Consider the following 66,500-nt stretch of genomic DNA (forward strand, 5'->3'; position numbering starts at 1 on the left):
ATTGTCCTAACGCCCCAAATGATACAATGTTTCTAGACGGAGAGTGTACATGTTTGCAATTGTGTTCACTTTGTTTCACCTATCTTTTTGTTATGACGCGTAGTATGGTCTCATCTGGGGACATGCTAGTGACAACAAATGGTCTCAACAGGGGGAGGGGATACCAGTGACATCAAAATAATGGTCTTACCGGGAGACATACCTGTCACATTAAATGGGCTCACTTAGATATACTTGTGACACCAAATGGTTTTACACATACATATATATACACCCGGAGACATAACAGAGACAATGCTTAAACTCACTGGAAGACATTATATACCAGTGACGACAAATGGTCTCACCGGGAGATATGTCAGTGACAACAACTGGTCTCTCTGGGAGACATGTCAGTTACTGACACATGGCCTTACCGCGACATATACCAGTGACAACAAATGGTCTCATCGCAACACACACAGTGACAACCAATTATTATAGGGGACACTTCCAGGCGGAGGTCAGACTGGGATGTTGAATTCACTTTCAATTGATATATCATGCCTCTAGCTGCTGTGGGCAATTGGAATACGATTACAAATTACTAACTGAGTTAGACTTCTCATATACGACACAATACCCGCATCAACGCGACCATGAGATAAATTATCTACAATTACGCACGCACACCTAAAAGAGCTTTAAATAGCCTTCTGGTATGCACTAGGCGGCGTTGTTGCTTGTCCAAGATTCAATCCACTGGTCCTTCAGTCAACAAGCGAGTTAACAAGTCTGTCTTTCTCACAGTGCTGCAGGTGTGACGAGGACTCAGGGTGCAACACGGACACCTGTCAATGTAGTAAGAAGGACAAAGACTGCACCAGCTGTCTGGCAGAGATGTGTGAAAACAGGGTAAGTTTTATAAGGCAGACTGTTGTTGGAGCAGCAAAGGGCCGATGTAAATGTGTGTGTGTGTGTGTGTGTGTGTGTGTGTGTGTACGTGTGCGTGCGTGTGAGTGTGTATGTGTGTGTTTGTGTATGTATGTCTGTGTGTGTGTGTATGTATGTCTGTGTGTGTGTGTGTGTGTATGTGTGCATGCGTGTGTGTGCGTATGTGTGTATGTGTGGGTTTGTGTGTGTTTGCCTGCGTGTGTGTAAGTATGTGCCTGCATGTGCAAGAGTGTGTGTGTGTGTGTGTGTGTGCGGCGTGTGTGTGTGCGTGTGTGTGTGTGTATGTGTGTGAGAGAGAGAGAGAGAGAGAGAGAGAGAGAGAGAGAGAGAGAGAGAGAGAGAGAGAGAGAGAGAGAGAGAGAGAGAGAGAGAGAGAGAGAGAGATGATGATGATGGAACTTTATTTTTCAAGGATAGAGGTTTAAGGCTACGCCTTTTCTTACAACCGGTCCTTACTTCTAATACACATGTCTAATAAATGATAAACAAGTAAAACAACATGAAAAATAAACAGATTAAACGAACTAACCAGCGAACAATCGACAAGTAAGCAAACAAGCAAATAAACATAAACAACAAAATGACAAAGTAAGCAACACACACATCGAAAGCGAAACATGCAACATGTTAATTGAGGTTACACATGTAAAGTGATCGACGGCAACATTCACACGATACCAACGTTTACACTAATGCTTACAATGATTATATGGTGTAAATGATGATGATGATGATGATGATGATGATGATGATTGTCACGTTTCAATATATAACATAAGGTCACTGATTATGAACGATTAGTTACTACTAACTAACTAACCCCACCACGATCCACTCTCGCAGTCATACACATAAATAGAATCAACAAAAGTATAAGTTTCAGACGCCTGTTTATGTACTAACTCGCCACCTCCCTCGAGACTTCACTCTAAAAAGATGTTTTACGTTCAAAACGTAAACAAGGGGTCACTGACAAAAATGCCAGCTAAAGTTTAGAACATGATACTAGGGAGATTCAAAGGACAGCACGTTTCGTTTTGCAGCTCGTTTCGTTTGGTGAATGAGTCACCCCGCGAAACGGAACGTGAAACGAGACGGCATAGGCCGCAGACAAGATTTAGATGTATTCACGTTTCGTTTCGGAATGAAGGAAGGGCGATAAATCTTCAAATGAAATTATCACGTCTGTCCTCGATCAGAATGGAAAAAAAACCCTAGGAGGTGGTCCAGAATCGGGCATACTTTGATTATTTTCAGTCCAAATAAATCACACAGACTTTGTTTATACAAAATCACATACGAAGCCAGAATAAAAATTCGATGCGATGACCTACTTCTGCTTCGCCATTTGCTTTCTTCACCATGAAGTTGGATAAATGTACCAGGATCAGCACCCTTCAAAATATTTCAGTTCACAACAGTTGTCTACCTCCAATGAACACATTCTCAGCGCTGAAAGACTGTGAAAGGGTTGATGAATCTAGCAATGCATAAAATGGCCAACAAATAAAACTGTTAGTGTGCAAAAATACTCACAAAAGTTGACGAAATATTGTTCGTTTTTTGGGGGTGGAAAACGTGACTGCGTTTTGACGTTCCACGTTCCGTTTCAGTTGACCTTCACCTTTCCAGCGAGAGACCCCCGAAATAATGACGTTTACCACAACTTCAAAACGAAACGTCCCGACGTTTCGTTTATTAAATCTCCTTAATAACACGCTGATCCCGTGTATAGCTAGAAAAGATAGCTGTCTGTAAAAGTGCTGGTTAATGCAGGTGTCACACACCCCACGTTATCACCACTCAAATATAATCACAAATTAAGTAGATGTGCAACGCCAAGGCACTGCATACCCCAGCGAAAGACAAACCTCTCTCTCTCTCTCTCTCTCTCTCTCTCTCTCTCTCTCTCTCTCTCTCTCTCTCTCTCTCTCTCTCTCTCTCAAACACACACACACACGAACACACACACACACACGAACACACACATACCTCAAGTTACACACGTACAAAAATACACTCACTCACTCACTCTCTCACACACACTTCATACACACACCCATACGCACACATAGACAGACGGACATACACACCTTTACAAACAAACACACATACACACACACATACACTTACGCACACGCACAAACACACTCCCACCCACCCACTCTCTCTCTTTCTCTCTCTCTCTTTCTCTCTCTCTTATACAAACAGACACTCACACACACACACACACACACACACACACACACACACACACACACACACACACACACACACACACACACACACACACAGAAGCCGTATCTATATATATATACGACTTGTGTCTGTCTGTCTGTGTGTCTGTCTGTCTGTGTGTCTGTGTGTGTGTGTCTTCGCGATGCACGGCCAAAGTTCTCGATGGATCTGCTTCAAATTTGGTGGGCTTATTCAGAGAGACCCCGGACACAACCTCATCGATGAGATATTTCAACACGTGCTCTCAGCGCGCAGCGCTGAACCGATTTTGGTTCCACCTCAGCTACCCGGGCCCCCATACCGACACACCAAAGCCGCTAGACCACATCACAACGCCAAAGTTCTCGGTGGATCTTTTTCAAATTTGGACACCGTATTCAGCTACACCCCGGACACAATATCATCGATGAGATATTTCAACACGTGCTCTTAGCGCGCAGCGCTGAACCGATTTTGGTTTTTGTGTTCATTTCACCGTTACAAGTAACTCTTCCTTATCTTCTCCAGTGTTTTGCGTTTATCTCCCTTCCTTCGTGTGGCTTCAATCCATATTCCCGTTTCTAAGTTACTATTTTTAGAATGTCACTGCGCTGTCCAGAACGCTTCCCTTGCACCCGTAAGTTGTTCTTACTGTCAAAGTGAAAAGGTCGAATCAATTTATAGCCACGCGAAAAATACACTGTCACCTATCTCTATATATTTATAGATATAGATATACATATATATATACGGCTTCTCTGTGTGTGTGTTTGTGTGTGTGTGTGTGGGCAAAAACCTGTGGATTGTAGAGTTCTGTTTGTGATGGGGTCAAGCGGCTTTTGTCTGTCTTAAGCCAAAGGAAAATCCAACTCAACCAGCCTTAAATAAGATACTTTCCACTCAATGCGCTCTTCTCGGCATTCAGGGAGGCAGATCTGTAACAGAGTCTCAACCCCTTGACAACACAATGACATAGAGAGTTGAGGGGCAGATCAAACGGTCACAACAGACTTTAGGTCTTCTGTGATTGAAATGGATTCAAGAGTAAATATACTGCAGTGGAACTGTCGTTCCCTTAACACTGCTCTACCGTACCTTATTAATTATCTTAACCAAAACAACATGTTCAATGTATTATTGATACAGTCCCCACTCTGTCATGCGGGAAAACTCCCCTTCATATCTGGTTTCTTTTACCCACCCGTCACAGATTATCAGGTTGATGATACGAGCGGAGCACAAACTATCAAGTACACAGTAACCTATGTCAGAGACAATCTGAAGTACAATGTTCACCCAACCCCTGTTCCGGCCGACACAAAAATACATTCAAACCTAGTTGAACTTCTGCTGAATGATGGCCCATCCATCTTCCTATTAAACATATATAACAGAAACATTACCAAAGGCCCGATTTTCAGCTGGCTCCCAGAGCTCGACGGAAGACGCACCTGGGTGATCGGAGGAGATGTTAATGGCCGAAACCCCCTGTGGGATGCCAACTTCCCCGATCAGACATGTGCCGTGGGACCTATATAACGCAATCAAATGTGTACTTACTAAATGACGGATCAGCAACCAGAATACCCGATATCTCAAACCAACACCCCTCCGCCATTGACATAACCTTGGTTAGTCCCACTCTCGGATTAACAACGGACTGGTGCGTTGTGTCAGATAAATTAAAAAGCGACCACTTACCAATCATGATATCCATTATTGGGAAATCACCACACACAGAGCCAGGTCCAAAAGCCTTAAAATACAATTATAAAAAGGCGGACTGGGCAGTTTTCAAGGACGCTGTCACTAAGTCTGCCGATGCACATACCCTCTTGGATGGCAATCCAGAGTCCCAAGAAAGTATCGACAACAAATATAAACAGCTAAGATCAAACCTGCTGAATGCAATGGAATTGTCAATCCCCAAAACAAAACCTTTTATCGGACCCAGTAGAACTGATCAGAGCCCATGGTGGACAGAAGAATTTAGAACAGCCATCAGGTTAAAAAGAACTGCAAAAGAGAAGTATGATCGCTTCAGGTCTGCACAAAACCACAACAGTATGAAATCAACTGAAGAACAATGTGACAAAATTATAGACAAAGCAAAAAAAGAATATTTTGAAAACATGTCCAGCAAAGTGAGCAATTACAGAGATGCTGGAAAAATTTGGACCAAAATAAGGAAATTCAAATGCAGACACAAGCAGGCTGAACGTCCTCTTATGCACGAAGGAAAAAAATATGAAAGCCTTCCTGAAAAAGCAGAACTGTTTGCAGATATTTTTGCAGCAGCAAGCCAAACAGATAAACAGTTATGTGAGCAGGAACTCTTCCGTAAGAAGTGGGAGGATAAACAGGACTTAAACGAACCAGAACTCAACCCTTCCATAAAAATAAATGCTCCCTTATCCATTCAAGAACTGAAAACGGCTATAGCATCGGTGACAAAAGTCCGATCCGCCTGTGGTTCTGATCCAATAAACTATCAGGTCATACAACATTTACCAAACCAAGGATTAAATCTTTTACTGGATTTTTATTCAACATGCTGGAAGTCTGGCCTGATTCCCACAGCTTGGAAAGAGGCTGTTGTGATCCCCATTTTAAAGCCTGGAAAACCAAGAGCTGACCCTTCCAACTGGCGCCCTATATCTCTGACCTCCCATCTGAGCAAAATCTATGAAAGAATACTAAAATTCAGACTAGAAGATGAAATGGAAAGAAAAAAGGTAATACCCCTGTGTCAAGCCGGTTTCCGTCGAGGCAGGGGTGTCTCGGATCACATTGTAAAACTGTCCTCCAAAATTAAGAAAGCTCTCTCACGCAAGAAGTCTCTCTTTGCTGTCTTTTTTACATCAAAAAAGCCTACGATAGAGTATGGCACCAACGATTGTTGTTCAAATTGAAGCAATTAGGCATCAGTGGTAATATGTTTCAATGCATAAAAAGCTTTCTACTGAACAGATCCTTTCAAACTGATTATAAAGGTGCCAAATCATCCACTCGCAAAGTTGACATGGGAGTGCCACAGGGCTCAGTAATAGCACCACTGCTTTTTAGCATTATGCTGCATGACATACCGACAATAAAAACACATGGAGCCGAACTGACGCTTTATGCGGATGATATTGCTCTATGCAAAGAGTATCAAAACAAAACCTATAAAACAGAACACAAATTCTCTAAAGAGTGGCAAACAGCTATAGATAACATTGCGAACTATATGCGGGAGAATGGCTTCACTCTCTCTGCCGAGAAAACTGTATTCGTTGTCTTTACAATACGGGCCGTATTCACTGTGACCACCAGTTATCCATCAACATTGAAGTTGTATTACGTGTGCCGGCTCTACGTGTAATTCATTCATGATCATAATTTATTCTTCTTCATTTATTCGTGCACGCTGGGTATCCGCGCGTAGTTAAGTCAAGTTATGTGTCTGCGACCACAGTCAGTAATCACTGACCGGCCGTGATGCAGGACTGATCGTTTTCGTGGCCTCCTTAATACAACTGACCGTGTGAATGATAACACAAACACAAAAAAATAAGAAGAAAAAAAAACCCCGAACGAACGAAATACAACAGCATGAGCGCGGGGCCACGTATCGTTCCGGGTTGTCTTCAACTACCAATTATGTCAATTTTTGAGTCGGCATGCACATGCAACTTACTGGCTTACGTTGAGTCTTTGCCATAGGTCCTCAGGCTTGGAGATCAAGGTGGTCAAGGGATGATCTTCTTCTTCTTGGTCCTTTGGTTGCCTCGTTGACGATAAATTATTTATCTGACTCTAGTCGAGCAATAGCATTCAGACCGCCCCGCTCCGGCAGTATTGCAAAGGTAATTATTATGTGGCAACCCGGCGTAGTTACCGGATGGCAACCGCTGCAAACCAGTTAATTGCATTTAAGCCTGGGGGTGAGACGGTCAGCGGGCCATATAGGTATGACGGGGCTACATTTAATAAGTGACAGTTAAAGTGCGCCACACTTTAGGATAATAATAATAATAATAATAATAATGGAAACTTATAGAGCGCTTACCTAGAAGCTCTAAGCGCTTTACAATGACATTGCTATACACATGTACAAAACCAAAATACAGCATTAAGACACAAAAAGAACAGGAGTACAAAAGCAAATTCATCGTTGAAGTCCATGCAGTCACAATAATACAAACCCACGCGTGCGCACGCACATACGCGTGCGCATACACACACACATGCTATCAACACACACATGCACAGATACACACGGACACACGTTCACACACACACACACACACACACACACACACACACACACACACACGCACACACACACACACACACGCATACAGACAGGCGCACACACATACATACAACACACACACATACACATGCACTCACACATGAATACTAATATACCTACACAATCTGCATACATGGCGTACACACACAAAAAAGCCGCAGATATAATCACAAAACCAAGCTCGTGCTTATGCACATCCATTTATCTAACTAGATAAACCGATTTGCAGTTTGCACAAGGAAAAGAGAAAAAGTAGCAGCACACGATTTCCAGATCACTGGCTGCTGCAGGGGTCACCAGACAGTTTGGGAGTTACTGGTTAGTCTAGAAAATGCTGTGTGAACAGGTGCGTTTTCAGATTTGATCTAAAAGAAGAATAGGATGGACTATGTCTGACAGAATAAGGAAGGGAGTTCCATGTTTTAACAGCAGCAAATGAAAATGCGCGTTGTCCATGTACTTTTCTTTTTTTTGTTGGAATTCGGAACATTCGAGTGTCAGCGGCAGAGCGCAGCGATCTGGAAGGGACGTACAGGTTTACGAGTTCAGACAGATATGAAGGTGCAGAACCAGTGAGGATAGGGGTAGCAACACAGACATACTTCAGTCAGTATCCCCACCCGGTCACAGTAACTTCAGTAGGCGGCACCGAGCCAACTCAGCCCTAACACTGTTTTCCCATAAAGCCAGGCACCACGACGGGACAGTTGTACGATTACCACTTTTAAAGTCCTTGGTATTCAGACTCGGCCGGGGTCGAACCCCGGCACTTACTTTCGAGGCGGACGCCTTAAACGTCAGTGACCATTATACCTGACTGACTTGGTTGCTCTCTTTCAGTGGTGACACTCACTTTCCTATACAGCCCGGTTTTCACTCGACTGCTCATCAGTCGCTTGTAGGTTAGATGGTTTGCGTGTATGGTGTGTAGTCGAGGTTCGAATTCGTGAAAGTATTTCTTTCTATAGCAAGTTTATTGATATGGTTGTCCCGTAAAAATGGATTTTAGCTCGAGTCATTGTGGACGAGAGCAACCACAAGGAAATTCATGTGTAATTCTCGATATTAGTGTTGCTCTTGGCAAAAGAAATTCACGTGTAACTGTCTATATATGTGTTGCTCTTGGCAGCTTTAATCCATAATTGCATAGGTAACAGCGGCATGCAATCATTAATTTACTGATCTTCTTCTGATTGTCTCAATAATAGCAGAGGAGGAGGTTCGGTCGGTCAGCGCCGTTTAGAGTCAATACAAAAGATAAGTCAATCAAACAAAACAACAACATCAATTCCATTTCTTTCTTTTTCTTCTTCTTCGATCGTTCATGTACTGAAACTCCCACGTTCACTCATGTCACTTTTAGCACGAGTGGATTTGTACGTGTATGACCGTTTTTGCTCCACCATTCATGCAGCCGCATACTGGCGCCGCTTTCGGAGGAAGCAAGCCGTATTTTCGTGTTTCTATAACCCACCGAACTCTGACATGGATTACAAGATCTTTTCATACCGTGCGCACTTGGTCTTGTGCTTGTGCCACACGAAGGGGGGCTAGCCACTAGCAGGTCTGCACATACGTTGACCTGGAAGATCGGAAAAATCCCCATCCTGACCAAATGTGACCCACCTGGCGGCATCGACCGGGAATCGAAATCCCGACCTTCCGATTAGTAAGCCGATGTCTTACCACTACGCCACTGCGCCCGTCAATTCCATTTCTTTCAATTCCCTCCCTCCTATAACTTATTTGTACCCACTATGACAACAAAGAAAACAGAAAAACAAACAGCTACCAACGGTCACTATTTCACCAAATGTCAAGCATGTCTGACACCAGCCTATCCGCCCTGACTCATTCATTTGACAAGTTGAAGCCCATCCTAATGCATGTATCATGTCTCTATTCATACAGGACGTCTTTGTTGTTGATGTGTTCGGTCACCCCTGTAGCCCCATGGACGAGGCTATCCAGGGAAATACCCTTCAGCTTGTACGGGTGACTGTACCATATTTTTTATGACTTCATGCATCTTCGGATGATGTTTTCCCTTTCTTTGTTGATGCAGCCTGTTTGCCTGGCATGGAAGATTATTTTCTGAGGCATATTGTTTGTTTAAGCAGATCATGGGTTGAGGCATGTGAGTTATTTGCTGAGACAGATGATTTTTCTAGTCAGATTATTTGCTGAAGCTGATGGTTGCTAATGCTGATAATTTGCAATATCGGCTGTTAGAGACTCAAAACGTAGCAAGTAGAGGTAAGCAACATTAGCAAATTGTTTGACGAATTTTGACACTTACAATGACCGTGCAATAAGCCATTTGATAAGTTTTTTGCTGCAACGTTATGTGTGTGTGTGTGTTAGATTGTGGTGCTTTAATATTATTGACAAACAACTTAATCGTTAGGCAAAAAAAAAAAATTGTCTGTTTCTGGTCACCCGACCGACCCTAAATTTCGGCGCCGACCCTAAACTTTTTTTTTCCAAACTCAAAAAAATTTCCCATTTGTCCAAGCTCAAGATGTAAGATGTCTCAAGTCTTCTTTTCTGTTTCATCATGGAAATATCAGACCAGGTAAACGAAAAACATGTCATACTCTTTGTCACAGATTTGTAAATGTGTTGAGTGTCTTGTCTCTATGTATAGTGAATCCAGTCTCTTTGCGCGATTTTTAAAGTTAGTTTTATTGGTCTACATTTGGGGAAAAAAAAAAAATCCCTACCTACCTACCCTATTTTTTTTAGCCATGTTACCAGAAACAGACAAATTTTTTTTTGGCCTTATCATGTCACCATTCGTCTACTTCTAATATCCCCTTCTTTATTGTTTTATGTCCCTTCTGTGTGTATGCAATCTCAATTTAAACATGGATGTCAAATATTGTTTGTTATCTTACACTCGCACAGGATAAAACAACACGTCACAGACTTGTTTGCCCTTTCTCACAAACACATCACTTTCATTCAAATAATTGCATATTAAAAGGTGATGACAGATGGTTCTTTTATTTTTTTTACCACAGTCCCAATAACATTGTTTTATAAAATCACTAAACAAAACATCAAAGTTGAAGAGCCAATCTTTTACTGTACAATCATGTTTACTTATAAGTACTCACCTTCATAAATAATAATCGTCGCTGTCAGTGCAAGATGTGCAGTTTTGCAGATTTGAGAAGAAAAAAAGTTTAAAAAAATGTGTGTTATAGTCTGTAAAATTCTGCCTTCCATAGACTTCTATTGTACTGGGGAGGCTTCTTGTAATTTTGTTGTTGTTGGTAGGAACAAAAATGTGCAAATATGAGGAATTGATCCTTAGTTATGGGCTGTTTACTTGTGCACAGAAGGTTTTGCATTCACAAACTCAACAATAATGATGAGACAAAATTGCTTAAAACCTTTAGTTTTGCATTGCAAGTTGGTAGGTTCTGACAAAGAGAGAGAGAGAGAGAGAGAGAGAGAGAGAGAGAGAGAGAGAGAGAGAGAGAGAGAGAGAGAGAGAGAGAGAGAGAGAGAGAGAGAGAGAGAGAGAGAGAGAGAGAGAGAGAGAGAGAGAGAGAGAGAGAGTTAGACAGGAGATAAGATTACAAACAATATTACAAACATTTACCAGACATTATGTAATAAGAGATTAAAATATAGTAATCAGCAATAGCATCTAATTTAATTCAGCACCATCAATTTGTAGAAAGTTCGCAAGCGTGTTTATAAAGCCACTCGTACGTATGGTTTTTCTGATAACTTTCAAGACACTGCTGACAGAAATGTGTATGCTTGTCATAAAGATTAGTTCGGGGAGAGGGGTGAGACATTTATTTAGATGTCGTGGATTAATAATTACGTATTTAGAAGTACAGTAGTTCTTCTGTTCATTTATTATCTGCTTTATTTTGAACCTATTTTTCGTATAGCAGCAATATGTCCAAATGTTTATCGATATTGAATTAAATGTGGTTTAATTTGGTCCATGAAAGTCGTTGAATGTTGCTCACTTGAAAATGTTTTGATAAAATATCAAATTATCTTTGGTTGGAATGTAAACCTGATAATATAATCTGCACAAAAAAATCACTCGGATTTGTGATTCATATAGGCAAGTCAAAGAAGTATACAAAAATCAGAATTGGAATAAGACGATCGCAAAAACTGTAGTAGGCCTAAGCCAATGACAATGTGTGTGTGTGTCTGTGTCTGTGTGCGATGCACAGCAGCCCTCCTGCCTGGTTGGGCAAAGTCCTTCGCTCCCAGCAGTCGGGCGACGAATCCATTTATCCGACGCAATTTTGATTTTTAGCGTGGAACGTCGTCTCTGTGATGAAAGAAGAAATAGTCCATGAATGTCCTACGACGCGTAGACCAATAAGTTTGATGATCGTCCAACGACGACTAGACAAGCCACGCCACATACCCTCAAGGCAATACACACACCTTCTCCCAGAAACAGCTCCGCTACAATGACGAAACCTGAAGCTGGTGACAGGAAGACGCCATATGCTGGATACCTCTCCCCCCCGGCATCCAAAAGCTGAGACAACCAGTCGTCCAGCTCCCAGGCAGGACAGCCGATTGCACAGGGAAAGGACAAACAAAGCCTGGAAAGAAACTCAACGTTCGTTAGTTTCATATATATGCTTATATAAACTAGCCTTACCTCCGTTTACAATACCATTACAATCACAATATCAAATTACGGAAAAAAAACGATCCATATGTTATCAATTTTTTTTATAACCACATTTTCACAATAAACAAATTCACAACGTAGCTCTTGTTTGTTTATTTGTTGCTTAACGTCCAGCCGACTACGCAGAGCCATATCAGGACGAGGAAGGGGGGGATGAAGGGGGCCACTTGTCAAGCGATTCCTGTTTACAAATGCACTAACCCATTACTTGTGTCCCAGCAGGCTTTAGTAAAACTAAATTAATACCTACTGGAAGATTACCAGTTTCCAGTATGTTAAAATAGGCTTAACCTATCTACTGCTGGACTTACATCAGAACACTAACAGATTAAACTATACATGAATCGCGAGACAAGCGGCAAGAGAAGAGATTTTTGGAAAAAATACAGGTGAATGAGCAAGAAGGCAGAAAAAAGAAAAGAATTCATGAAGAAAAAGAGAGCATGACAGGAAAGAGGAACCAAAAATCTACCTAACAGCAAACTAGAAAGCTCCTGCGGTTCCAAAAACAGGAGGGGCCTTTAATTTCATAACCGCAGTGCCCCACTGCGGGACAACGTAGCTCTAACAAAATGGCGAGCAATACTATACAACGCACTGACAAGAACAAGTCAACACAAATAAAATAAACAGATCGAATCAAAGCCTACCACAGATAAAGAACTACTATCAACCACAATACAAAGACTATTGTAGTCTTATTCAAAATGTAACATGTCCAACGGCTTATGAACTCTGTAACAAGACGTCCGTCTACGACGAAATACTGGTGTGGACTGCCACGTTCACATAAAAAGAATTAAACTGTACAGCTCCCGCTACGATGTACAAAATTGTGAATAACATGGTGTAAAAACCACGGGGAAAATAACCTACCTGTTCCTAAACTCACAATAACGTTCTAAAAATTTTTAAAAAAGAGAACTAGCTATTCCCCTAAACCAGGTGAGATCCCGTGCATCTCGCCTCCCACTCAAATTTACAGGTAACTGGGTTTTGAAGTTAAAGCTGCAGAGTATCACCAAAAACACTACAGCCCTTTCTGTCACGGACTGTTACAAAGGAGAATTTTTTCTGTCCAAATTTTTTCTGTCCCACATCCAATTTGTATTATCCACCATTCCTGTATATGGCCTGTAATATAAGCGTTGACATGAGTTCGTGTCCCTATTATTTCTTGTTTTACTACTGTACCATGTGCAACGGAATAAAACCTTGTTTAAACCAAAGGTTGGAGCAAAAAAGTTGGAAAAGCACCATTTCATCAGTTTCTATGATTTTTCAAGCCCTTGTGCAGTCGGCGAGACGACAACTTCACTCAGAGTCAAGTGGTTCATATGAGCATTAAAATTTTTTTTTTTCAGAAATCTGTGTCTATTCATTGCTATCACATTACCTAACATCCTAATCTTTGGCTTGTGAAGTCGCAATACCCTGAGTGTACAGCAAAAACTACACACGTCAATACTTTTTCAGTCTTCGGTTTGCCAATGCTCCATGATAATTATGTGAACTATGTAAATGATAAAATATATCTTGCTTGATCAGGAAGGGAATTATTTAGTGGATGGGCAGGTAAATGAGTTATTTAAAAAAGTCAAAGTTTCTTGGCCAAGATTCCTTAACCTTCACCGTGCTTCGTGAGTCGGGGATGACCCAGAGCCTCACAAATTTTGTTGTTTGTTTGCTTAACGCGCAGCCGACCACGACATATCAGGGCGGTGCTGCTTTGACATTTAACGTGCGCCACACACGACAGAAGTCGCAGCATAGGCTTCATGTCTCGCCCAGTCACATTATTCCGACACCGGACCAACCAGTCCTAGCACTAACCCCATAATGCCAGACGCCAGGCGGAGCAGCCACTAGATTGCCAATTTTAAAGTCTTAGGTATGACCCGGCCGGGGTTCGAACCCACGACCTCCCGATCACGGGGCGGACGCCTTACCACTAGGCCAACCGTGCCGGTCCTCACAAAATTGTTTATCTCTGAAACTATTTAGAGTTTTTAATTGAGACTTCACGTAATCTCTAATCACCATACGACCTTCCCATTGCCAAACTTTTGAAAGATCATCTTTGTAAACAAACAAATAAACGATGACATAATTTGAACTACACCGTCCGGATGATGTGGGTTGTGGACGACCCATATGGAATTATGTAAGGAATTTGCAGCCCACGAACGCAGAAAAAGAAGAAGATGTAAGGAATTTTACGTTGTTTATCCTTATTTGGATGGCGTGGGTTGTGTACGACCCATACTCTGCAAAGAGGCGACAAAACGTTTATCCCTATTCGGATGGCGTGGGTCATGTACAGCCCATACTTTTAACGTTGAATCCTTCTTTGGGAAGTATGGGTCGTACACGACCCACATCAAATGGACCGTGCTGTCCAACACGTGATCCGGTGAAGGTTAAAGGGGCATTCCAGAGCAATTTTGGCTATGTCTTTTTATTAGGTGATCTGAATCTCAATCTTCCTAAATGTATTCTACTCAATTTTTACTCTCGAGGAAGTATAGTCTAAAAATATCTCACAGTGGTCAGTCTCTCCGCCTGGCAATCTCATTACAGATGAAGTCAGGTTTACTTGGTGATCGCTTCAAATTCCCTTTGTTCTTATATTTCACACTACCTTCCACCGTTAAAGGCAAGATATATTTCCAACTTTGACTGAACTTGTATGTCCCCCCTTTCCTAACCTAGGTGGTGGGTTCAGGTGCTAGTCTTTCGGATGAGACGAAAAACCGAGGTCCCTTCGTGTACACTACATTGGGGTGTGCACGTTAAAGATCCCACGATTGACAAAAGGGTCTTTCCTGGCAAAATTGTATAGGCATAGATAAAAATGTCCATCAAATACCCGTGGGACTTGGAATAAAGTTAAAAAAATCCATCTCACACGGCATTAAGTCTTAGGAAACATGAATACACGCATGCAGGAAAAAAAAAAAATGGGTAGCGCCGTATGTATGGCAGCTCGCTTTCCCTGGGGAGAAAGCAGCCCGAATTTCCATGAGGGTAACCTCACTGGACTGTAAATCTTATCCAATCCAATCCAATCCAATCCAATGTGCCTTTGCAGTTTACAGAAGAAAGTATAAGAACCGCGTATATGATGTTCATTTGATGCCACAAGGCTCAATGTTTCGCTTCCTCAACATTTTCCGGCAATTTTCTCCATAAACCTTTTCCTGGGACAATTATTCTGCAAAAGAAAGTTTATCCTATTGAACAAATGCCAGTTGCCTTCAAAATGCATTGCATACCGTGTTTGATTCGAACTACGAACAACACGTGTGTTGGCCGCCATCTTGGATTTCATTGCAGGTCAACTCAGTGACATTTTCGAGACGGTCGCTTTGGGAAAACAGATAATACATCTTTATTATAGCACATACAAAACTGTGAGGCAGACATCTATCTGAGTGTTTGTAAGATCCGACAACATAAAGTGAACAAATTCCAAAATTTTAATAATAAATTTTCATTTAATTAATATACTTACCCAACTCACATATAGCAATTAACTCTAGTTCAGTGCTGGTAACGCTGTACGCGTTCCCCTTGGTAACAAGGGAGACCACCCTAAAAAAGAGTGATCCATCCCATAATATCAGACCGATGTCCGGTCCAACATCCGTATGCGTGCGCATACGCCGCCATTTGTATCATTCGAACGAAGCCCAACTCACTACTTTTTTAGAACCCAATACCACCACAGCGGGGAGGCGGGAGGGTTTAAACGATGTGAGTTGGGTAAGTATATTAATTAAATGAAAATTTATTATTAAAATTTTGGATTAAATTACATATTATTACCCAACTCACATATAGCAGATTGCTACTATAGGTGGTGGGTACATAGCGAAATTATGATATTAGAACCTGTCCTGCGACTACCATAACAGGTAACGCGGAACTGCCGTCCTGTATCAAGACGTCTCTGAGGTAGAAGTTAATAAAAACCTCCTGAGACCGCCAGTAAGCCGACTCCAGAACTTCAGCCCAAAACAAGGCCCGACCGGAGGACTGCCAAAGAGGAGGCCCATGCCCTTGCCTCATACGTTCTAGCTATAGTGAAAGGCAAAACTGCCCTAACGTCTCCAGACTGTGTTTGTCAACAGGTAAACCCCCGTGTGAACAACATGGATACTCACTTGGTTAAAGTCCCTTTCGCAATATCCTTACACCCGCTGTGTTAAGTGATATCATAAAACCTTCCGACTTTCTGACCAATGCCGAGTCCGTGACAGGTACCTTCTGAGCGTCCTCACGGGACAGACAACCACATCAAGCTCCCCAGGAGCAAGAAACCAGTGTAGCAGTCCATCTAGGTAAGGTTGACTACCAAACGTCATACCTCTACCAGAGTAGATAGACCTACTTCCCTCCTAAAATCAGTGTTTAACGCCGTTTTCAACCGTTCAAGGTTAAACCACGACGGAGAAGAAGATAAAGCAAAAGCCCTTTGATTCAATGATCTAACAAGATCCGTGAAAGTCAGAAAAATCTTTGAAACTCAAAAAGTTAACCTGGCTAAACGTGACTCAAAAGAAGCCAACTTCTTGCTTCAAGAATTGAAAAGCAAATGGGAGCTGGTTGACCCCATTTATTGCTTAAATGCCGAGGTTAAATCACGACAGAGAAGAAAGATAAGGCAAGCGACCTTTAGATACAAAGAACTAACAAGCTCCGTGCGAGTCAGAAAAATCTTCGAAAACCGAAAAGTTTAATTGGCTAAACGTAACTCTAAAGAAGCCAAACTCTTACTTCATGAATAGAAAGCGTAATTCGAAGCTTGTTTCCCCATTTTCCGCTTAACTGCCGGAAAACTTAAAAGAAACCCACAAGTCATAGATCGATCTTTCTTAAAAAAGGCTGTCTTTATTCAAAATAGCCAGAAAGCACGCTTACTCCCACTTCTCGCAGCAGCTACTAGAGTAAGCTTGGCCGTTTCCCGTGTTAAACAGTCAGGCTAGCCGTTAAAAAGGGTTAAAGCAAAGCTGCACCGAGCCGTACCAATGTGACAAGAATCTCATAAAGTCTTAAAATAAGACATGGAAGACAAAAGGGAAACCCAAAAAGGAAGGTGGATAGCCACCTGCAATACACGGAACGACGAGGAGTTCTTTCCGTTAAGAAAATAAGCACTTTGAACCACGCCAGTCAAGTGGCAAGTGAACAAAACACAAAAAAACCCTATAAAGACTCTGAACCAAATCCAGAGTTGAGGCGGAAGCCCCTGAGTATCTCAAGGATACCCCTTCAGTAGACATCCGTGTAATTCGAATGTGAGAAACCAAAAATGCCTTCTTGCCAGCCTTAAGAGGTCTGGACACCAAGACTGCAAAGACCCGTCTGTGAGACCGAAAGGGTCGCCGAACAGCTCTATAAAAGAGCCCTGTGAAAGCGAGGGTGTCAAGCCAAAGCTAAAATAGACAACAGCTAGCCTGAAGCTTTTCGTTTAGAAACAAAAAACCGCCAAGGCCTGCCTAACGCTTTCCCTTTTACCATGAGCTTCTCTTAGAAGAAAAAACCCCGCGTGCATAGCAGCGGATTCGAAGAGATAACTTTCAAACGAGAAAGAGATTAAAGTCACGCCAAAAGAACAAAACTTTAAAGGCAGAGGCTTACTCCTAGGTAAAAGACGGCAAAGCAACATCCTTTGTATCTGCGTCCTGTAGGACCACAAAGATAGCCATTCAGAACGTAACCGCCCAGGCGAGAGAAAATAAAAACAAGTACAAAAGAGCCCATCAAAAAGAAAAGATGAGACAATCTACCCGAGCTAGGAGATCTTGATCTTACAGACAGTTTCTCCTTGCTATCAAAAACCCGATGGATGTTTGCCAAACCCGAGGGCGGTTCCGTAGAACGCAAAAAGAGAACCTAAGTTCCTAGGCTTGGAGTTAACCGAAGCCTACAGAAAGCGCTCCGTGAGTGACACGCTACTTGAGCGTGCAACACAAGCTAAAGCACCCTCGCCGCAGGTATAAAGTCAAGCGTTGTCCACCAAGGAAGAGCCAAGCGGTGACAAAGAAGACTCGCTTGTGAAAACTTCCACAAGCACAAAGGATCCCGACGGAGGATCTAAGGGCTTGACACTCAAAGATTCTCCTAGGAAAGCTCAAAACAACTACGAACTGCCGCGAACAGCGACACAAGTGAAGTAAGAGCCTCCCCCCTGTTCAAAAGCATTATAATGATCATCGAAATGATGAGACCCAGTCACCCATCCCGATAAGGCGAAACTTGCCAACATCGGAAAAGTTTTGAAAAAAACAAAAAAATTCAAACGCCAGAACTCCATGACCAGATCTCCATCCACCTGTCCCATGCCAGCTGGAAGACTGGAAGGGGAAGTGGATACAGCCTGTATAACAGCAAAGGAACCGCAGTAACGGAACCGGAAGCCAAAAGCTGAAAAGTGCCGACTACCAACGCAGTGTTAACGGTAGAAGGCTGTCCCATCCTGTAACCGGAAGACGCAGCCGCAAAAGCGGAAGCGAAACCGGCCGTGGATTAGTAAACATGAGAACCAACCGGTTGTATAGAAACACACCGGAAGATTCCATAGAACCTCGACCCATTACAGCTGCGAGCGCCACTGCCCTTGCTAACTTGAAATGGAACCTGAACTCAGTGCTAATCGTTAATGCGGAAGCACCTACATCTGAACAGCCGTCAAGCACAACCGTGCAATCCGGAAGCTGCCTTCCTGTTTGACTTAAATTATCCAACAAGGAACCAGCCTTACTGCTCGCTTCCTGCCCCCCGGGAGGAAGCGGAAGTCAAAACTACAAGACATATGCCATCTTCAGGGCAATGAACGACGATTCCCGGCCGCGGAAGTGAACTTACTGTTCCTCCGAACTCCGGAAGTCGTCGAACAAAGGCAGGGGTGGACGAGGCAAAAATATTCCTCAGCCACTCCTTCCTGTCAAGTCCTAAATGCCGTTTATCACTGCGCACAACACTGCGCTGGACACCTTGAACGGCAAGTTAAGCTGGGTGTCATCCACCACCGTGGACACCTCTCCACACATCACCTTCCTACTCGGTAACAAAGTCAGGAAGGTGACCCCCAGAGACACTCGCATGGCCAATCCAAGAATCACCCAGCCCAACAACTTCCTGCCCCCAGGGCGGAAGCTTACGTTGCCCAGCCACGAAAATGCGTGCTACATTCCTCGCGCGAACGTACACCACTTTCACCGGAGAACCCGGCTACACGTGGCCATATGCCAACTCCAGGGCAATGGACAACGATCTCCGAAAGCTGAAGAGAACATCGAGTTCCTCCGAACTTCCAGAAGTCGGAACCGGAAAGAGGTGGAGTCAGTTACGCCCTGCTCTCAACCACCCCTTCCGGTCAAAACTTAAATGCCGTTTTCCGCCGACCACGTCACTGCGCTGGACAACTTGAACGGCAAGTTAAGCTGGGTGTCGTCCATCCCATGAACGCACCCTCGTTAACCTTCCTGCTCGCCATCGTAGTCAGGTAGGTGACCCCAGAATGACACCCATGGTCAGCCCCAGAATCACCAAAAACTTAAATGCCATTTCCGTTAGCCCACGTCACTGCGCTGGACAACTAAATCGGCAAGAAAGCTGGGTGTCGCTAGCCTTCCTGCTCGCCATCGAGTCAGGTAGGCCACCGCGGCCTATTCAGTCACACCGCCCTGCTGGAAACCAGACGCAGGAGGTTGACCTACAGACGGACACCCGCGGTCCGTCTCTCGAGGCTGGGAATCCTCTACCACTGAGGCATCCCCATCATCCGCCCTACCCTCCGACTCGAGATCAAGCTCAGAGCCAGGAGGCAGAACATCAGACAGTTTATCGTCGGCAGAACCGACCACTTCCTGCCCCCTGGGCGGAAGAGGACTAAAACGGTCCCCGATATTCTCATAAAGAGACGTACGGAGGCGTTCGTCCTTTCGCTGCTCATAAGAACTCTCACGGCCTCCAACGCACGAGAGAGCCCCCTGAGCTCGCACACCGGCAAGCGGTGTAGACATACCTTGTACTGGTGTCACATTCGGGAGAGACACCAAGTCGGTACCCCCATCCTGCGAAGCATGGACATCCGCCCGAGTCACAGTCGCCGAAGGCTTAGCGGAAGTCGAAGCCGGAACTGCAGGCGACCGCTGGATCTTGGCTAAGGAAAGAAAACATCAGAAACACCCGACGGAAGCGCACACAATTCCTCCCGAGTGGAAGATAAACCAGACGCTAATGACGAAAACTTGAGAGCTCAGCGTCAACAATAAAGAAGCAACGTCGGCTGGCGCTAACCCAGGGCAGCCAGGCGAAACAGAAGCAGAAGAAGCTACACCAGAACGACTACTCTTGTCAGAAAGTAAACAAGTCTGACCGGAAGATTGTTTGTACGTCTGCTAACACGGGAGACTTAACAGAAGTTGACTCAGAGACACAGACGCGGACTTCCCTGCGCCCTTATCTCTCCTTGAGCTTCCTTTCGGAGGCGTAACTTCAGCTACCTGCCTCGAACTAGGCTTCCGTTTAGTGCTATCAACAAGCGCAGCCTCCGCCATAGCAAACAACTCACGAAAAATTTCACAGAAAACAATTTCAGAAAAATTTCACAAGTACAAACGAGCGACGAAAACGTCGCTAAAGTTACAACAAAAACGGAAAGATCTCACCACACAGCATAGGTACAGGTGTAAAGTAAGGCGGCGACCAAGGGGAGAAGCCAAAGCAAAAGACTCTGGCGAAAAGCTGAAGACAGCAGGAGCGTACATCAGGAGCGTCCTACCCAGTTGAACCGCTGAGAGAGAATGATACAAATGGCGGCGTATGCGCACGCATACGGATGTTGGACCGGACATCGGTCTGATATTATGGGATGGATCACTCTTTTTTAGGGTGGTCTCCCTTGTTACCAAGGGGAACGCGTACAGCGTTACCAGCACTGAACTAGAGTTAATTGCTATATGTGAGTTGGGTAATAATATGTAATTTAATTACATTTTACTTAAAAAAAACCCACAACTTTTGACTCAAAATATCTTGTTATTTTTGGACGTTTCTTTCTTTCTTTATTTGGTGTTTAACGTCGTTTTCAACCACGAAGGTTATATCGCGACAGGGAAAGGGGGGAGATGGGATAGAGCCACTTGTCAATTGTTTCTTGTTCACAAAAGCACTAATCAAAAGTTTGCTCCAGGGGCTTGCAACGTAGTACAATATATTAATACCTTACTGGGAGAATGCAAGTTTCCAGTACAAAGGACTTAACATTTCTTACATACTGCTTGACTAAAATCTTTACAAAAATTGACTATATTCTATACAAGAAACACTTAACAAGGGTAAAAGGAGAAACAGAATCCGTTAGTCGCCTCTTACGACATGCTGGGGAGCATCGGGTAAATTCTTCCCCCTAACCCGCGAGGGGGATTTTTGGACGTCTAGTTTGTACGTCGGAGCGATAGTAAAGAGTGTACCCAACCCGCGTTTTGCTCGAAATAGGTGCTACAGACCATGGCGTCGCGCAGTACATTGTACATGATTTTCATGTATAACTCAGATTTTCTTGGTGGATTAGTGATGTACATATACAAATCAACTACACTGTTATGTTCTTCTAATTCTATGTTTCCTGTACAAAAAAACATGCAGATGACATAAAAGTTCACCAAATGGTTTAGCTTGTATTTGTATTCAAAGTGACCAACCATTTTTCAGAGGCTGTTTGGCATAGCTACTATTAGTACAGCAGTCCCTCTCATGAACGGACACCCTTGGGCCATAGCAAAACTGTACATTGCAGGTGGCCGGTCACGGGAGGGGTGACCACACCACCCCCTCCCCCATACACTCACACAGAGACACATAAACAACAGGATTGAGTCTATGCTAACCACTTCTTGTAGCTACTAGTACTTAACAATAAGAACAAACTCCTAATATTTCTTTAAACGTTCTGTAAAAAATGATTTGTATGAATGGTGTTAAAAAGAAGAGATAAAATAAATCCTCAAGGCAGTGAACGCACTCACAATGCACTGACATACCGGAAAGCAGCCACACAAACACAGCACAGAGGCAAGTATGCAGATGCTTTGCAAGAATAAGCTTAAAAACCAGTTGGAATAAAAAGCAGCAGATAGAACTACATGTTATAATCATGTAATTTATTTTCTTCTTGTCTGGCTTGCCGATCATGTGGCAGTGACTTTTCACTCTTCAGTTGGAAATACACTGTACACAACACCGCTCTCACTCTCCCTCACTGCCTACCCCAAGCCTTGACAAATGATGCTTGGAAATTGTGTGGAAGAGTACACCTCTCTATTTCTTTCGATGCTCTTCCTGCCAACATGTAGTGACACCAGACACCCCACTGAGTTTAGCCAGCTACTCAACCCCCCCCCCTCCCCCCAGCCATGTACTATTTAGGGCTGTGGCCAGAGATGTGTCAGCTAATTGAGGCCAGCTGCACTGTTCACTCAGAGCAAAACCAATTGACTGTGTCTAACTTTTGACAAAGCAAGACAACTGAAGGGTTCACAGATTAGGCAACCGACTCACTGGTCAAGGCTGAGGGGAAACAAGAGTATCTTGTCATGAAAGAGGTTACACACAGCCACACGATGCTGAGAACTGTGGCCGATTTTTCACTCTCTTTTGCTCAGGACCTTCATCAACTGTGGCTTCTGTTGTTTACATCCAACAGACAAGAATAAAGTGCATTTTCATGTTGGCATCTTCGCATGTACTCCACTGCTGACCAAAACTAACCCCCCCCCCCCCCTCCTAATGGGTGCACTCAAGTTATCAGTGACTGTCATCAGGTCTTTGCGGCTGTGACATTTGTACCAAGAGCCGGAGGGACTGCTCTGTTATTGATTTTCTTGTGGTGAAAATTTTGATGGTCTGTCCGTACATTGGAGGTATGACCTGCTGTTGGGACCAAAAATGAGTGTCCGCGTCCACGTTTTCCAGGTGGCCGTTTGAGGAGGAGGGGGGGGGGGCAAATATAGAAGGAAAACACTCCGTGCCGAGCAAATGTGTCTGTACATGTCAGGTGTCCGCTCACGCTGGGGACCGTACATTGCAGGAACTGCTGTAATACTAATACCAAGTTAAATTAATCAGCTCCTACAAACTTAAATTCAAAAGAGAGTACAATACAAACAGACACCCAGATTGTAGGTGTGGGATTGGACGTGACTCAGTTTGCAACTTGTCTTTTTCAGGCAAGGCTAAAAAGAATTCCTGTGAGAAATCAAGTGACTATAAATGTAACACAAAAACAAAAACCTTCAAAGCATCCTGTTTGGATGATGCTTGCCACTGCGTCATGTCTGTGCTGGTAGAAGGTTTTATAAAACACCATGGCACTTCCAAGAAGCACTGAAGCGTAAGAGCCGCTTCTCAAGATTGGAAGACTGGTGAACGATCTCCGGTTGAAGAGCAGCTTCCTGGTTCCTGACCAACCGCATTTCTTCATGGCACTTGTCCAGTGATGACTGTGAACCTGCAACAAACATGTAATAAAATCGTGATCTTTTCACAATCGTGTAGTAATAATTAAAAAAAAAAAAAAGTGTTATCAATAAACCGTTGCACAAGCCAAGAAGCTAAACTAGATTACTCCAGTTCTCATGATGCCGATGTCGTGGCAATTTTTTCCCTTTTGTTTTAGTACATTTGATTCGTCAATTCATTTATCTAAAAAAATGGCTACTTGATCATACCTCTTGTAATTTTTATTTTCATTTTCATTACTTTATTGTCCCATCGCTGGGAAATTTGGGTCGCTTCCTCCCAGTGGAAAGCTAGCAGCAATAGAGTCCCGCTACCCAGGTGTCTGCGTGTTTAGGTGTATACAGCCACCTGCACTTATGGCAGAATGACCAAGGTCTTTTACGTGCCATTGTGATGACACGGGGGTGGGACATGGCTTCCTTCTCTGGGTCTGCACATAAAGTTGACCCGTGTCTGTCGCGGCTCAAATTCCAACCTTCAACCTTCCGATCACAAGTCCAGTGCTCTACCAACTGAGCTACCGGGCCCCCTGCAAAGATTGGTTACACTGTATTGATAACCCGATAACGTCATATTCAGATTTCCAATGGCCTAACAAGCATATAACTCTTTGTCAATTAAAATCCCAGAGATTCAACACCTTGGCTGGAAGTTGAGAGGACATGTTATGTTATATGAAGTCTTATATCACGCGCGTATCTCCAGACTCTGACTCAAGACGCAGGGATCTATTTATGCCGTGTGAGATGGCATTTTTTACACAATATATCACGCATTCATATCGACCAGCTGATCGCAGCCATTTCGGCGCATATCCTACTTTTCTAAGTCACACGGGTATTTTGGTGGACATTTTTTATCTATGCCTACAATTTTGCCAGGAAAGACCCTTTTGTCAATCGTGGGATCTTTATCGTGCACACCCCAATATAGTGTACACGAAGGAACCTCGATGTTTTCGTCTCATCCGAAAGACTAGCACTTGAACCCACCACCTAGGTTAGGAAAGGGGGAAGAAAATTGCTAACGCGCTGACCCAGGGTCGGACTCGCAACCTCTCGCTTCCGAGCGCAAGTGCGTTACCACTCGGCCACCCATACATATGTAGAAGTTATTTACATCAGACGAAATCCGGGAATAAGTTTAGGTGATGAATATGGAATATGTTAATAATGATGATCCACATTTTTGCCCCGACAGGAGGCTTCTTCAGGGTTATATTTATATATAAATATCATATATAAATAAATATATATCTATATATATGTCACAGGGGAAACCGGAATCCAGGGGGATCTGGAATCGCCCTAGGGGAAATTGGAATTCTAGTTTCCCCTAGGGGAAACTGGAATTCCAATATCAACTGGAAAATATCTAGTGGAGATTGGAATTCTAGTTTCACCTAGGGGAAACTGGAATCCTTTCTCTAGGGGAAACTGGAATTCTGATTTGCCTAGGGGAAATTGGAATTTGTATTATAAATGGTTTTACTGCTGATAAAGAACTATATTTGAATGTTAACGTGAGTGATACTGTGTGTGTATGGTTAACAATTATTTATTTTCATTCCAACAATGACAATTTAAAGATATTCTAGCGAAAATAAAACACAATCAATGACCAGCCATGCATGTGTAATGTTCTATTCGGTATTCTTGCATGCTTTGCTGTCTGTGTGACATTTGGTGCCACATTCAAGTCCTGCTTTTCTGCAGCAACAGCGCTTTGTAGTACACGGCCCTTTACACTTGCACACGCTGGCACCAGATGGCACCCTTGAACCCGTATCACGCCATTTCATGGAGAGACGACACGCTTTGATGAGAGATATTTCCTCAAGCAAGTCTGGGTTAACCTCATTCAGGCTTTCAAAATGTACACTTCTCAAATCGGAAAGTTCTTCGCCTGCGATCCACGGCCCGAGGATTCCGGTGGCGGAGTACAATTTGTACAGGTGCCTTTGTCCACAGGCTTTGACATGAGTACTTTGCACAGCAGACCACAACAAAAATGTCGTCTTCCTAACAGACGCCCTCTCTGTGCTGCAAGCCTATAACAGTGACAGTCAACCCTCATTGAAGAAGGCCCTCAACAACATCAAGAGCCTACGGACAGTGCTTCAGTGGATCCCCTCACACTGCAGCATAGAGGGAAATGAGAAAGCCGATGACCTGGCAAAATCCGGTGCAGAAAAAGAACAAGAAGACAACGCCGTAAGCCTTGCCGAGCTAAATACCATCACTAAAGCCCTGTTCCGAACCCCGGCTCAAAAAGACAGCCTTCACCTGCTCACAAGACCAGAGCAGGTTACCATCTTTAGGCTGCGAACAGGGCACAACAGGCTGAACAAACACCTCCACTCAAAGCTGAAAGTTGTGCCATCCCCGATGTGTCCCTGTGGAGAAGCAGAGCAGGACACCCACCACATCCTACAAGACTGCGGGAACTTCCAGTTGTTGAGAAGGAAGATGTGGCCGGAGCCGACTCCCATCCAGGATAAGCTGTACGGCACGGCGGCGTCCCTGCAGATGACCACTACATTTCTAAATTGGACTGGTCTCCACGTGTAGCGGCAACAAGAAGAAGAAGAAGTACTTTGCACGGTAACAAGCGAGCATCACTATTAGCTCTGTCTACCTTGTGGATGTTCAAGCCCACAGTATCACCAAGAGAGTACACCTTCGTTCTCGAAGCCACTTTCTTCACGTACCGTGATTCTTGTTTCTTCGCGGCTTTCAAATATTTTTTTCTTGCTTGCATCCTTTCCTCTCTGTGTGAGTCACCTTCATCAACGTCAAACATTTGACTTCGCCTCCATGTCACAAACTGGCCGATCTCTATGCATTCCTCGAATGGATTGTCTTCCACAGGTATGAATTCGGCATCATGTACTTCAGTAACAGACACTACAGCGTGGCTACTTGTGTTCACCGACTGTCCATGGATCATGTTTCTACTTGGACACTCTGTGCCTGTGGCAATCATTCGGTGATCATGTAACAAAATGTATTCTCTGCCGCGCTTTCCATGGCTATGGTTGCTGACAGATTCCTCCAGGCGCCGAGGTGTATGCTGTGACGAGTCCGATGTATGCGGCACAGATTTCTCCAGGCGCCGAGGTGTATGCTGTGACGAGTCCGATGTATGCGGCACAGATTCCTCCAGGCGCCAAGGTGTATGCTGTGACGAGTCCGATGTATGCGGCACAGATTCCTCCAGGCGCCGAGGTGTATGCTGTGACGAGTCCGATATATGCGGCACAGATTCCTCCAGGCGCCGAGGTGTATGCTGTGACGAGTCCGAGGTATGCGGCACAGATTCCTCCAGGCGCCGAGGTGTATGCTGTGACGAGTCCGAGGTATGCGGCACAGATTCCTCCAGGCGCCGAGGTGTATGCTGTGACGAGTCCGATGTATGCGGCACAGATTCCTCCATTTCAAGTTGCTGAAGAAAATCCTCGGGAATGTCCTCTTCATACAAAATCCCTTGACGAGACAGTTCCTGCCACAAAGACGAATTTGTCCTTGGAGGTTGTCCAAAAAGGTGACTTTCCGGTGGTGTCCGAGATTGAGGTATTTATGGCATGTACGACAAATTTCAACCCTTTTGTCCATTCGGAGCCGTGTTCATCCATCCATTTGCCCAACTTGATCTCAAGGTCACCGTTCCCACGTTCCACACAACCTGTGTATGAAGGAACGAAATGATTAAGAACGTTACTTTTATTCTCATTTCTTTCAATCTCCTTATTTCTCCGGGCAATAGTTATGGTAGTGATTTAAAGGGGCCCTCCATACTGTTTTTTGGCAAATCACTTTATTAGCCTATCAAAATCCTCACAATGGAAAATGTTTGTGACAAAATTTGTATGTCTCAGAAGTACCTTGACGTCCAAGCAAACAATCTTCCGATAGTTTATTTTGCCTAGTTTTCTTTAGATTATCGGAATCCTCACATTGGTAAATATCTGTGACCGAATTTGTATGTCTAAAGTTATGAGCCAAAAATAGTTATATAGTCGGGTGAGAACGCCAATTTATTAAAAAAAGAGTGAAGGTCTCCCCGACTGCATTGCATTCAGAGCGCTCATTGATGCAGTTTATTGTGGAGGAATGCTAGCTTCCTCGAGATTAAAACTTGGGTAAAATTTAGAACTTAGGAAGGTTGGGATTCAGGTCAGCTAATAAAAAGACAGGGCAACAATTGCTCTGGACGGGCCCTTTAATAAAGGTGTAGAAGACATCCACAATTCATTGTTAATGCTAATAACTTTAAAAAGCAAAATGTCAAAACTTCAAATATGTGACGTTTTCTGAGATTTTGGTCAAAATTTCAGTTGTTCATCTTACCTTGGGATTAGGGATGGCGGGGTCTGCCATGGATGATCACCATTCCAGGCCACATCGTTGTCAGCTCATTGATCACCCTCGCAGTGAATTCCCGCCCGTTGTCGGTCTGCATAATCTTTGGCGCACCAAATACACTGAACTGATTGATCATAGCATCGGCGACTTCTTGTGCGCATTTGGACTTTAATGCGTACGCCCAGCTGAATTTCGTGAAATGATCACGGGCATGCAGCACCCACTTGAAATCACCATCAGGTCTATTTCTGTAGTCAATGAGATCAACTTGCAGACGCAGAAGAAAGGTGAGATTGATCATCGGCTTCCCAGATGGTGCATTTTGGTGGACTTTTCTTGTTGAGCAAGATGTACACGTTTTCAGGAAAACATCAATTGCGTCATACTTTATTCCAGAGTAATTGGTTTTCACCTCGTGCCATGTTTTGTCGCGCCCAGAATGGCACACTTCCTCATGACACTTCTTGATGGTCTCAAAGGTGTCTTCTTTTGTAACAAGAGGAGTTTTCGCCTTCACGCAGTAAACAAGTGTCCGAGTTCCAATTGTTTGGAGGCAAAAATGTTGGCCAGCCCTGTGTTTGAACTTGGCTCCTTGTGCACATTTCGCTCCTTTGGCCAGCTGAAGAGCTTGAAGAATATGGTTGTATTTGCTCTGTGATGTACAAAACGCCTCCTTCTTATTATCTTCTAAAGTCATGATATGATCTTCCAAGAGTTGGTAAAATTTATCTTTTTGCTCCATGGTAGAACATGTACAAGTAAGTACAACTGGTTTCACATTACAGTAAAACTACTGTCGCCAACCTAGGCAAACATGAAAGCAAGTAGCAGATTTTCCAGAGTTGTGTGTAAACAGTGTTCACATTGTTAAATATAAGAATGATCAACTCACACCACCGATGTGTGCATGATTATCATTCCTCATGCTTTAAACTAAAGGGAAGTATGACTGATGATTACATACTCGGCTTATTGTCGAACTATGAGCGAAGTAATAGCCCAGCCAGCAAAATTTTGCGCAGCGAATGCGTGTCGCAGTCGCCAAACTCTGCGTAACAACTGCACTGGACGCATGCGTAACGCGCGCGATTTTGCAAAGCGAAATACATGCGTGACACACTCGTTTTCCCTCAGATTACGCAGACCATACGCACCTCCAGCGCACGCTTATTTGACACCAAGACAAATTCGCACTCTCCACGCAGACGACACGATTGCTTTACGCATTCTCACGCTATTAACGCGCTCTCCACGCAGACGACACGATTGCTTTACGCATTTAACGCGCTCTTGACACAGATGTCGTGATCATCTTACGCACTCTCCACGCAGATGTCACGAATTATTGACGCATTCTCAGGCATTACGCGCTTTTTACGCTCTCTTCACGCAGATGTCACAATTGCTGTACGCATTCTCACGCATTTGACGCACTCTCCACGCAGATGTCACAATTGCTTTACGCATTCTCACGCATTTGACGCACTCTCCACGCAGATGTCACGATTGACCTACACAATTTTACGCAGACCACACAACCGCTTTACGCACTCACAAACAAATAATGGGCAGTGCACAACATTGTATTGATCCAGAAAGACAAAGGTCAAGCGTGCAGGTTCGATAACAGAGATGATCATAATTATGTACAAGTTCTAAAACAAAAATGCAGTCAAATAAATTGATTAAAACAAAGGAGAGATTTGAATCTCGCTTATTGCCATTGTGACTTCCAGGTTTTAATTTCACTGCATTTTGACATACCAGCAGCACGGAAACAAAAATGATCAAAATACTATTCAAAGCAGAATTCAAATTGGCAGAACAAAGAATAAATAGAACAAAACCCTGATAGTCATCATCGATACGCCGTAGTACATGCAGTGAAGAATCCAGTATAACTTATAAGAGAGAATTTTGATGTACACTCGTCACTATATCACATTGATGTAAACAAATAAATAAATAATTGGCACAGCCTAGGCATAGGCAGCAGTGAGTTGTATCAACATGTTTGAATACAGAACAGCAACAAAAAGAGAAAAAAAGTTCTACAAGCCAGCTAATAGTTGAACTTCAGATTACTAATGATATCACAAACAAACACTTAGTTAATGCCCATTCTCCAGGGATCGAAATCCAGTCAATGTACACCAAACTAGGATAACACATACATTTAGAATCTATCACGACTGCATAAAACATTGGTATGCAATTCACAAAGCAAGGAACTTGAAACATGAACATTGACATTAAACATACATATGTGCCCCACACACATTTCGGACAAGGCAGCTGAACGAAATTCAGATGTGGATGGAGCACAAAATAATTAGATGGGGCGGCGTGAAAGCATACTGGGACAAGGAACAAGCAAGAGAAAGAGGATAAGAAGATAAAAGGAAGAACAAACCGAAGAATAAGAAAGAAAAAAACAAAATAAGAGAAGGAGAGAGAAAAAAAAGGAAAAAAAAAAAGGAAAAAAAGGGAGACAATCATATGAATGTGTACCATTTAAATAAAAGAAATTAAAAAAATTACTTTTAAAAAGGAGACATTTCAGGTTTTGATTTGAAGTGTGTTAACATATTCACATATACCAGTAACTTTGCATGGAAAAAAAAAGTTCACAATGATTTGAAGCAAATTCAAATGCCAGAGAAAAAACAGAACAAAACCCTGATGTCATCATTGATAATCAGTGGTACGTTCAGTGAAGAAAAAACAATTGACACAACCTAGACATGGGCAGCAGTGAGTTATCAAGTTTCACTACACAAAAGTAACAACTACAATAATGAAACAAAAGGTAAAATGCCAGCTAATAGTCAAAATTCAGAACAATGATATCAAAAAGAAACACTTATTCAATGCCCCTTCTCCACTGATATGTATAAGCACACCAACATGACATAAACTCATAAATTTTAAAAAGGAACATGACATAAAACTCATAAATTAAAAAAAACTTATCAGACTGCGTAAAACATAGGTTTGCCATCTCAAAATGGATGTAAAACACGCAGCTTACTCACAAAATGATAGACAAGTCTCCAGCGGCCAGCTGCTCAGCAAACAAAATAAGGTGGCGAGGATCAATATAATTGAAATGCATTTTTGTTGCTGTTTCGGAGAGAACTTTGCTTCATTTACCTTACACTGCCTGCATTCAAGGGCTAAATTTTTATCAGGTGCACCAAGACTTACATCTATAGAAATCCAATCATAACGGTTTTAACAGCAAAAAAAAAAAAAGTATATTTCTAGTCTCGCTTCTAAATGCTCAACTCAACTCCAAAAAATAATAAAGAACAACAAAAACCCGCATCATGCATTGTCTCCTTCAAGCTGCCTAGGTTGTTTGCGTTCGACTCCCATAAATGACAAGGAATTGTTAAAACCTTTTCTTTCTATTTGTTCACTTTTTGTTTTCTTCTTTTCTGAACTCTTTATACTTGTATTTTATTCATTTTAATTTAGCCTGAAGGTTTGAGTCGTGTATTAAAAATCGAATATAGTGTGTAAGTGCCCTTGAACAGCTTTTCCAGAATCATGTATTCTATATTTTTAGTATGGGATACCCACAAGAAAAGTTCAAATGCATCCATGCGTCTCCACTGATAGCAATGGTAGTTGAGCACTTCCAGTTCAGTCTTAAGTCGTTCTGACACAACCTAAAAGGGTACATTATGTCTGAACATCATCTGTAGAAGAGTGTGAAGTTTAAAGCTTAGCTTAAATAATGTCCAACAAAACCCCAGACTCTTCTGTACATTACCCATCAGCCACACAGACCTGAACTGTGAAATACAATTACTCACTAGCAATTTCTCAGGCGAGTCAAATCTTACATTCATCAAATTTTTGCAACTAGCATTGTAAATAAGCCTACAGAGATTACAAAGTTCAATTACTGCAAACCAAATCATGAAGGCTCTTCCATGGCCTGTTGTCTCTTTCTTTTATCACAGGCTTCCAAAAACCAGTCTTGAACGGCCGTCTTCAAGGTCTTGACCTGTGGCACCCGTACAGCTTCACGGAACAGCCTCTGCATGACAAAACAAAAAATAACATGAACTTAGATCATCAAACAACTATCACTGATTTGAGAAAAGTCTCAAGTTTATTTCCTGACGCCTGTAAACTTGCTAAAAATCATACAGACACACAAACTTGCATACACACCATACGCTTTTACAACACACCAACTATACTTGAGTTAGGAAATTACAACACATTGTAATCCTTGTTTAAATATGAACTTTTGAAAAATCAGCCCGGCGCATCTTCCGGTGCCTGTGGATCAAACACAGGTGGCTGTTTTGCTCGCTCCAAGAAAGGATTATAATCACTGTCATCTACCTGTTTCCAACGAATTGTCCGAAAGAAGATCTCCCCCTTCCCCTGTCAGTATCCATAATCATTTGCACCGCCTGTAGCGTCAGTCCGGCTTTGTTTTTCCCTACTAGGGCCCGGTCGACAGTCACCGTTAGCCATTTTGACGAGTCGAGATTTCTCTCCCATACCCTGTCGACAAGGCCGAAAATAGCCTTCAAACGCAAAACCGCGTCACCATTTATGTTTATTCATGAGAATGAGGTATCCTACCAAGCCATTGGCTGCTATTTGTGTGTCAGCAGTGACGTAGCATTTCTGGAAAATCCCGGAACGGAGAAGACGGGTTTACCCGTCCTAAGGCGCTGCGGCTGCACAAGCGCATGACTGGTATACCCGTCATAAGGCAGTCAAGTGGTTAAAGTTACCTTTACTATGACTTTTTCTTTGGGGGCCTTCGGAAATTCATAATACATGTACTGTGACGTGCAGACGCATATGTGACGACATCATACCGTTTGCTAACATCCTTATTTCGTATGTAGTCGAAAATCCATGACACTGACAAATGAGCTCAGGAACTTGGCTTCTAGCAATTTAATGTTAAGCGTAAAAGCTTTGACAACTATCATTCACATGTGAAACATGGCAAATTTAAAATTGATTCCAAAGAACAAAATTTTAGACAGAAATAACTTGTTGTTTTGTAGACATGGATTTTATCTTCTTCCTAAAAGGACCAGGATGATTTTACAAATTATGAAAAACAACTCACTGTCGATGGCTTTTAGTCGCAGCGTACACCATGGTCTCTTTCCCTGCCCTCCCCCAGAGCCCCCTGTCAGCAACCGTGTAGCCTATGGAACACCTTCGTCATCACAGCATCAGTAGTCGTCTTTAGTTCATGTCCACCAACCACACCGAGCTCATGGTCATGGATCTGAAACAAACAAAACAAGCCAACTGAATTCCAAAAATCAAATATTCAGACAGCTCTTCTTCACATACAAACAATTCAATCTGGAAGCATCATACTGTCACCTGGAACAACAAGAAGAGCAAACGCTCGATCGAGTCACTTTCGCAGTTCTGAATATTATATGAGGCATCAGATGGACAGGAAGAAATTGCTATTCACAACACAATGAGTCACGTTCACATAAAATTTGAGCCCGGTCACTTTTATAGTTTCCGAGAAAAGCCCAACGTTAAGTTGTGTGTTGCCGAACAGAAAAGGCTAGTTATCTCCCTTGTTTTTCTGATAACGTTCGTAAAAGGCTACAGATGTAAATACTTTGATGTAAAGAATAATCCTACAAAGTTTCAATCACATCCGATGAACTTTGTCAAAGATATAAAATGTCTAATTTTTCCTTTGACGCTGACCTGTGACCTTGAAAAAGGTCAAAGGTCAACGAAACCATCGTTAAAGTGTAGAGGTCATTGGAGGTCACGACTAAACAAAATATGAGCCCGATCGCTTTGATAGTTTCCGAGAAAAGTCCAACGTTAAGGTGGTGTCTACGGCCGGCCGGCCGGACGGCCGGCCGGCCGGACAGACTAACACTGACCGATTACATAGAGTCACTTTTTCTCAAGTGACTCAAAAAATCAATAATCGCACTTGCTTTAAAAAAAAAAGTTTTCAGAAGAGCAAATGGTGATTGAGTGTAGCATTGTCATAAAATGTAATCACACACCTCAGGTGACCTGCATCAATCATTCAATACTATCTCACAAATCTTCATTTGGAAAGCACAAACATAGTTAGAAGAGAGCGTCAACCGTGATACTATTCAGTGTGGACAATTTTTTTCTGACCCATAATCCGATGCCTACACAAAGTGAGAATCAGAACTCACAAGAAGGCACTGTTGCATGTTTGTGATTATTTGCTTGAGTGTAGCACTTGCAATTTTGAACTTGAGGAAACAGCGTAGCAATTTCTGTTACATCCCTGAAAACCTAGCAGATGGCAGCTCTGGCCACAGAGCAATATTTGCATTATTTCTCACAGATGCAATGATCACAGAAAACAAAGTGGTGCATGCATTTTCCGCACCCCACATGAGAAAAAGAGGCCCATCATTGTGCGTACCCATAAGCATAGTTTTATCATCAAAATGTGTTGGTTAAATTCACAAATGTGACCAATACGCATAAACCTTGCATGAATTCCCAGGATAATGGGAAACTGGTCATGACTGAGAACAGTTAAGATACACCCGTGAACCGTGATGACATCTGGCATCCTCCAAAAAGCACACACTCAAGGTAACATTTAAAGCCTAAAGACCGTCCAACAATAACATGTCACTCTCACAAGATCTTGCTACAGTTATCTGGGGAAAATAGCACAGGCATGACTGGTCTGCTTCAACAATAGCATTCAAAGCCACCTACCAGTGATCACTCCTTCGACAGATCCATCATGTGCCTTCAACATCTTCCACACTCAACAGTAAAAAGATGACTCCATCGAACAGTAGCACAGGCTCTGGCTCCACCATGATTCTTTGGCGACCAATTACTAAATTAGTCGCATCAGGTCCATCTGCTCCTGTAGAACCTTCTCCAGCAGCAAGAACTGATGTTTATCTTGCCGCTCTGCTCTGCTCGTAGTCTTGTGTCCGCTGAATGGAAGAAAAGAAGAACAAAAAGTCATTTACATGAAGCAATACATATTTTAGACAATCTGTCGGCCTGAAAAGAAACCATCAGCACTAAAAAACAATCTGAGCAAATGTTCAAAGTAAACGTGACATCTCTATATTTTTGAATTCAGGAGAAGATGAGGAATATATATATTGCAATCAATTTTTAAAGGGGCATACAGAGTGGCATTTGATGGGGTAAAAAGATGTAGGGACTCAGCAGTTGGAGATGAAAATTTTTGTGTGTATTTACTTCAAGCAGATTTTTTTTATTTTTTATTTTTTAGACAGAAGAACAAACACACACTAAAAATCCTTGTTTAAAGTTGAACTGACCTTAACTTTTCCTCCAAACACTAGAACTTTTTGTATTCATTCAAAAATATTCATCAAAAAGGTTAAATTTTAAATTCAATTTTGCAGACTTTGGATGAAAAGTTACTCTTCTCTGGCATCCCGCGGACACAGTTCACACTTTCTCATCAATGAGATGCCTGTGTTAATTAAAAACAAACATCAATAAAACTATTAAAATAAAATAAAAATTTAAATATAAAAATAAAATCGACCAACCGCCCCCACCCGATTTTTTTTCCCTTTGCTGGAAACAATACATTTGTTTCACTAAAACAGTAAAAGAGATCAGCTGAATTTGTTTGACACATCTGGTTATAACTAAAAGAATAAAACACAAAATAAGCCAAAGTCACAGAACAAAAAGACGCTGTCAGTGTCACTATCAATGACTCTGAATGAGACACTCATTGCTATCGAGCCATACCTGTTCATCTTCACCTTGCCGGGACGGAACGACAGTCTGCGTTACTGGCATCGGTGGCGGTGTTAAGGTCACTGTCCATCTCAGCTTTCTTCACCTTCAGTTCAAACAAGCAGTGAGCACCGTCATACTCAAGTCAAAGCTTTCTGAAAAAATAAATACTTGGAAGTTAAATAGGATCACATTGATTCCCAAACCTAACAGTAACAGTAACACGCAAACATCAAAACTGGAATATTAATTATTAAATATAAGCATCTCAATTTCACTAAATTAGTATATTTATTTTCTCTGTGATGTATTTTTTATTTTTATTTCAAAAAAATCTGTTTTTCAACTTTATCACTGCACACGCTGACACAGCCTCTGCCTGCCTCTCTAGTCTATGCATGCCTCGGGAACAAGGGTAATTTTTCTCTTTTCCGAGACTCAGACACAGAATATTCCACTATGACTATGAGTCTATGTCAGTATGCGGAACTGAAAGTTGAACATCTGTGGAAAAATAAAAAGATACAAATAAAAAAAAAACAGATATATGAATTAGTATTACTACTAAAGCTCCTGACAACTGCTGCCGCAATGACTCGACCAGATTAGGAACCAACCAAAGTTCACCAAGAAACAGACAATGAGACATAAAATGATAAACGAAAATTCAGTTTTTATGGTGCCGTGAGCGACCCGCGAATCGGGATTCGGATGGTATTTTCACTCTTCCACAACTCCTTAAAAACAAACCACTGCATCAATCAACTTTATGTTTTTGGAAAAGTTAGTTCATTCATCCATCTTTCAGACAAAACAAACATGAATGAATAGAACAGTGTTCTTCTAGGCGAAAAAAAAATCGAAAGTGTGAGAAATTCTCTCTGCCATCAAACTCGGAAGCCGAAGCCGCGAGCTATCAAAAATTCAAATTCCCAAATCTTTCCTTCAGTTGATCAACTTACCTATTCTTGAAAGAAGTCAATCTTCATTTCAGAGAGAAGGATAAGATTACCTTGCATCCAATAAGCAAGTCAAAAATACAAGTCAATATGAAGAAAAAGCAAAAAAACGCCGATACAATGTGGATTTGACAGACTTCTTGCCAACAGGAAGTTGGAGATTGTCTGATTGAAGTAGGTCTGACAGACAAGGGAAATAACTTCAATAAATTGCTCTTTTCAGTCAAGGTAACTGTCTCCCCTGAAATTGAACTTTCATAGAGATTTTCTTCCAAAGCAAAATAAAATAAAATGAAAATATGCTGAGAACAAATTTTATGTAACCATTAACATCAGCCTTTATTTTGAGTAGATAATTAGTTTCAAAGTTACTTTAGTTTACATTTTTTTGTTTAATCTGAATTTTTTAAATGTTTTTATTGTTTTGTTATGGGTGTTCATATATAGATTTCAGTTATCTTTTCTGTTCATATAATATTTTTATTATGCTTTGCCTAGATTTTTCCACGACATTATTTTGTGGAAAGCTGATTCCTACAACAATACCAAATCCCCATTACAATAATTATATTACATGCTAAAACAATTATAATGATAATACAAATTAAAATAATCATATTTATTTTAAGATAAAAATAATCAGGATAACAATTAAGCAAATAAATGTTGGTAATAACAAAATGATTAAATAAAAATTAAATGGGAAAACCATTACATAAAATAAAAATATTTTTATTAAACTTTTAAATGCATTTTTTTTAACCGAAACTGTCTTAAGATAAACTGAAAAATAACGGATTGAAAGTTTTTATGCAATTTTTTTTCTAACAAAAAAAAAAGAAGTTTTTGAAGAAGAATAACTATTCATAACCAAAATTTAAAAGTAAATATTTTTTAATAACATAAAATATAATAAATTATTTCATGAAGTAAATGCATAAACCCACGGTATAAAATTAGGAAAAACAAAAATTGCAATCACCTTTTCATTGAATCCATGCGTGCTAAACACTGCGTGGTGAAGTCGTTTCGAATGCGACAATCTGCGTAAAAGTTGGCGAAAAGTAACGCGCGCGAAGCGAAGGTGTCACGAGGCCGTACGCATCCCCGCATGAAAAACGCAGAAATAACGCATGCGTCACGCAGAATCATGCTGGCTGGGAGTGTAGGTAGTCAAGTTTAATTCGCTTTGTAATTTGCAAAACAATGTTTGTGAATATAATATTTATCAGCAGTGAAACCATTCATAATACAAATTCCATTTTCCCCTAGGGCAAATCAGAATTCCAGTTTCCCCTAGAGAAAGGATTCCAGTTTCCCCTAGGTGAAACTAGAATTCCAATCTCCACTAGATATTTTCCAGTTGATATTGGAATTCCAGTTTCCCCTAGGGGAAACTAGAATTCCAATTTCCCCTAGGGCGATTCCAGATCCCCCTGGATTCCGGTTTCCCCTGTGACATATACATTCCTGCTAAATATTGAACAATGCTAGGAAGATAACTTTCAATTTCATTATTTTTACTTTCACCCTACACCCCTTTGCCACTTAGACTCGAATTTGCGAGCGTGGCACTCACTCGCGTCAGTAGCAAAATGTCCAGGTCACTTGACAAACCTGACGCTCAGGGGACTCTGTGGCTCAGTCGGTAGAGCGTCTGTACTATTTAGGGGGTATGGTGTTATTTTCCTGGATGGGGTTCGAGTCCCCTAGAGAGTAGGGTGGATGATTTTTCAGTCTATCCAGGGTCGACTTAAGTAAGACTCTTAGTGCCTACTCTTGACCTGTGCATCACATGCAGACCATCAAATGCGCACGGAAAAGATCCTGCTGCACAGTCTGATTAGACTGTGGTTGAAGACGCATACAGATAGTGATACCCAGCATGCAAAATTATAGTGACACTGACAGTAATGGTCGACCAAGATCTATGGTCACTCAACAGAAGAAGAAGAAGAAGAAGAAGAAGAAGAAGAAGAAGAAGAAGAAGAAGAAGAAGAAGAAGAAGAAGCCACGACTGAAAAGTTGGTTGTGTCTAAACTACATCAATACACACTTGTTTGTTGTCTTTTCAACTGCAGCGTGTATTTTTCTAATGCAAACTATTTTTCATTTCTGAGTCACGGAAAGACATTCAAAGCAAAATAGTACCAAATCATACTTACAGTAACACTGGCATGGAGGCTTGGCCTTTTCGGAGTCAATGCCATCTTTGCTAGCTAGTGTTTCAGTCTTTCACCCCTACACTGTGAACACACAAATACATACATGTACTTGATCATACCTCTATTAAAAAATAAAGATTTTATATATTTTACAGGTAAAAAAAAAAATCATTTCATTTCAACGTTGTTTGGAATGCAGCTGTGCTGAATCTTACTGTATAATATTAAGACTGGCCTTAAGGAATGACTTGCAAGAACAGAAAGATTTTCAAGCAACTGACCTGACTGACCAACACCAAGCTCCTTCAGTAGAACGGCAATAGCTCTCGCAGTCCTCAGCCCCTCTTTCAGAATGTCCAGGCTAACCCTCGTGCTTCAGCCACCTGGCCGCTGGGCCTTCAGTGGCGTTAGGGGTGTGAGATGGAGAGAACATCTCAATCTCCTTTGACCGTTGCATTTCTTGGGTTGGCCTTTTTGGAGTCGATGCCATCTTTGCTAGCTGCGCTAGTGTTTCACCACTACACTGTGAACACACAAATACATACATGTGCTTGAATAGAATGGCTCTATTAAAAAATAAAGAAATTGTATATTTTACAGGTATTGAATCAGTGACCATTTCGCTGTCAAGCCATATCTTAAATTAATAATCCTGTTGGTGGTGTCAGCGACAGAGAAAAAAACACCGCCTACTTATCTGTAAAAAAAAAATTTTTACATTTTATTTCCACATAGTTTGGAATGCAGCTGTGCTGAATCTTACTGTATATATATACCGAGCAACAAAAGAAACCCGAAAACAATCGTCATTGTTTGATTGACAAAATCTCCAAAAATTCAGCCACCTGGCCGCTGGGCCTTCAGTGGCGTTAGGGGTGTGAGACAGAGAGAACATCTCAATCTCCTTTGACCGTTGGATTTCTTGGGTGATGCAGGGTGGAGTTCTCAGGGACAAGGTTAGAGGTTTTTCGACCAGCCATGGGGGTGAGACTTTTCAAGGCTGGCGCACCACAGGCACACTTCTGGGACTTTTTCTCTCAGCTTTGTCAAGAAGTCGATGAATCTGTAAATGTTTGACATCAATATGAAAATCTATAAATTGTTTAAGTCATAATGACAGTCTTCAAAAGTGTTGCTCATCGAAAGGAAAATCTGCAACAAGTTAAATGGAAAAACAAAATGATGAGAAACAGGGAAAAAAAGACAACAAAAGTACAGTTTTGCAGCAGGCACTAGTGGCATCTAGACATGGTTCTTATGGTGTAAAAACCCGCATGCAAAGATTATGCAATAAAAATAAACCAGAAAACAGAAACAGGAGAATTTTTTGTTTGTTTATTCGTTTGCTTAACGCCCAGCCAACCACGAAGGGCCATATCAGGGCAGTGCTGCTTTGACATATAACGTGCGCCACACACAAGACAGAAGTCGCAGCACAGGCTTCATGTCTCACCCAGTCATATTATTCTGACACCGGACCAACCAGTCCTAGCACTAACCCCATAATGCCAGACGCCAGGCGGAGCAGCCCCTAGATTGCCAATTTTAAAGTCTTAGGTATGACCCGGCCGGGGTTCGAACCCACGACCTCCCGATCACGGGGCGGACGCCTTACAACTAGGCCAACCGTGCCGGTCTAGAAACAGGAGAAGGAGAAAGAGTTAAAGCAAAGAGAGAGGGAGAGAGAGAGAGAGAGAGAGAGAGAGAGAGAGAGAGAAAGAGAGAAAGAGAGCGAGAGAGAGAGAGAAAGAGAGAGAGAGAGAGAGAGAGAGAGAGAAAGAGAGAGAGAGAGAGAGAGAGAGAGAGAGAGAGAGAGAGAGAGAGAGAGAGAGAGAGAGAGAGAGAGAGAGAGAGAGTCAAAGGGAGAGAGAAAGGGAGACAAAGATAGTAAGGGAAAGGGGATTGGAGATTTGGATGTTTTTTGACGTACATTCAACCAATGGGTAATCTTAAACTTTACCGCGAGATAAAGTTCTGCTCCAACAAGACCTGGATGCCCTGGCTGAATGGGAGACCACATGGAAAATGAGCTTTAACCCCAGCAAACTGATGCAACACCATCCACATCAACCATGAAAGAGGCAAAATCGCACACCTGTTTGACTACGTTCTTCATGGTCAAAAGCTAGAAACCGTCGCAAGCTGCAAGTACCTAGGGGTAACAATCTTGTACAATTTCACATGGACCCACCATATCAACAATGTGGCTGCTAAAGGGAACCGGACTATTGGTTTTCTGCGACGCAACTTCAGGGAGTGTACCCAAAAGGCGAAGACGGCAACCTACACCACATGGTCAGGCCCACCCTGGAGTATGCTCCACTGGAAAAGGTCCAGCGACAAGGTATGGGTTCAACAACTACACAGACAGGAACCCTGGCTCCGTTACCACTATGCTCAACAAACTCAACTGAGACAGCATGGAGACCCGCCGTCGAAACATGCGACTAATGAGATTGTACAAAAACAATAACTCACTAGTAGCCATCGTCGCAGCGGCATACACCTCTCCCTCTGACCCTCGAACACGCCCTCCACCCAGCCCTTTCAAACTCATTATTCCCCCCCCCCCCCCCCACAATCTCCGAATGGAATAAGTTGCCAACACTGGTATCGTCGGCGTCCTACCTGGAGTCGTTTCGCTCCTGTCTCAGCGGCAGTCTCCTGCAGTCGGGCATGCGAGCCCCTTGAACGCACTCTCCCCTGTACATAGTTTTAACCTCCCCACCTTTTTAATCTCCCTGTTTGCTGGAGCTAGCCACTCTCGGTAACAGTGACTCAACCTGAGTCTGAGACGTTCGCAAGAACCCAGTCCTCTACGGAAGAAGAAGAAGAAGACCGTGTTAAATTCATAGCTTATAATTCAGAGGCATTTAAGTATCCAAATTTGTGGAACCTGCACTTGTAATCATAACAAGTCATTTTAGATCCCTTTGAAGTTACGGAATGAACTCCGATGAACTATACGAATGCATTTTGTTTACATGGGTCAAAGAAGGAATTAACGGACAAGGGGGACAACTCTTTCGCGTAACTGACGTCCGCCATTTTCGGTGCATTTTCGTCGATTGAACAACATTAATTAATTATGCTTAAGTTTGAAGCTCATTCCGTCAATCAATTTCCACGACAAATGTTCTTTGGCTTGGAATTGTATCAAAAATAAGTGAAGAATGCCACTGGATTAGAATGAGAACAGCCAAGCCAAGTGAAGAAAATCAACGTAAGTATATGACACTTCTTCAACAAATGAAGCCTCTTACCTAGTCATACAGAAATAAAGTCGAGTACTTCGTCAGCCACAATGTAAAGCTTTCCCTCTCCACGGGTCACCGTCATGAACTAGCCGGAAGTCGCCTGTGACACGAACGAACGCTGTCTGCAAGGGGCCATTTGATTGGAAATTAATTATTGATGACGCGACTTCCTTCCCTGTTTTGTAAAGTACCTTTTGATTGAGACTAAGTTTCATCCAACTTTATCTGTTGACAGGCTGGTGTAAAGCTTACCCGATTTGTGGCTGAAGGTTGTTTCTTGATGACAGGCAGAAGAAATAAATGCTCTTGCAAGTACATACTTTCACTTTGGAGTGTAGATCTATGTCATCTGTCCCTGTCGAGTCCCTTATTACGAAGGATTGTTGTTTGTCTTGATGGCATTAACTGGAGGAAATAAAAGCAGCAAAGCAAAATTAGTATTTCATTTGTCATCTCTCTCCCTCTTTCTCTGTGCATGCGTGTGGCTGTGTGTGTGTGTGTGTGTGTGTGTGTGTGTGTGTGTGTGTGTTTGTGTGTGTGTCGGTATGTGCGTGTGTGTGTCTCACAGTATTCATGTGCGGGTCACAGTGTGTGTGCGTGTGCGTTTTTTTGGGGGGTTGGCAATGAGTGCTTGTGTGTTATTGTTTGGTAATTGCAAGGCAAGAGAGCCTTCTTATGCGAATACCCCAGTGACTGAGTCTGCCACTATTTGCTTTGTGTTCATGACTAAGCTAAATAAGAGCATAAAGATGACTGAATGCTACAGTCATGCAAAATGATCGTTGCTACTGCGTTTTGTTTTCTCTATCATTTCAACTACGCAATTTACGGCAGGGTAATCAACACATCACTGGACTGTTTTCTTTACTCCCAATTAGATCTAACTGACAGCATTTTCCCAAACAGATGACACATTGATTATGATAGAAGTTGCCAGATAATTTTACACTGTAAAACTAAAAGAGGCAATGTGCCAGGAGGTATGTTTTGAACGTAGAACTAGAGTTCGGCTAAGGCAGATTTGAGACCGGAACAGGAGAGAAATGTATATCTACATACTTGCCTTCAAGACAAAAGCGTACAGCAAGGAAAGCATAGAGACAGAGACAGACAAACCATCTTTGATACAGATACAATACATGAATGCAAACAAATCTAGATCCAGACGCTTACCTTTCATTTCACCCCACGTCTGCTGCATGGACAGTATGAACAGGTCCCGATGTTGCTGGTTTTTGTAGTTTTTACTTCCATGGTTCCATAGATTCCAACTCCTCGCCAAGATTCAGGTTGATGAAATATTTCGGTTCCGAATCGGCAAGTGTTGATGCTGAACTGACCGCCATTTGTAAAGTGGGTGTCGACTGAAGTGCGCTCAGGGGCTGGAACTGGAAGTTCCTTGATCCGTTCGGAATAGATCCTGCTGTATTTCAAACGGATGGGCCGAGACGGCTGCTATCAAGCTTCCCAGCAAACATTGCACCCTCGGATCGCATGCGTAAAACACTCGGCACGAATTTCTGCACTCGAATCGAGCGCGTCACGCATGCACAAAATCGAACACGGATTTCTGCACTCGAGTCGAGTGCGTATCGCATACGTGAATGCGACATGCTTTCATGCGTGAAAACGCATGCGATACGCATACGATTTTGTAACTCGTCTCGCATGCGATACGCATGCTTTTTATGACGCTATATTTCTCGTCATTGTGTGACGCGTTCCTTACGAGCTCTATTTGCATTTGACCTTGGACCTCCATATTAGGTCCAAGATTTGACGTCATTACTGTTGGCGACGATGCCCTGTGCAATCTTTTAGCTCACACCCAACAAACATTATGCATGCGTATCGCATGCGTGAAAACGTGCGTATCGCATGCGTGAAACGCATGCGATACGCATACGATTCTGTAACTTTTGTTTCGTGCGATACGCATGCGTTTTTTGCTCGGATATCGAGCGTGACACGCACCTCTAACGCAGGTCTACCGCATGCGTATCGCATGCGTATTCCATTCGTATTCCGGATTGTTTATGCTCTTTATAAAGCAGGTTTTTAGCTGCTCATATTTTCAGGCACTCTGACAACAACACTCACTCAAACCATGCAAGCAGAAACTCAAAAACAAATTGTTTCATCAAAATATTATGTTATTCAACAATTTTTATAAACATTCACAATCTTAGTGAAAATGCGTAATTAAATTTAGATACACTTACTGGGGCGGGGATGTAGCTCAGTCGGTAGCGCGCTGGATTTGTATCCAGTTGGCCGCTGTCAGCGTGAGTTCGTCCCCACGTTCGGCGAGAGATTTATTTATCAGAGTCAACTTTGTGTGCAGACTCTCCTCGGTGTCCGAACACCCCCGTGTGTACACGCAAGCACAAGACCAAGTGCGCACGAAAAAGATCCTGTAATCCATGTCAGAGTTCGGTGGGTTATAGAAACACGAAAATACCCAGCATGTTTCCTCCGAAAACGGCGTATGGCTGCCTAAATGGCGGGGTAAAAAACGGTCATACACGTAAAATTCCACTCGTGCAAAAAACACGTGTACGTAGCAGTTTCAGCCCACGAACGCAGAAGAAGAAGAAGAATATACACTTACTTAGTAACAACTAAAATTATGAACCATATTCTACCTAGTAGGCTTTACATTTTGAATTTGATGGCATTTTGACACATTTAACATTTTTGATTAGGACAAATACAATAAGAAACCCTTTGCGTATTAAAGAAATAGTCACATTTGTTTTAAAATACAAAACTATGTAATGCTGATCAATTAGTGATTTTGTTTGTTCGTTCATGGGCTGAAACTCCCACGGCTTTTACGTGTATGACCGTTTTTACACCACCATTTAAGGCAGCCATACGCCGCTTTCGGAGGAAGCATGCTGGGTATTTTCGTGTTTCTATATCCCACCGAACTCTGACATGGATTACAGGATCTTTTTCGTGCGTACTTGGTCTTGTGCTTGCGTGTACACACGGGGGGTGTTCGGACACTGGGAAATAAATCTCATGTTCCCCATGCAATAAATCGAGGTGGTGAATGGGTTTGAGCTTTCAGGTGAAACGTGGATTGTCAAAGTAAAAGCCAATCAGGCTGATTGTTTGATGTGTGGAACCATCGCGGCTTTGGATTTGTGTTTCCGAGGACAACGATTGTAAGCATTCACTCTCAAAGACCCAATCAATGTTGATAATTACCGCGGCGACTCATGGTCAATTTGCAACTTATCTCTGTAATCGCAAAATCCACAACGAAAAGTCATAAACACTTAAAAAGAAAAGAAATATGCTCAACACTTACTGAACTCACACGTATGATCGCAGCTCTGAACATTTTCAGACTGGAAGAAAAGCGTCAACAAGCTACGTTTGACGTCACATACAAGGTTGACGTGTTATCTCGAGCTACTGTGACGATGCTTCGTCTCCCTAGCTGTGGGTTATTGTGCATTTTGTTGCACAACCAAAATGATGACAAAAACGATATTTGGTGGCTTGTCGTCAGACCAGCATTTGTTGTTGGTCCTCGGGGGGCATATCGCCTTTTGTCTCACCGCGTCCTTCGGCCTTGGTCGATAAAGATGAAACAAAAGACGATATAGTCCCCTTGGACCAACAAAAAAGCTGGTTTGTCAACAAGCCACCAAACATCTCATAATGTCACACGCTTTCCTTCTTTGCCACTACTAAAGCAAACGTGTGCAAGATTGTATGTTACACGCTTTGGAGCATGTGCAAGAACGGATTCAAACTCGAAATCGTCCCTCCAAAAGCCCCAAAATGCACACACGACTTTTATTTCTTCTGCTGTTATCGTTTCTTCTCTTTACAAATTCTTCAACGCTGAGAATACTGAAAACGGCATCCCAGACGACAGAACTGTTTCCATACGCGAATTTAGCTGCCCTTGGAAAGTGGCTCGCTCACGAGGCTTGTTAGTCTGAATCTAGAAGGACAGAGTTATGAACATAGATGACAAAGATCCCGGAAAGAACAAACATTTCGCGTGTGACATAGCGTAGCGTTTACGACACGTAGCGCTACAGTACATTGGTTTTTTAAAAATAGTAATATCGACACGTAGTTCTATTGAGACGTAGTGATAATGGCACGTGTGAATTGTGGCAATAGCACTACGTGCCGATAGCACTACTCCTTTCAGCAATTTGTGTCGATAGCACTACAGAAAATAGTGCAAACGATACGTAGCTCAAACGACACGTAGCGCTAGCGAGACGCACCGAGCTTTTGCTTTTCTTGTTATATTTAGTCAAGTTTTGACTAAATATTTTAACATCGAGGGGGAATCGAAACGAGGGTCGTGGTGTATGTGCGTGTGTCTGTCTGTCTGTCTGTGTGTGTGTGTAGAGCGATTCAGACTAAACTACTGGACCGATCTTTATGAAATTTGACATGAGAGTTCCTGGGTATGAAATCCCCGAACGTTTTTTTCATTTGTTTGATAAATGTCTTTGATGACGTCATATCCGGCTTTTCGTGAAAGTTGAGGCGGCACTGTCACGCCCTCATTTTTCAACCAAATTGGTTGAAATTTTGGTCAAATACTCTTCGACGAAGACCGGGGTTCGGTATTGCATTTCAGCTTGGTGGCTTAAAAATTAATTAATGACTTTGGTCATTAAAAATCTGAAAATTGTAAAAAAAAAAAAAAATTTATAAAACGATCCAAATTTACGTTTATCTTATTCTCCATCATTTGCTGATTCCAAAAACATATAAATATGTTATATTCGGATTAAAAACAAGCTCTGAAAATTAAATATATAAAAATTATTATCCAATTTTTTTTTCGAAATCAATTTAAAAACACTTTCATCTTATTCCTTGTCGGTTCCTGATTCCAAAAATATATAGATATGATATGTTTGGATTAAAAACACGCTCAGAAAGTTAAAACGAAGAGAGGTACAGAAAAGCGTGCTATGCAGCATAGCGTAACCACTACCCCGCTCTTCTTGTCAATTTCACTGCCTATGCCGTGAGCGGTGGACCACGAGTATACGGTCTTGCTGCGTTGCATTGCGTTCAGTTTCATTCTGTGAGTTCGACAGCTACTTGACTAAATATTGTATTTTCGCCTTACGCGACTTGTTTACTGTTGTCGTCGTCTGTGTTTTGAAGGGTGCGTATCGCTAGCGCTACGTGTCATTTGTGCTACGTGTCATTAATTTTTGTTCTACGTGTCATTTGTGCTACGTGCCGCGATCGCTACGTTGATTAGTGCTACAAATAATTTGTCTATGAGTCGCTATCATTCGTTCATTATCACTACGTGTCGACAACACTACATCTTTTAGCGCTACGTGTCATTATCGCTACGTGTCAAAACCACTACTTACTGACGACTCTCTCTTTCTCATTTTTTCTCTCGCTCTCACTCCTTCTGGTTTGTGTGTGTATATGTATGTATGTGTATGTGTGTGCGTGTGTGTGTCTGTTTCAGTATGTGTGTGTGTGTGTGTGTGTGTGTGTGTCTGTGTGTGTGTAGAGCGATTCAGAGAAAACTACTGGACCGATCTTCATGAAACATTAAATGAGAGTTCCTGAGTATGATACCTCCAGACAAATTTTTCATTTTTTGGACAAATATCTTTGATGATGTCTTGTCCGGCTTTTTTGTGGAAATTGAGGCGGCACTGTCACGCTCTCATTTTTCAACCAAATTGGTTGACATTTTGGTCAAGTAATCTTCGACAACGGACGTTGGTATTTCATTTCAGCATGGAGGCTTAAAAGTTAATTGATGATCTTGCTCATTAAAGTTGTCACTAAAATCGAATTCTTGCGAACAGATTTAAAATTGATTGCATCGTATTCTTTATCAAATTTCAAATCTAACAATATATACATATGTCATGTTTACTTTTAAAATGGGATCACAATTAACGAAAATAGATTGATTAGTACTACAATTAAAATGTATAAAATTGATCCAAAAATGATTTCATCTAATTTGTTATTACTTCCTGATTCCAAAAATATATAAATGTATTATGTTGTATTGAGAAAAGCTCAAAAAGTTAACAAAAATACAGAAAAGCGCGCTTTCCTGCTAAGCGCAATACGCTACCGCGCTATTCTTGCTTGTCTATTTCACTGCGTTTTGCACGTGGGAGGTGAGCGATTTCCTTCTCGCGGCGATTGACGAAGCTGTACTTGGTGAAAAAAATGCAGTGCGTTCAGTTTCATTCTGTGAGTTCGACAGCTTGACTAAATGTAGTAATTTCGCCTTACGCGACTTATTACTTCTTTGATTCATATTCTAAGATTTTTTAAACGTATTATCATTAGATCAAACCCTCCCATGGGCGAGGGCTGGATGTAAAAAAGCACATGTTTGCTTATGCCAATACCATCGTTAATAAAGAATTTGTCTTTGTCTTGTCTTGTCTATTGTCTCTCTCTCTCTCTCTCTCTCTCTCTCTCTCTCTCTCTCTCTCTCTCTCTCTCTCTCTCTCTCTCTCTCTCTCTCTCTCTCTCTCTCTCTCGCTCTCTCTCTCTCTCTGAAGGAATAGTTATAGTTTGTTGTTCCTTTCACTGTGCCAGAGATTTGTAATTTTCGGAAGAAAGTCTCTACATGATTTTTAGTTGTTTCTTTCGGATTTTGATCTTTTTAGAAAAAAAGGGCTTTGTTTTTGACAAATTGTAAGACAGTGTTATTGCATATATTTTTTAATACAAATATTGACACAAGGTATAACCGAGGATATTAAAACCTTTTCTTCTCTCCCAAATTCTGTTATGAAATTAGAGGGGGAGAGAGAGAGGGGGGGGGGGGGGGGTGGATTGACAGACAGACAGACAGAGAAAGAGCGAGAAAGCGGAAGAGAGAGACAGTTAACAGAGAGAGAGAGAGAGAGAGAGAGAGAGAGAGAGAGAGAGAGAGAGAGAGAGAGAGAGAGAGAGAGAGAGAGAGAGAGAGGGATGGAGGGTGCTTTTTATTTCATGGTTGATTGGTTTTAGTTCTTAATGCACTGTTTTTGACAATAGTTTTCATTCGGTAAAAGGCAAATTCAATTACCCCTCTCTCTCTTTCTCTCCCTTCCTCTCTCTCTCTCTCTCTCTCTCTCTCTCTCTCTCTCTCTCTCTTTCTTTTTTTTCCTTCAAGGAACTGTGGTGATCTCCCTTTTATATTACAGAATACAGAATACAGAATACAGTATTTATTGAGCCAAGTGACATTAAAAAAACATTTAAAGCACAAGGAATTTAGCGTAGTGTTGGTAAAATAACGCACACACACACACCCACACACACACTGACACACACACACACACGCCCACACATTCACTGACACACACACCAACACACACCCGCCCACACTACAGCAGTCACGATCACACCATCACACGCAGGGCAGACATGAGGTAAAACAAATGACAATCATCTATTAAAAGAAAAAGAAAAATTAATTGGTGATTTAAATGCCAGAACAAGTTCGAGAAATGCGGTGCACAAAACACTTCTCGATGAGAATCTCGACATTTTTTCGATACACGAAGATTACTTAGAAAAAGACTGTGTTAAACGGAACTCAAAAGACAAAGAACTGAACGAATATGGTAAATGTTTACTCAGTGTCTGCGAACAGTTCGATCTGAAAATTTTGAACGGTGGCCAGGGTGACGAGCGTGGGAATTTCACATATATATCCACCTCTGGTTGTAGTGTGATTGACCATATTATTGTCTCCAGACTCCTCCTTGATTTGCACATCAGAGTGCACGTAGCGGAACAAATCGAGTCAAAACATATGCCAGTCGAGTGTTACATTCAAATACAAAGTGAAATGCATGAGTTGGATAGAAAACAACCAAGGGCGTATAGAATTGACAAACTCGTTTGGTGCCCAGATAAAAGGGAAGAATTTATGTCTTGTGTAATTTCTGAAGAGGTAAAACACTGTTTTATTGAAGCAGAAAGCAAAATAGACATGGATGTAAATGCCTCGATTAGAAAGTTTACAGAAGGACTGCTTATAGCTGGCGAATGCATGAAAAAAAAATATAACAATAGGAAAAGAACGTTAACAGGCATGGTTTGATTTTGAATGCAAAGAGAAGAGGCAAGCTGTAAGACATGACTTACGAAATGTCCACAACGGTAATCTAGACAAACTTGTGTACACACAAAACAGAAATGAGTACAACGAACTTAACAGATGCAAAAAAGTTGCCCACAGACAAGCAACAATTGAACTGTTGAAAAAAGTGGCAAAGATCCTAAAACATTCTGGAGAACCATAAGGTCTTTATCAAGAAAAACAACTAATGCTAACACAATAGAAACTGAACAATGGTATGAACACTTTTACAATGTATTCAACACATTCACAGAAACGGACGCAAACAATCCTACTGTCGATAAAGCACAAGAGGTAGTAGATGAAAATGAACTGGAGAGTACCCAGATGCTAGAATATGACATAACAGAAACAGAGGTTTACGAAGCCATACGAGCTTTGAAAAATGGTAAAGCTGCAGGGCCAGATGGTGTTATTAGTGAGCTTTTCAAAAATTCAGCTTTTCATGTTGTACCATTCTTAGCCCGGTTCTTCAACAAACTGTTTACATCAGGTTCATATCCTGAAGACTGGTCTGAATCCATCATTCACCCCCTTCATAAAAAAGGGGATATTAACAATCCAGACAATTATAGAGGCATATCATTACTTAATATTTGCAGCAAACTATACAGCTTTATCATAAACAAAAGACTAACAAGTTGGGTAGAATCCAACAACCTATTAAATGAAAGTCAAGCTGGCTTTCGTAAAAAGTACAGTACGACCGATCATATTTTTACTCTATTTGCTATGGTACAAAGACAGTTACTGTCACACAAAAAACTATACGTTGCCTTTATTGACTTCAAGAAGGCCTTCGACTCAGTAGACCGTACAAAGCTGTGGAAGGTGTTGCAAAGCAAAGGAATAACAGGTAAAATGTACCAAGCCATACTTAGTATGTACAACGTTGTTAAAGCAAAAGTTAGGGCAGGATTCTAGGTCACTGACTTTTTCATGTGTCCGAGAGGCCTGAAGCAGGGAGAAATAAATAGTCCAATTTTGTTCTCACTTTTCATTAACGAATTGGCGGACGAAATTAAGCGAAAAGGACGACATGGTATACAACTTATCCCAAATTTTATTGAGATATTGATTCTCATGTTCGCAGATGACGTTATTTTGATTTATGACACTGTGTGTGGGTTACAGAACCAGATAAACGTGCTATACCAAACTGCTTGTAATCTTGGCTTGACTGTTAATTTAGAAACATCTAACATAGTTATCTTCAGAAATGGTGGTCATATTGCAGCTATTGAAAAAATGGATGTATGGCAATAACGTAATGGAAACTGTGAACATGTATAAATACGTAGGAATTTACTTTTCTACAAGGTTGACATTTTCTCACACGCTGAACGATTTAGCGCTGCGTGCAAGAAAGGGTGTGATTGGTATTTTTAAGGTACTGTGGACTCTAGGAGAAAGATCATCAAACATATTCTATAAACTATTCGAATCCCAGATCCAGCCCATGCTCAATTATGCGGCAGAAGTCTGGGGCCTTGATGCAGACCATTCACCTATTGAAAAGGTGCATCTGTTTGCCCTTACGAGGTTTCTGAACACAAGCATGAAAACACCAAACACACTTGTGTATGGAGAAACTGGCAGACACCCGTTATTTGTCAACACGTTTGTTAAGTCCATACGATTTTGGTTGCGCATCCTGAAAATGCCTAGTCATCGATTGCCACAGAAAGCTTATAAAATGCTGCTTTATTTACACGAACAAAATTAAAGAACATGGGCGTCATCAGTTTGCTATGTGCTATACAAATACGGCTTTGACCAAGTTTGGATTCAACAAGGCGTTGGAAATGAAAATGCGTTCATAACGGAATTCAAGAACAGACTAGTCACATTAACCTTTGCCGGATGCCGCTTTTGACTACACACTCCCGACGATGCGGGTTTGTCTGAACCCATACATTTGAAAGAGGGTTTTTACCGTTTATTCCTCTAACGACGATGCGGGTTTGTCTGAACCCATACATTTGAAGGAGGGTTTTTACCGTTTATTTCTCTAACGACGGGGTGGGTTCAGGGAAACCCACAGCGCTACTTCAGTGGTTGCGTCGAGTTTCTCCCTTCACCGATCTCTTGCAGGGGAGGGAGAGGGGGAGGGAGAGGGGGAGGGAGAGACTGAGAGAGACTGAGAGACTAAGGAAGAGAGAGAGAGAGAGAGAGAGACTAAGAAAGAGAGAGAGAGAGAGAGACTAAGAAAGAGAGAGAGAGAGAGAGACTAAGAAAGAGAGAGAGAGAGACTAAGAAAGAGAGAGAGAGAGACTAAGAAAGAGAGAGAGAGAGTCTAAGAAAGAGAGTGAGAGACTAAGAAAGAGAGAGAGAGAGAGACTAAAAAAGAGAGAGAGGGAGACTAAGAAAGAGAGAGAGAGAGAGAGACTAAGAAAGAGAGAGAGACTAAGACAGAGAGAGAGAGAGACTAAGAAAGAGAGAGAGACTAAGAAAGAGAGAGAGAGACTAAGAAAGAGAGAGAGACTAAGAAAGAGAGAGAGAGAGAGACGAAGAAAGAGAGAGAGATATACTAAGAGAGAGAGAGATACTAAGAAAGATAGAGAGAGAGAGACAAATAAAGAGAGAGAGAGAGACAAATAAAGAGAGAGAGAGACTAAGAAAGAGAGAGAGAGAGAGACTAAGAAAGAGAGAGAGAGACTAAGAAAGAGAGAGAGAGAGAGACTAAGAAAGAGAGAGAGAGAGACTAAGAAAGAGAGAGAGAGACTAAGAAAGAGAGAGAGACTAAGAAAGAGAGAGAGAGAGACAAAGAAAGAGAGAGAGAGAGACTAAGAAAGAGAGAGAGAGAGACTAAGAAAGGGAGAGAGAGAGACTAAGAAAGAGAGAGAGAGAGAGAGACTAAGAAAGAGAGAGAGAGAGACTAAGAAAGAGAGAGAGAGACTAAAAAAGAGAGAGAGAGAGACTAAGAAAGAGAGAGAGAGACTAAGAGAGAGAAAGAGAGACTAAGAAAGAGAGAGAGACTAAGAGAGAGAGAGAGAGACTAAGAAAGAAAGAGAGAGACTAAGAGAGAGAGACTAAGAGAGAGAGACTAAGAAAGAGAGAGAGAGAGAGACTAAGAAAGAGAGAGAGAGAGACTAAAAAAAGAGAGAGAGAGACTAAGAAAGAGAGAGAGAGACTAAGAGAGAGAAAGAGAGACTAAGAAAGAGAGAGAGACTAAGAAAGAGAGAGAGACTAAGAAAGAGAGAGTGACTAAGAGAGAGAGAGAGAGACTAAGAAAGAGAGAGAGAGACTAAGAGAGAGAGAGAGAGAATAAGAAAGAGAGAGAGAGAGACTAAGAAAGAGAGAGAGAGAGAGACTAAGAAAGAGAGAGAGACTAAGAAAGAGAGAGAGAGAGACTAAGAAAGAGAGAGAGAGACTAAGAAAGAGAGAGAGACAAAGAGAGAGAGAGAGACAAAGAAAGAGAGAGAGAGACTAAGAACGAGAGAGAGAGAGACTAAGAAAGAGAGAGAGAGAGAGACTAAGAAAGAGAGAGAGAGAGACTAAGAAAGAGAGAGAGAGACTAAAAAAGAGAGAGAGAGACTAAGAAAGAGAGAGAGAGACTAAGAGAGAGAAAGAGAGACTAAGAAAGAGAGAGAGACTAAGAGAGAGAGAGATAGAGAGACTAAGAAAGAGAGAGAGAGACTAAGAGAGAGAGACTAAGAGAGAGAGACTAAGAGAGAGAGACTAAGGAAGAGAGAGAGAGAGAGACTAAGAAAGAGAGAGAGAGAGACTAAAAAAGAGAGAGAGAGACTAAGAAAGAGAGAGAGAGACTAAGAGAGAGAAAGAGAGACTAAGAAAGAGAGAGAGACTAAGAGAGAGAGAGAGAGAGAGAGAGAGACTAAGAAAGAGAGAGAGACTAAGAAAGAGAGAGAGAGACTAAGAAAGAGAGAGAGAGACTAAGAAAGAGAGAGAGAGACTAAGAAAGAGAGAGAGAGAGACTAAGAAAGAGAGAGAGACTAAGAAAGAGAGAGAGACTAAGAAAGAGAGAGAGAGAGACTAAGAAAGAGAGAGAGAGACTAAGAAAGAGAGAGAGAGAGACTAAGAAAGAGAGAGAGAGAGAGACTAAGAAAGAGAGAGAGAGAGACTAAGAAAGAGAGAGAGAGAGAGAGAGAGAGACTAAGAAAGAGAGAGAGAGACGAAGAAAGAGAGAGAGAGAGACTAAGAAAGAGAGAGAGAGAGACTAAAAAAGAGAGAGAGAGACTAAGAAAGAGAGAGAGACTAAGAAAGAGAGAGAGAAAGAGAGACTAAGAAAGAGAGAGAGACTAAGAGAGAGAGAGAGACTAAGAAAGAGAGAGAGAGAGACTAAGAGAGAGAGAGAGACTAAGAAAGAGAGAGAGAGACTAAAAAAGAGAGAGAGAGAGAGAGACTAAGAAAGAGAGAGAGAGACTAAGAAAGAGAGAGAGCGAGAGACTAAGAAAGAGAGAGAGAGAGACTAAGAGAGAGAGAGACTAAGAAAGAGAGAGAGAGACTAAGAGAGAGAGAGACTAAGAAAGAGAGACAGAGAGAGAGACTAAGAGAGAGAGACAGAGAGAGAGACTAAGAGAGAGAGACAGAGAGAGAGAGACAGAGAGAGAGACAGACAGAGAGACAGACAGAGAGAGAGAGACAGAGACAGACAGTCAGATAGACAGACAGTCAGATAGACGGATAGACAGACAGACAGACAGACAGACAGAGCAACTGACAACAGACATACAGAGAGAGAGATACGGACAGACAAACAGAGAGACAGACAGTCTCTTGGAGACAAACAGGCAGACGGACACTGTTCCGCCGCTTTGGTAATTATGGGTGTAGCAGAACCCGCGCCGTCGGCAGAGGGATAGTTACAATCACTACTACTCTTTAAAAGTATGGGTATGTGTGAACCCGCGCCATCGGTAGTGTTTATGTAAATTATCATAATCAATTAATTCTGATGTTTTGTCATGTACACACTAAAAATTTGCAGACAGAGAGCAAATTAGGTGTGTGAGAGATACTTAAAATTTCAAAACGATACCTTTAATGGTTCCAGAGTTACAATGATTTTAGTGTGTCTCTGGGTACAGGTGAACCCAGGAAGCACGGCAAAGGTTATACAAGCAAGAGTGGATAGAAACCGTACAAAGTAAAGAACGATTCCTTTTCTATAGCACTTTCAAGTCAGCCTTATCTATGTCTTCATACTTAAATGACCTGAAGCATGTCAAAGCAAGAAACTGTCTGATTAGGTTAAGACTTGGTGTCTCGCCACTCAAAGTGCATCGATTACGACACATTCGGTCGTCAACAGCTGTAGATTACTTGTGTCCATTCTGCGCAAACGAGACCGAAGATGAAATTCATTTTGTTTTGAAATGTCCAAAATATGCTGGTATTCGTGAGTACTACATACCTGCAAAATATTACAACCGTCCATCAAGCTTTAAACTGGCACTACTTCTATCGACACCAAACAAATCAATATTACTTAGACTTGCAACCTTCATCATGAACGCGTTTAAAATACGCAGTGAGTGGGGACAGTGAATATGAGATATTGCATGATCTTGTTTTATGTGTATGCTATTTTGTTGTTTTTGTCGATTGCTTAAAAAATAGTAATAATGTTTTGTTTTTTGAAAACGTTAATGTGATGCTATGTATCAGAGATGCAACGATTATGCATATAACTGTTTGCAGATTTGCGTGTGGAAGGGCATGTGAAGGGATAGATGGAGGGATGAATAGATGGATGACGGATGAATGGTTGGACAGACAGACGGATGATCAGATGGATGGATGACAGAGGGACATGAAATGGATGAAAGGATGGATGGATGGATGGTTGGATGGATGAATGGATGGATGGATGGATGGATGGAAGGATGACAGAGAGACATGAGTGAAGTGTGACAGAGACTGGATTTTGTGTTGATGCATTACTGTCCTTTTTCAAACGTTTTGCTGTTGTAAATGCCTGTTTCCACTGTCGCCATGTGGACTGTCATTACGATGATGATGATTTTTATTATGATTAAGATTATTATGATTATTATTCATGAAGCATGTAATGTTGAAACTTTGTACACCCCGAATTGAAATGGGCCCAAGGCCTAACCAATAAACCATCCAGACTCCAGACTCTCTGTTACACGACACTTGAGATTGCCACAAGTTCTCAAACGTCGTATAGTTGTTTTCTTTTATTCTACGTCGCCCGTCTTCGCAGCAACAGAAAACAACTCGTCAAATTGAGTTCGAGGATTTATTCAGCATTCAATACATACAACTGCACATCGTAGCAGAACTCAAATAGAAGCTTTTTTAACATTCAAATCGCGCTGGCATATATAGTAAATACTCAATCTCGAGAATATTCCAGACCGAACACGATACAACTACATTATACGAGCCGTGCATGGACTAAACTAGCGACATTCTCTTATGACGTACATCAAAAGCGCCGACACACTTAATCCGAACGAACGCCACGAACTCACGACTAAAACAGCATGGTAAACAACTTGTTTTGACAGGACTAGAAAGTTCACCTGCATTCTCGTCCAAGCATAAATATTGTGTTTACAAAATATAATATCGGTACTTTCCCACAAAGTACAAATAAGTCAACTACATGCAACACACAAAACTGAACCAAAGCTCAGCAACGGTAGCGTTTCCTAACATTACCCCCAACACCAGAAGAAATTTACCTAATTTCTTTCAATCATTGAAACGCTGCCTGTACACATATTATGTATACATAACAGATTGAAATCCAGGTATGTACATTAGTCTGTTGGAGAATGAACACAGTTTTACTCACATACTCGGCTGAGAAAATCTGCTCCAACATTGTCTGAACCTTTGATCGATTCCACTCGCATATCAAAGTTCTGCAAGTACATCACCCACCTCATGATACGATTATTCACAAACTTCGCAGAGTTCAGGTAGGTGAGGGGTTTGTGATCAGTCTGAAGCACGAATTTCACCCCTTGGAGGTAGAGTTCAAATTTCTTGATTCCCCACACGATGGCTAAACACTCTTTCTCCATGGTCGAGTAGTTCTTCTCGGCTCCTGACAGCTTCTTGCTGGCATAGCTGACCGGAAACGGTTTACCTCCATGCTCTTGCATCAGCATGGCGCCGATCCCTTCGTCCGATGCGTCTGTACGCAAGATGAACTCTTTGGCAGTATCAGGAAGGCGTAGCACCGGGTCTCGTGACATCAGGTCGCGCACGGTCTGGTATGCCTTCTCCTGAGCTGGTCCCCAGAGTATTCGGTTGGGGCATCCTTTTCGGGTCATGTCCGACAAAGGCGCCGTTATGGCGGCGAAGTTTGGAATGAACTCTCTGTAGTACCCAGCCAATCCAAGGAAGGATCGCACCTGCTTCTTGGTTTCAGGACGTGGCGCATTGAGGATCTTGGTGACGTTTTCCAACAAAAGCCCCTTTTGACCTTCCTTCAGTGAATAACCTATGAAGTCAACGTTGTCGGTCCCCAAAATGCACTTGCTGGGTCTCACGGTCAGATTGGCTTTTGTCAGGCGGGAAAACAGTTCCCTCAAAGTCTCCAGATGCTCCGCAAAGGTCTCCGTGTGGACTAGCAGATCATCCCAGTAGTACACAACATTCTTCATTCCTTTGAGCATTTTTCGCATTCCCCTCGTAAGGGTAGCACCACTGTTCACCATGCCAAAAGGCATCCGCAGGCACTCATACGTTCCGTCTGGAGTTGCAAAGGCGGTCTTTGGTATGTCCTCTTCGCGCACAGGAATTTGCCAATATCCCTTGCTGAGATCGATCTTTGAGAAGATCTTACTGCCGGTTAACTGTCGGAATAGATCAGTTGCCGTCGGCATTGGTTCAGGGTCAAACACGGTGATCTTATTGACTTTCCTGAAGTCAATACATACCCTGTTTGTGCCGTCTTTCTTCTTGACAACAACAACGGGAGATGAGTAAGGGGATGATGATTCACGGATGACCCCCATCTTCAACATGTTGTCGATGTCCTTCTTCAAGGATTCCCGAGCCTGAAACGGGATAGGGTATGGTTTTGAGCGAACAGGAACGTCAGATGTGAGGTGGACTTCATGTTCGACCAAGGACGTAGAGCCTGGAACATCAGAGAACCTATGGGTGAAGTCGCCCATAAAATCATGCAGCTCCTTCTGCTGGTCTTCTGTCAGGTCAAGTCCTAACTTGACGTCATCCACTCCCTCTTTCTTGTGGAGGTCTCCCAACTCCAGTAGTTCCTCACCGTCGAACTCGTCTAGTTCGGCTGGTTCTTCCACACTTGCTGCGACCTGTACTGCTTCCGGAGGTCTCTCCATATACAGTTTCAGGAGGTTAGCGTGGTAGATCTTGGACTTCTTGCCGACATTCACCTTGTAGTCGTTGATTCCTACCACGGCCTCAACCTCGTATGGGCCTTTCCACTGCATCAGTAGTTTGTTGTGATCAGTGGGAAGCAGTATCAGCCCTTTGTTACCTGGTGTAAACTTCCTGTTTACGGCTTTGCGGTCGTAGTAGTGCTTTCCGCTATCCTGAGACTTTCTCAAGTTTTCTCTCGCAATCTCGAGAGTCTCCTCCAGTTTCTCTCGCAACTCGAACACGTACTGGTAACTGTTCTTCACTTCAGGTGTGTCCACATCTTTCGTCCACAATTCCTTTAGTATCTGCATCGGGCCTCTCACGGTCCGCCCGTACATCAGCTCGAACGGGGAGAATCCAGTGGACTCTTGTGGCACCTCCCTGTATGCAAACAGCAAGGCATTGATGTAGCGATGCCACTGCCTTGGCTGCTCACTGCATAGTTTCTTCAGCGTGGACTTCAGCGTCGCATTGAATTTTTCGACCAGCCCATTGCACATCGGGTGATAGGGTGTCGTAGTCAAGTGACGAATGCTCAGCAGCCTGTTGACCTCTTCCATGCATTCAGAGACAAACTGTGTCCCCAGGTCTGTGAGGATCTCTTCAGGAACGCCAATTCTGCTGAAAATGTCCACAAGTGCCTCGGCAACAGTCTCGGTGTCAATTTTTTCAGAGGCACGGCTTCTGGGTACCTGGTTGCATAGTCTACCAGGGTCAGTACCCAACGATGACCCGCTTCACTTGGCGGTTTGATCTGGCCGATGAGGTCAATGGCCACCCTCTTGAAAGGTCGGTCGATCAAAGGCATCTTCTGCAACGGCACTTTCGGGACCCTTCCTCGAGGTATGGTTTTCTGGCAAATATCGCACGATCGGCAGAATCGAGTCACATCTGCATGCAGTCCTGGCCAGTAAAACGCAGCCTGGATTCTGTCCGATGTCTTCTTGACACCCAGGTGACCTCCCATAATAGAGTCGTGGGCCACCTCCATCACCTGGCGCCTAAGTGGTTGAGGCACCAGAACTTGACGTAATGGATTCCCACCGTTGACTCTCGGGTGCTGGAACACTCTGTACAGGATCTTGGCCTTTACTTCAAAGTGCACAGTGCCTTCGCCCTTAGTCATCTCCTTGACATGACGACTCCTGTACTTTGTCAAGGTCAAATCAGCTTCCTGTAGCTGAATCAGCTGATCCCTGTCCACGACAGCAGTTGCAGAACTGTTGGTGACCCTGAGTGGCGTAGTTGTTTTGTCCTTCTTCGCCTGGGCTCTGGTCGTCACAGCGCTTACAACCTGCGGCTGGTCGCGGCGATGCACAGTTGCTCTGTCATCTCGTAACAGTTCGCTGATATCTTCATTCGCGAATGGCAGTGGGTCTTCCTCCTCAACAGCAGGCTGAGCTGCGCCCATTCTCCATTCGACATCAGGGTCATCAGGACGTCTCGCACCCCCAATGTTCCCAATTAATAGATCGTACAAGGGCTTCTTCAGGCAGACGGCCTCAACTTCTCCGGTGAAGTATGGAGTATCTATCTGGATTTTTACCACTGGTGCCTTCACGCATTTGCTGTCAGCCATGAGCGTCCACTTGAAGTCACCAGTGAACTTCTCTGTTGGCACCAGATCCTCTTTGACGATGACCCCATTGCAGCCCGAATCTCTGAGAACAGTCACTTCCTGCTTCTCAACAAATCCCTTCGACACGGGCATGTTCGACACTGACACAGCTGCGCTGGCGACGACAGAGATTGACTTGCCATTGGCGAGTAGAAGCTGGCCATCAGAAATACATTCTTCCACGTCCGATGGTGTAGCCACTTGCTCGGCAGCCCTTGGAAGTATGACGCTGCTCGCACATACTTGTTGGTTCGAGCCACTCGTTTGCCTCTTGTTGTCGTAATATCTCCGTCGATGTTCTTGCGCTTTGTCATTGACATGTCCGTTATTTTTCTTTTGGGGACAGTTGGCGACTCGGTGACCCTTGGCATTGCAATGGAAACACGTTATGTTCTGCCCTTCATTGGATGATGGTGCGGACTCAGTTTGTCCCTTGGCAGGTTGGTTTGCCTGGTTCCCGCTCTTCTGGAAAGGTTTCGTTGACTTTGACGTCCCCAGGGTCCTTCCATGAGCAATGAGATAACGCTCAGCAGCATCAGTAATGTCCTTCAAACCCCGCAGTTTTTGCTCTTCCAAGCGGGTCGCCAGGTCCTTCGGGCAGGCATTAAGGAATTGCTCCTTCACGATCAAGTCCCGCAGACTCTCGTATGACTGCTCTTCACCTGATAACTCCACCCACTTCTGCAGGTATGACGACAGGCGCTCCACAAACTGGCTCGGTGTCTCTCCAGACAATGGCTGGCATTCGCGGAAACGTTGACGGTAGCCCCTTTCAGTGAAGTTGTAGCAACGCAACAGAGCTTCCTTCAGTACATCATAGTCTCTGGCGTCATCATTTGAGAGTCTAGTGTAGACCTCAAGTGCTGCCCCAGTCAAATGTGCGCTGAGTTGAATCGCCCAGTCGTCGCGCTGCCATCTAGCACTCTCAGCGAACCTCTCGAATCTTGCAAGGTAGCAGTCGATCTGGTCCTTCCCGTCAGCGAATGCTGGAAGTTTCGGTGCCCTGTGTAACATTTGCTGCTGGTTATCTCTTTGGCGTGGTGCCTCGTGCTCATTTTGAACACGCACCATTTCTTTTTGAAGCTCTAAACGCTTCGTCTCCATTTCTATTTGGAGCTCTAAGCGTTTCAGCTCAATTTGCCTTTCTCTTTCTTCACGCTGCGCTTGTCTTTCTTCACGCTGCGCTTGTCTTTCTTCACGCTCACTCTGCGCTTGTCTTTCTTCACGCTCACGCTGCGCTTGTCTTTCTTCACGCTGCGCCAGGAGTCGTGTCTGGGACTCGACGAACTCCGTCAACTGCTTGCCTTTTAGTCCCAGTTCAACTCCTTTTGCCCAGAACTCAGCCATTCTGGTCTTTTCCGGTGCGTTTGTCTGTATTCTTTCACAGCCACAAACGTAGACAAATGTAGTCTTCTAAAAGAACACAGTCTCTACTGCACCTCCGATGCTTCTCTCGTCGCTGTTCACCTTCGTAGACGCAGGCTGCCACCCTCCTCGTCTAACGTGACGGCGCACTCTGCTCACGATACGTACACGACGTACCTCAGTCGTATTTCGTAGTATTAATGCACTAGCTCCGCGACGAAGTCCGTCTCGTCCAAACGGCAGCTAACCTCTGTAATCCCGATACACTCCGGCGTCGCTCACCGTACCGAGCTGCGGCGATTACCAAACTCTTCACCAGTCACACCGAATCCACGGTTCCGTAGTCTCAATACTGATCCCTCAGGATACACCCGATTGATGGCTACCTCCTGTGACTGTCTTGACACTAGTCCTTGTTGCTGGAAAACCCTTGGCGTTAAACGTAGATCCTTGGCTTGGCCCCCAATTGTTACACGACACTTGAGATTGCCACAAGTTCTCAAACGTCGTATAGTTGTGTTCTTTTATTCTACGTCGCCCGTCTTCGCAGCAACAGAAAACAACTCGTCAAATTGAGTTCGAGGATTTATTCAGCATTCAATACATACAACTGCACATCGTAGCAGAACTCAAATAGAAGCTTTTTTAACATTCAAATCGCGCTGGCATATATAGTAAATACTCAATCTCGAGAATATTCCAGACCGAACACGATACAACTACATTATACGAGCCGTGCATGGACTAAACTAGCGACATTCTCTTATGACGTACATCAAAAGCGCCGACACACTTAATCCGAACGAACGCCACGAACTCACGACTAAAACAGCATGGTAAACAACTTGTTTTGACAGGACTAGAAAGTTCACCTGCATTCTCGTCCAAGCATAAATATTGTGTTTACAAAATATAATATCGGTACTTTCCCACAAAGTACAAATAAGTCAACTACATGCAACACACAAAACTGAACCAAAGCTCAGCAACGGTAGCGTTTCCTAACACTCTCTCTCTCTCTCTTTCTTCATTACACACACACACACACACACGCACACACACAAGCGCATACGTACACACGGTATCGTACACACAAACTCACACACAGAAAAACATCCGTGTATGTATATATATGTATATATATATATATACGGTATCATGCGAGAGAGAGAGAGAGAGAGAGAGAGAGAGAGAGAGAGAGAGAGAGAGAGAGAGAGGGGGGAGGGGGAAAGAGCAAGCGAGAAAGAAAGAGCTAGAGCAGACAGAAAGACAGTAGGAGAGAGAGAGAGGGGGAGGGGAGCGGGAGAGACAAAGGGAGAGCGATTTAAAAGAGGTACAGAGAAAAAGCGATTGAGAGGTGTGCCAGAGAGAGAGAGAGAGAGAGAGAGAGAGAGAGAGAGAGAGACAGAGAGAGAAAAGAGAGAGACAGAGAGAGAGAGAGAGAGAGAGAGAGAGAGAGAGAGAGAGAGAGAGAGAGATAGAGAACCCAGAATGGTTTATTATACTAAGGCCACAGACTCATATACAAACCACGGGGGGTGGGGGAAGAACAAAATAAAAAAATAAAAACCACAAACCAACAACAACCATGAAATAAATACGTGGTGAAAAAGAGAGAGAGTGTGAGACAGAGACAGACAGACATACAGATCCGACAGACAGCCATGCAGACAATATATATATACACACTCACACTCACACACAAAGGGAAGTGTCTGCCGTTTGAACAATGTAGTATAGTGCTATCGACACGTAGCGTTGTCGACACGTAACGCTACAGTACATTGGTTTTTTAAAAATAGTGATATCGGCACGTAGTTCTATTAAGACGTAGTAATAATGGCATGTGTGAATTGTGGCAATAGCAATACGTGCAGATAGCACTATTTTTGAAAAACCAATGTACTGTAGCGCTACGTGTCGACAACGCTACATTATACCGTCTGTTTTTGGCAATTTGTGTCGATAGCACTACAGAAAATAGCTCAAACGATACGTAGCACAAATGACACGTAGCGCTAGCGGGACGCACCGGTTTTGAGCGCGTACGTCCCTTCCTGTCTGAGATATGTTTATTAGCGCTCTGCCCCATTTGGTAATGGTGTTAATGTTGATAATCATATTAGTCAAACTGACTGCTTGATGTTTGCATTGCACTTTTTGTTCCGTATGTAACTGTGTCAAGTGAAGAATCCCTGTTGCCATCCTCCTCACCAAAGCATGTCACGTGATCCCAGCATTTGTCTTCTTACAGTGCTGCAAGTGCAACACGGAGTCAAAGTGCAACACCAACGACTGTGACTGCCGATCCACGCTGTTGAGGTGCGATGCTGGCTGCCGTGCAGAGAGATGTTCAAACAGCAAGGTGGTAAGTGTTTGGGAAACTGACAACCATTCTATTCTTCTCCTTTATCAGAAGACTGATGTGTTACGTCTGAAAAAAAGAGTGCGGAGATTCGGTTCTGCATTGTAGTACATGCCGAAATTGTGGTTTATTTGTGTTGATCAATTAGGTTATGGAAACGTTCCTTCCTCCCCTACAGCTTGAACATGAGCGACCTTTGTGTGGTAGCTCCTGCCATCGACACAGAGACTGAAACACGGACCGGGCGAAATAAGGCTCGTGCTTTGACAATGCTGGAATCATACTAGGAACGTGTTTCTCATGCCATGCATGAATGCACGTTTTGAACATATTCTTTATGATGGGATACTGATGACAAACTTTACCCTGGAGCTGGAGATGCACTTAACGTTCAGTCAATGCAACACGTTGACTAAATTAATATCTTGCATTAGTGTTAATTCAAGCTTTGCAAGCAACAAAAAAAGCAGCTTCCGATTGAACTTGATTAAAACATTCAGTCAATCTGTAGGACTGAAAGGCCAAGCTTAAATTGTCTCAAACTCAGTGACGTGGGCAAGTGAATCAAGAAATAAAGACATGGAACAAAAAAAGTCACTTTTGCATGGCATACAGAGAGAATAGGAATGAAGTGCTATGTAAATAGTAAGTTCTTCTTTAAAATATGCGGAGTAGGAGCCAACGTTTAAGCCAGTCTTGCATGGGTTTTAAGAACATTGTTTTGTTCAGGCGTATTGACATTGACGTTACGGAGCAAACGATCCTTTCTTGGTATTGTGGCGATTCTGTACTCAAATGCTTTTTAACAGTTGTCTGACACGGCACAGCTCGCAAAATAAGTTGGAACATATCTGCAGTACTTTGATTAGGGACATATCTGCAGTACTTTGATTAGGAACATATCTGCAGTTCTTTGATTAGGAACATATCTGCAGTTCTTTGATTAGGAAAATATATGCAGTTCTTTGATTAGGAACATATCTTTAGTACTTAAAAAAAAGATGAGTGATTTCAGACCTGTTCAAACGTAACTGCGTTTCGACATGCATGTTTTTGAATAGTTTACCCTTCAAAGAACTAGACAAGCGGATAGCTTCATCATGTTTAAGGGAGGAATCAGGAGAGAGGGCAGGCAGACACAGACAGAAAAACAGAGACACGTGATATTGTCGTTAAGACTAAACCACAATTAGGCTGATACTACACTTTTGAGTGAAATCATGCATGGGGCTTTTCAAGTCATTGGACACTTTGTGTCATTATTATTGGACAGAAATACACAGTAGGTGACATTTGACAACCATAGTGGTGCAGAAAACAAGGCGGTGACCCGTTTTACTCAAGTGTTCGAAAGTTGAGCAGAAATTATTGGCTATCATATGAACGTGTGAATGTGTTAATCACTTTGTATCAGTGCAAGATCCTGCACACGTTGACATTATAAGCAAAGCAACACTTTACAGCATGGCTGCTTTCTGTGCAAAATGCAAATATGTTGATGAGTTATTTCCGTAAATGACATCTCGCTGTATCTGCATGAGTAATTAGGCTACTTAATAACTAACATGGATTACAGGATCTTTATCGTGCGCACTTGGTCTTGTGCTTGCGTGTACACACGAAGGGGGTTAAAGCTGTGGTCTATTTATGACTTTCCGGGGCTACGAGTTTGAAAAGATAGGGAGGAGAATCATGTACAGAATTCTTTAAAGCGAACACGGCCTGAAACCCCACCTATACGGCGTGTATGACCTTGAGAGCATCAGTCAACGCTTGGACTTTGCTGTGAGAAAATCTGGTTTGCTCTCTCAGGACTGATCATATTTTATTTTCAAGAGAGATCAAGGGGAAAATATAAACGCCTCGGCGGAGATTCGAACTCACGACCTCGAGATTTTGTGACTGATGTCTTAACCACAAGGCTACTGCGCCAATTGTGAAAAGGAAGGAAACACATTGATATGAATTCATTTTATGTTATTCTTGAAGCAGTATGATTTATATCTCTATCTGCCCACTCTTCAGCTAGAATTACTATTTCTCTGATGTCTGTTTTCACTTGCACAAAGCTTCGGAGGTATTCAATTACATTTTTTTCTAATTTTTCTTGCATGTTGTAAATAGAGATCTTGCAGCCATCACATGGCGCGAATGTCGTGTGGCATGGCGGTGTAAATAGGTACTGTGATTCCGTGAAACATGTTTGCTAAATAATGGCAAATTTAAACGGCAATGTTTACGTTTTTGCAACGCATGAATGGTAATTCAAGCATAGAATGATATACAATTATTAATGTTTCTCTCTTTGTCAACACTGGTGGAGTGGCCTACCGGTTAAGACATCGCGCCCGACATGACGAGGTCTTGAGTTCGATTCTCTGCCCAGGCGTTTATTTTTTCTGCTTGATCCCTCTTGGCAAGTATGCTCAGCTCTGAGAGAGCAAACCGGATGTTACCAAGCGTTGACTGAAGCTCTCAAGGTCATACACGCAGTATAGGTGGGGTTTCGGGTCGCGTTCGCTGTACA

General features: G+C 42.6%; 1 long non-coding RNA gene across 2 annotated transcripts; it reads right to left on the bottom strand.

Moving 5' to 3' along the window:
* Positions 1-10,437: 10,437 nt before the first annotated feature.
* On the bottom strand, positions 10,438-42,392 carry LOC138954481 (uncharacterized). Of its 2 annotated transcripts, none has more exons than XR_011451853.1 (6): positions 42,170-42,392; positions 39,752-39,969; positions 39,188-39,429; positions 38,907-38,987; positions 23,433-23,649; positions 10,438-12,039 (listed from the first exon to the last, which is right to left on the bottom strand). It is a non-coding gene; the product is annotated as an uncharacterized lncRNA (long non-coding RNA). The 2 variants fall into 2 exon arrangements; XR_011451854.1 differs by having other exon boundaries at positions 39,188-39,289; positions 42,170-42,391.
* Between the last annotated feature and the right edge of the window lie 24,108 nt (positions 42,393-66,500).

This window comes from Littorina saxatilis, unplaced genomic scaffold, assembly GCF_037325665.1.
Source record: "Littorina saxatilis isolate snail1 unplaced genomic scaffold, US_GU_Lsax_2.0 scaffold_331, whole genome shotgun sequence".
Lineage (NCBI taxonomy): Eukaryota > Metazoa > Mollusca > Gastropoda > Littorinimorpha > Littorinidae > Littorina > Littorina saxatilis.